Source organism: Sapajus apella, unplaced genomic scaffold, assembly GCF_009761245.1.
Source record: "Sapajus apella isolate SASKATOON/1434 unplaced genomic scaffold, GSC_monkey_1.0 scaffold1, whole genome shotgun sequence".
Classification (NCBI taxonomy): domain Eukaryota; kingdom Metazoa; phylum Chordata; class Mammalia; order Primates; family Cebidae; genus Sapajus; species Sapajus apella.
Window position 1 is genome coordinate 69,170,775 of NW_022436941.1, and position 68,576 is coordinate 69,239,350.

A 68,576-nucleotide genomic window follows, 5' to 3' on the forward strand; every position below is an offset into this window, starting at 1 on the left:
CTGCATACCAGATGGTAAGACCTCCAGTCACCTTCTCCCACCCAGTCCCCAAAAGGCTGGCAGCTGGATTTACACCCTCCTAAGTGAGGTAAGAGAATGGTCTCTGGGAATGGATCAGCTCAAAAGAAAGTTCTAAAAATACTGATACTTTGGAAAGGTCCCCATGAAATGACTGGGGCAGCACTTGGTTACCCTTATACTAAAGCTCACCACTTGACATGCTTGCACACTGACACAGAGCTTTGTATCATCTCTCTCTCTCTCTCTGTCTATCTTGTGAGAGAGAGAGAGAGAGAGAGAGAGAGAGAGAGAGACAGGATCTTGCTATACTGCCCCAGATTGGTCTTAAACTCCTGAGTTTAAGTGATCCTCCTGTTTTAGCCTCCCGAATAGCTGGGATTACAGGCATGAGTCACTATACCTGGCCTAATCTATATATATGTATATCTTAAGTCTCTCAAATAGCTGGAATTACAAGCATGAGTCACTATACCTGGCCTTCATCTATCAATATCTATCTATCTATCTATCTATCTGTCTATCTATCTGGATAATATATGTGGATGTGGATGTGTCTACGTATATCTATAGATGATCAGCTTGTGGTGAAAGCTACCAGGCCTGGGACTCACACTTTAGGGCAGTGGGCTCCCCTCTGGCCAGTGGTAGGTCCAGAAATGCTGTTCAAATGCCAAGATCTGGAATCAAGGACCCCAAGAGCCCACTCAGTGCTCTTCCCCACTGTGGCTGAGCTGATACCTAAGCTGATTTTTGGTTCTTATGAAGGCTATTTTTGTGTAGACAGTTGTCAAATTTGGTGTTCCTTCAGGAAGGACAAGGGGTGGAGACTTCTATTCAGACACAAGCTGATTGAAGAGACCTTGGCCTTAAGTGAACTTTGTCAGTACACTGGCAGCACTCCCTGTGGGCCTGTGGACACGGGGAGAGACTCCTCTGCCTGGGGAAAGGGAGGGAAGAGTGGGAAGAGCTTTGTTTTGTGGTTTCAGTGCCAGCTTAGCTGCAGTAGGATAGAGTACCAGGTAGATTTTGAAGGTTTCCAACCCCAGTCCTGCTACCAGATGGCATCTCTGGACCTGCCTGGGGCCTGTGCTAACGCATTGCCCTGAAGGGAAGGATACAAGCCTGTCTGGCTTCACCATCTGCTGATTGCAGAGCCCTCGGGCCTTGAGCGAACATAGGTGGAAATCAGGTAGTGGTTGCAGCGGGCTTTGGGCAAGACCCAGTATTGTGCTGGCTTCAGATGCGACCCAGGGCAGTCCTAGTGGTGGTGGCCACAGAGGTGCTTGTGTCACCTATCCCCCAACTCCAGGCAGCTCAGTAGAGAGGGAGAGATTCCATTTATTTGGGGGAAAGTAAGGGAAGAGAACAAGAATCTCTTCCCAGTAATGCAGAGAATCCTTCTGGATCTTAACCAAGACCACCAATGTGGTACCTTTATGATTCTACAAGATCTACAGCATTACTGGGTTTGGGGTGTCCTCTAAGGCAGATATGGCTGCAGTAACCAAACAGTTAGATCACAACACCCAAGGCCCTTTGAATACCTGGGAAGCCTTTCCAAGAAGGACAGTTACAAACAAGCCCAGACTGTGATGACTACAAAAAATACCTAACTCATCAGTACACAGACACTGACAAACATCCACAAGCTTCTAGACCATTTAGGAAAACATACCCTCACCAAATGAACTAAATAAGGCCGATCCCAGAGAGACAGAGATAAGTGAACTTTCAGACAGAATTTAAAGTAGCTGTTTTGAGGAAATTCAAAGAAACTCAACAAAGAGAAGGAATTCATAATCCTATTAGATAAATTTATTTATTTATTTATGTTTTTTGGAGACAGAGTCTCACTCTATCCCCCAAGCTAGAGTGCAGTGGTGTGATCTCCGCTCACTGCAACCTCTGCCTCCCGTGTTCAAGTGATTCTCATTCCTCAGTCTCCCCTGAGCAGCTGGAATTATTAGTGCTTGCCACCTCACCTGGCTTTTTTAGTAGAGACGGGATTTCGCCATATTGGCCAGGCTGGTCTCAAACTCCTGACCTGAGGTGATCTGCCCACCTCAGCTGCCTAAAGTGCTGTGATTACAGGCATGAACCACCAGGCCTGGCCCTATTAGATACATTTAACAGAAAGATTGAATTTAAAAGAATCGAGCAGAAATTCTAGAGTTGAAAAGTACAATTGACATACTTAAGAATGCATCATTCCTTCAGGGCTCCCTTAATTCTATAAAAAAAAAAAAAAAGCATCAGAGTTGCTTAACAGCAAAATCGATCAAGCAGAAGAAAGAAATAGTGAGATTGAAGACAGGCTATTTGAAAATGCACAGTCAGAGAAGACAAAAGAAAAAGGAATTTTCAAAAGTAAAGCATGCCTACAAGATCTAGAAGACAGCCTCAAAAGGGCAAATCTAAGTGTTCTTGGCCTTAAAGAGGAGGTAGAGAGAGATAGAGGTAGAGAGTTTATTCAAAGGGATGATAGCAGAGAAATTCTCAAATCCAGAGAAAGATATCAATATTTAAGTATAAGAAGATTGTAGAAAAGAAAAAAAAAAACACAAAAAACAAACAAAAAGAAGGCTGTAGAATACTAAGCATTTAACTCAAAGAAGACTACCTCTAGGCATTAAATGAACTCTCAAAGGTCAAGGATAAAGAAAGAATCCTAAAAGCAGCAAGAGAGAAGAAACCAATATTAATAACATACAATGGAACTCCAATTCATCTGCAGAATGTTCAGTGGAAACTTTACAGGTCAGGAGAAAGTGGCATGACATATTTAAGTGCAGAAGGAAAACACCTTTTACCCTAGAAATAGTATATCCAGCAAAAGACATCCTTCAAAAATGAAAGAGAAATAGCCTTTCCCAAATAAACAAAAGCTGAGGCATTTCATCAACACCAGACCTGTCCTACAAGAAATGCTAAAGGGAGTTCTTCAGTCTGAAAGAAAAGGGTGTTAATGAGCAATAAGAAATCATCTGATGGAGGCCGGTGGCTCATGCCTGTAATCCTACTGAGGTGGTCGGATCACCTGAGGTCGGAGTTCGAGACCACCCAGAACAACATGGAGAAACCTCATCTCTACTAAAAATACAAAATTAGCTGGGTGCGGCGGTGCATGCCTATAATCCCAGCTACTTGGAAGGCTGAGGCAGGAGAATCACTTGAACCCAGGAGATGGAGGTTGCAGTGAGCCCAGATCGCGCCATTGCACTCCAGCCTGGGCAACAAGAGTGAAACTCCATTTCAAAAAAAAAAAAAAAAAATCATCTGAAGGAACTGGGTGCAGTGACTCATGCCTGTAATCCCAGCACTGTGAGAAGCTGAAGAGGGAGGATCGCTTGAGCCCAAGAGTTTGAGAACGACCTGGGCAACATAGCGAGACCTCGTTTGCACAAAAAAGTTAAAAGATTGCCTTCAAAGAGCTGAGGAAAAAAAAAGTTAAAAGAGTTAGCTGAGCATGGGGGCGCATAACTGTAGTTCCAGCTACTCCCGGGGCTGAGGTGGGAGGACTGCTTGAACCTTAGAGTTCAAGGCTGCAGTGAACTGTGATCGTGCCACTGCTCTGCAGCCTGGGCGACAAAGCAAGATCCTGTTTCAGCAGTAGCAGCAACAACAACAAAATAAATCTGAAGTTACAAAACTCACTGGTAATAGTAAGTAAACAGAAAAATACAGAATAATATGACACTGCAATTGTGGTGTGTAAACTCTTCAAATCTCAAGTAGAAAGATGAAAAAATAATACATCAACAATAATAGCTGCAACCACTTTTCAAGATACAGATAGTACAATAAGATATGAATAGAAATAGCAAAAAGTTGAAAGGTGGGGAGGCAAAGCTAAAGTATAAAGTTTTCATTCGTTTTCTTTTTGCTTGTCAGTTTATGTTCTGTGTTATAATCAGTTTAAAATAATGGGTTTTTAAGGTATTATTTGCACCCCTCATGTTAACCTCAAATCTAAACTCATACAACAGAAACATGAAAAGCAAAAAGCAAGAAATTCAACATATGACTAGAGAAAACCACCTTCATTAAAAGGAAGACAGGAAGCAAGAATGAAGAGAAGACCGCAAAACAATCAGAAAAATAACAAAATGACAGGAATAAGTCCTTACTTATAAATAACACTGAATGTAAATGGACTAGACTCTGCAATCAAGACATAGAGTGGCTGAATGGATTAAAAAATCAAGACCAAATATTTATTGCCAACAAGAAACACAATTCACCTATAAAGACACTCATAGACTGAAAATAAATAGATAGAAAAAGATATTCCATGCCAGTGGAAACCAAGAAAGAGTAGGAGTAGCTATATTAATATGAGACATACCAGATTTCAAGCTATACTAATATGAGACATACCAGATTTCAAGGCAAAAACTATAAAAAGAGACAAAGGGCCAGACACAGTGGCTCACACCTGTATTCCCAGCACTTTTGGAGGCTGAGGTGGGCAGATCACCGGAGGTCAAGAGTTTGAGACCAGCCTGGCCAACATGGCGAAACCTCATCTCTACTAAAACAATACAAAAATTAACCGAGTATGGTGGCAGGTGCCTGTAATCTCAGCTACTGAGGCAGGAGAATCACTTGAACCTGGGAGGCTGCAGTGAGCCGAGATTGTGTTACTGCACTCCAGCCTGGACAACAGAGCAAGACTCTGTCTGAAATAAAATAAAATAAAATAAAAATAAAATTAAAAAATAATAAAAAGAGACAAAGAAGGTCATCATATAATGGTAAAGGGGTCATTTCAGCAAAATATATAATAATTGTACATACATATGTACCCAACACTGGAACACCCAGATACATATAAAGCAAATGTTATTAGAACTGAAAAGAGAGGTAGACCCCAATATAATAGTAGCTGGAGACTTCAACACCCCACTTTCAGCATTGGACAGATCATCCAGACAAAAACACAACAAAGAAATTTTGGATTGAATCTACACCATAGACAGTGGATCTAATAATATCTACTTAACATTTCATCTAACAGCTGCAGAATACACACTCTCCTCCTCAGCAAATGCATCATTTTCAAGGACAGACCATATGTTAGGCTACAAACCAAATCTTAAAACATTCAAAAAATTGACATAATATCAAGTATCTTCTCTGACCACACTGGAATAAAACTAGAAATCAACATAAGATTTTTGGAAACCATACAAATACATGAAAGTTAAGCAATATGCTCCCGAATAACCACTGGGTCAATGAAGATGTTAAGAAAGAAATTGAGAAATTTCTTGAAAGAAATGATAATGGAGGCCGGGCGTGGTGGCTCACGCCTGTAATCCAAGCACTTTGGAGGCCAAGGTGGGCGGATCATCTGAGGTCGGGAGTTCAGCCTGACCAACATGGTGAAACCCCGTCTTTATTTAAAAAAAAAAAAAAAAAAAGGAACTGATAATGGAAACACAACATACCAAAACCTATCGAATACAGAAAAGCAGTACTAAGAGGGAAGTTCGTAGCTGTAAGTACCTTTATCAAAAAAGAAGAAAAACTTCAAATAAATAACCTAATGATGAATCTTAAAGAACTAGAAAAGCAAGAGGAAACCAAACCCAGAGTTACTAGAAAAAAAGAAGTAATAAAGATCAGAGCAGAAATAAAGGAAGTTGAAATGAAGAAAATACAAAAGATCAATGAAACAAAAGTTGTTTTTTTAAAAGATAAAGAAAAATGACAAGCCATTAGCTAGACTAAGAAAAAAGGAGAGAAGACCCAAATAAATAAAATCAGAGATGAAAAGGGAGACATTACAACCAATACTGCAGAAATTCAAAGGATCATTAGAGCAAGTATATTCCAGTAAATTGGAAAATCTAGAAGATATGGATAAATTCCCAGACACTCATGCAACTTATCAAAATTGAACCATTAAGAAATTCAGAACCTGAAGAGGCCAATAACAAGTAAGGAGATTGAAGCTGTAACAAAAAGTCTCCCAGCAAAGAAAAGTCTGGGACCCGAAGGCTTTGCTGCTGAATTTTACCAAACATTTAAGGAACTAATTCCAACTTTATTCAAACTACTCTGAAAAGCAAGGAAACTTCCAAACTCATTCTTCGAGGCCAGTATTATACTGATACCAAAACTAGGCAAAGATACATCAAAAAAGAAAACTACAGACCAATATGTCTGATGAACATTGCTGCAAAAATCCTAAACAAAATACTAGCAAACTTAATTCAACAATACATTAAAAAGATCAATTATCGCTGGGCACAGTGGCTCATACCTGTAATCCCAGCACTTTGGGAGGCTGAGGTGAGTGGATCACAAGGTCATGAGATTGAGGTCATCCCGGCCAACATGGTGAAACCCCGTCTCTACTAAGATTACAAAAATTAGCTGGGTGTGGTGGTGCGTGCCTATAGTCCCAGCTACTCGGGAGGCTGGGGCAAGAGAATTGCTTGAACCTGAGAGTTGGAGGCTGCAGTGAGCCAAGATTGTGCCAGTGCACTTTAGCCTGGTGACAGAGAAAAAAAAAAAAAAGTATCAAGATCAATCATCATGACCAAGTGGGATTTATCTCAGGGGTGCAAGGATGGCTCAACATATACAAATCAATGAATGCAATACATCATATCAACAGAATGAAGAATGAACCACACAACCACATAATCATTTCTATTGATGCTGAAAAGCATTTGATAAAATTCAACATCCCTTCATGATAAAAAAAAAAAAACAAAACCTTTAAAAAACTGGGTATAGAAGGAACATACCTCAACGTAATAAAAGCCATATATAGGCCGGGTATGGTGGCTCATGCTTGTAATCCCAGGACTTTGGGAGGCCGAGGTGGGTGGATCACCTGAGGTTAGGAGTTTGAGACCAGCCTGGCTAACATGGTGAAACCCTGTTTCTACTAAAAATAAAAAAAATCGGCTGGGCGTGGTGGCGTGTGCTTGTTAATCCTAGCTACTCTGGAGGCTGAGGCAGGAGAACTACGTGAACCTGGGAGGTGGAGGTTGCAGTGAGCCGAGATGGCGCCATTGTACTCCAGATTGGGCAACAGGAGTGAAACTCCATCTCAAAAAAAAAAAAAAAAAAAAAAAAGCCATATATGACAGACCCATAGCTACTACCATACTGAATGAGGAAAAACTGAAAGCCTTTCAACAGATACGGAACACACCAAGGATTTCCACCTTCACCACTTTTATTCAACATAGTACTGAGAGTCCTAGGCACAACAATCAGACAAAAGGAAGAAATAAAGGGCATTCAGATTGGAAAGGAAGAAGTCAAATTGTTGTTTGTAGATGATATGATCTTACATTTGGAAAAACCTAAAGACTCCACCAAAAAACTATTAGAGCTGATGAATACATTCAGTAAAGCTGCAGGATATAAAATTATCACACGAGGCTGGGCATGGTGGCTCACACTTGTAATCCCAGTAATTTGGTAGGCCAAGACTGGAGGATTGCCTGAGTCCTAGAGTTTGAGACCAGCCTGGCCAACATGGAGAAACCCATCTTTTATAAAGAGTTTTTAAAAAATTGTCATATGAAAATAGGTAGTATTTTTGTTTGTTTGTTTGAACAGTGTCTCACTCTGTCATCCAGGCTGGAGTGCAGTGACACAATCTCAGCTCACTGAAACCTCTGTCTCCCAGGTTAAAGTGATTCTTGTGCCTCAATCTCCCAAATAGCTGGGATTACAGGTGTGTGCCACCACACCTGGCTAATTTTTGTATTTTTAGTAGAGACGGGGTTTCACCATGTTGGCCAGGCTGGTCTCAAATTCCTGACCTCAGGTAATCCACCCATTTCAGCCTCCCAAAGTGCTCACAGCCTCCCGGTGTGAGCCACTGTGCCCAGCCAATTTTTTTTTTTTTTTGAGACAAAGTCTTGCTTTGTTGCCCAAGCTGAAGTGCAGTGGCCAAATCTTGGCTCACTGCATCCTCTGTCTCCCAAGTTCAAGAAATTCTCCTGCCTCAGCCTCCCGAGTAGCTGGGACTACAGATATGCATGGCCAGCTAATTTTTACATGTTTAGTAGAGATGGGGTTTCACCATTGGCCAGTATGGTCTGGAACTCCTGGCTTCATGTGATCTTCCTGCCTTGGCCTCCCAAAGTGCTGGAAGTACAGGCGTAAGCCACTATGCCCAGCTGAAAATCAGTATATTTCTATATGCCAAGAAAACTTAAAAAAAAAAAAAAAAAGACACCTGAACTCATATGTTTATTGCAGCACTGTTTACTATAGCAAAGTCATGGAATCAATCTCAGTGCCCATCAATGGTGGATTGAATAAAGAAAATGTGGTACATATACACCATGAAATACTATGCAGCTATAAAAAAGAATAATAATATCCTTTGCAGCAACATGGATGAAGTTGAAGGCCATTATCCTAAGTGACCTGATGCAAGAATAGAAAACCAGATACTGCATGTTCTCACTTATAAGTGGGAACTAAACCATAAATACATGTGAATGTAAAGATAAGAAATATAGACGCTGGGGATCACTAGATTCGGGAGGGAGTGGGATAGTTGGGTGCCTGAATGATGGGATAGTTGGGACCCCAATCCTCAGCATCACACAACTTACCCATGTAACCAACCTGCACATGTACCCTTTAATCTGTTATAAAAGTTGAAATTTTTAAAAATTTAGGTTTTAGATGCTGTCTGTAATGATCAAGGAGGTTATACAATAAAAAGTCCTTCTCCACAAAGGAAAATATATTAAAAGTTTCTTGGGGGCTGGGCACAGTGGCTCATGCCTGTAATCCCAGCACTTTGGGAGGCTGAGGCAGGAGGATTACTTAGGGACAGGAGTTCAAGACCAGCCTGGCAACATAGTGAGACCCCTCTCTCTGTTTTAATTACAAGAAGAAAAAAGTTTCTTGAGTATCATTTAAGAATATTCTGTGGGCTGCAAGCAGTGGCTCATGCTTGTAATCCTAGCACTTTGGGAGGATCATAGAGATCGGGACTTTGAGACCAGCCTGGGCAACATAGTGAGCCTCCATCTCTATTACAAAAAAAATTAATTAAAAAATAAATAAATAGGCTGGGCATGGTGGCTCACGCCTGTAATCCCAGCATTTTGAAAGGCCGAGGTGGGTGGATCACAAGGTCAGGAGTTCTAGACCAGCCTGGCCAATGTGGTGAAAACCGTCTCTACTAAAAATACAAAAATCAGCTCAGCATGGTGGCAGGTGCCTGTAATCCCAGCTACTTGGGAGGCTGAGGCAGGAGAATCACTTGAACCTGGGAGGTGGAGGTTGCAGTGAGCTGAGACTGCACCCCTGCATGCCAGCCTGGGCGACAGGCGAGACTCTGTCTAAAAAAAAAAAAGAATATTCTATGAACGTGTGAGAGTACATAGATTTTATTTTATTTTTTTGTTTTTTTTCTTTTTCACGTCAAAGATTTCAGTGCTAAGTACATAGATTTTAAAAGAATTTTTAAATATTTTTAACTTCTTAAAAAAACTATTTTTGGCCGGGCGCGGTGGCTCAAGCCTGTAATCCCAGCACTTTGGGAGGCCGAGGCGGGTGGATCACGAGGTCAAGAGATCAAGACCATCCTGGTCAACATGGTGAAACCCCGTCTCTACTAAAAATACAAAAAATCAGCTGGGCATGGTGGCACGTGCCTGTATTCCCAGCTACTCAGGAGGCTGAGGCAGGAGAATTGCCTGAACCCAGGAGACGGAGGTTGCAGTGAGCTGAGATCGCACCATTGCACTCCAGCCTGGGTAACAAGAGCGAAACTCCGTCTCAAAAAAAAAAAAAAAAAAAATATTTTTTAACAGATCTCAGTATGTTGCCCAGGCTGGTCTTGAACTCCTGGAAACAAGGGATCCTCCTTCTTCAGTCTCCCAAAATGTTGGGATTACAGGCATGAACCACCATGCTTGGCCAAGAATCTCTAAATCTTTAGAGAAAAAAGCAAGTAACGGAATATTGTATTGAGGCAAGAAGCTTCAAGACACAAATGCCCCTACTCCCATCTGAGTGTGCACGCGTGTGTGGGCACGGAGGATATGCAAACTGGCTTAGCGGTAAGAGTGTTTTGGAATCAGTACTTGAGAAGGTAGTGAAAAACTGTTTTTGTTATATTTAGAATGTGGTCTGTATTTAAATTTTTCTTGAATTGGTTCTTACAAAAAAAAGTCTCCTTTGCATGGAGGCTCTGCTTATTGTGATTAATTATAGTGCTCCAGCAAGGGGAACTTGTTGCTCTTTCTACAGAGACTCCTCTGGGACATAAGTTACGTCCCCTGAGGTGAAGTATTTCACAAGTTAATATCTTACATAGTTGAGAAATCTTCCATTACAGGGCTTAACTTTAATCCTCACAGGGACTTCAAGTTGCTCAGTTAAGTGGTGGCAGCTAAAAGGAAATGAAGAGAGAGGGCAAATAATAAGAGAAAGCCTGAAAGAAAATTGGCAGAGACCAAGGGCCTTCTACTGGACCTGGAAATTGAAGTCAGGATTTTCTTCCCCAGTCCACTCCTTGTGTATCTGATGCTACTCTATTTGCATAGTGAGTAGTCTTCAGAGAAGGCGTAGCAGCCTGAGGCTCTAAGGTTGGGGCTGAGTAACATGGGATTCAGTAACAGAGAGACTTGCAAGCACAATTTAATAGCATTACATTGGTGCTCACCTGTGCTTTACAATCTGCTATTTGGTGGGGTCAAGGGTGGGAAGAAGTGAATGGTGCCCAAAACTAGTGTGCATAGTTGAGGAACTTCAAGCTATGAGTTTAAGTTGAATTGCCATGGAGCCAGGATATGGTTGAGCCAATCTTCATAATCATAGCTTAATCCATTGTTTTTTCTGATTATTAACAGTGTATGCCCTCTCCTCCCATAAAGGTTTTTCTTTTTTTTTTTTTTTTTGGGAGGGATTCTTGCTCTGTTGTCAGGCTGGAATGCAGTGGAACGATCTCAGCTCACTGCAACCTCTGACTCCTGGGTTCAAGTGATTCCCCTGCCTCAACCTCCTGAGTAGCTGGGATTACAGGCAAACACCACCATGCCTGGCTAATTTTTGTATATTAGTAGAGATGGGGTTTCACCTCGTTGGCCAGGATGGTCTCCATCTCCTGACCTCATAATCTGCCTTCTTCAGCCTCTCAAAGTGCTGGGATTACAGGGGTGAGCCACAGCGCCCAGCCCCATAAACGTTTTCTAATTTCCCAGGAGAAGGAGTTCTTGTCCTCTTCTGAACACAAAACGATATTACTCTTGCTTTTCTCCCAGCATGCATCTCTTCATGCCCTCTATTTTTACATATTTTTATTTATTTTTTTATTTTATTTTTATTTTTTTTTTGAGATGAAGTTTCGCTCTTGTTACCCAGGCTGGAGTGCAATGGCGCGATCTCGGCTCACCGCGACCTCCGCCTCCTGGGTTCAAGCAATTCTCCTGCCTCAGCCTCCCGAGTAGCTGGGACTATAGGCGTGCGCCACCATGCCCAGCTAATTTTTGTATTTTTAGTAGAGACGGGGTTTCACCATGTTGACCAGGATGGTCTCGATCTCTTGACCTCGTGATCCACCCGCCTCGACCTCCCAAAGTGCTGGGATTACAAGCGTGAGCCACCGCGCCCGGCCTTTTACATATTTTTATATGCTCAATATAAATAAACAGTGCCTTCCTGTGAAGGCAGAAACTGTATCATACCTCTTTTGCATTATACACACTGCTTTACATATATTAGGCCTTTAACACATCTGTTGGCTAAATAGATAATGTTTAACAAAACAGTTCCTATAATTTGGGACTATTCCCTTGATTTTATAGGACTATCAGGGATCTACCTTATATTTACTGAATCCAAACCCCATCACTTAAAATTAGGGAATAAGACACTGGCAGTTAGATCACTGCTATGGTGGGGAGTCTTATTGCTAGGCTAGCCCATTCCACTGTATCAAGTTGCAGTCTTTCATATTAGGCAAGCCTATCCTGTTCCTAGGGAAAATCAAGACAACTAATAACAGGAAAGTCTACTTGAAATAAGGCATTTGTCAAATGTAAGTATAATTTACGTGACGCTTGTTTACAAAGTTAGACAACTAACCCCCTTATAGTTACCTAACATGTCTATGGTTAACTTGTAACAATCTGTTAAAGAGAGGAAGAGTAACAGATCTCATTTTATTTTTTGAGATGGAGTTTCACTCTGCCCAGGCTAGAGTACAGTGGCACAATCTTGGCTCACAGTAGCCTCTGTGAGAGTAATAGATTTTTTTTTTAGGACAGAAGTCTCACTTCTTGGCTCACTGCAACCTCTGCCTCCTGTGTTCAAGCAATTCCCCTGCCTCACACTCCCACCCCTTTTCCCCTCACTGCCCCCTGAGTAGCTGTCCTATAGATCCTATAATCCTGCCACCATGCCTGGCTAATTTTTGTATTTTTAGTAGAGATAGGGTTTCACCATTGTGGCCAGGCTGCTCTTGAACTCCTGACCTCAGGTGATCTGCACGCCTCGGCCTAGGATTACAGGCGTGAACTGCCATGCTCAGCCAAAGAATAATAGATCTTTAACCTGTATTCAAATACCCTCAAATCCCTGCTCCTAAACTTCCTAACTGTAGGCCAATTAATCCCACATCTGAAGGCCAAGATTATGCAAAACTGGACTGCCAATGGGTTTACATGGTTCACTCCAGGGGGAATGAATTCCTTTACTATCATACTTCCAAAGCTTACCAGTCCCCTAGGTCTATCAAATACCACTTCCTCTGTGAAGCCTTGCCCTCTTCCCTTCAGCTAAAACTAACCTCTGCCTGGCTCAATGGCTCATTCCTGTAATCCCAGCTCTTTGGAAGGCTGAGGTGGGAGGATCCCTTGAGCCTGCGAGTTTGAGACCAAGGGCAACACATAACCTGTCTCTACAAAAAATAAAAAATTAGCTGGGCATGGTGGCACACATCTATAGTCCCAGATACTATAGGGAAGCGGAGGCAGGAGGATCACTTGAGCCCAGTAGTTCAAGGCTGCAACGAGCCATATTGCGCCACTGTACTCCAGCCTGGCAACAGAGCAAGACCCAACTCACAAAAGTAACCTCCACATTCTGAAGTTTGCTATTTGCTTATGGCATCAAATCTCTCGAATACTTTGAGTTACTTATGTCTTCTCTTCCCTACTGTAATAAGCATATTGAAGGCAGGGTTTGTGTCTGATTTTCTTTTTATCTTAAAGAGCAAGCTTGCAAATAAGAGGCCATGAATATGTTACCTACTTCAAGTTACCATCGTCTCTTACTTGAGCTTCAGCAAAAGCCTTCCAGCTGTCCCCTAGATTCTACTCTTGATTTTACCCAGATCCTTTTGAAACATGTTGGCTCAAGTTAGTGCATTATTTGGGCCATCCACAGGCTTTCCAAGTTCTCAACGTGCCGTTGTCAAGTTTGTCACTATCACCGGCCTCTTGCTGATTTTTTTTTTTTAAATCATGCTAAACACCTCCTGCCTCAAATGTTCTTGCATTTCATTTGATGTTCTCTCAGTCTAGAATAGTAGCTGTTAGTAGAAGATGGTTTGGAAAACTGGAGATTGTTTGCTTCCTGACTTCAATGAGGTGCTGAAGTCTTCTTCCATAGAAATCCTCTTCAACCACTCTCTAGTACCCCTGTGACTCTGTCCTGGAATCCTGCTTTAGTTGAGTCTCAACCCTGAATCCGGAATGCCTAGTTTAGAAAGTTGGCTTTCCCATTTACAACATGTATGATTTGGGGCAGGTAAATTAACCTTTTTCTGCCTCAGTTTCCTCATCAGTAAATGGGAATAATAATTACACATATTTTAAAACAGTGTCCATCTGGAACCTAGCAAGAGTTCACTAAGTTATTGCTTTTCTTCATAGTTCTTACTACATTTTATTACATACTGGTCTTGTCTTCTCCAATAGAAGTTCCATTAGGGCAGGACTTTGTATTACTGATGACTTTATCCGTAGCTCCTAGAGCAGTGTATTTAGTATAAAGGCCTTCAATATTTGTTGAGTATGATTTATTGAATGTTTAAAAAGTCGCTGGGGGCCGGGCGCGGTGGCTCAAGCCTGTAATCCCAGCACTTTGGGAGGCCAAGGCGGGTGGATCACGAGGTCAAGAGATCGAGACCATCCTGGTCAACACGGTGAAACCCCGTCTCTACTAAAAATACAAAAAAAATTAGCTGGGCATGGTGGCGCGTGCCTGTAATCCCAGCTACTCAGGAGGCTGAGGCAGGAGAATTGCCTGAACCCGGGAGGCGGAGGTTGCGGTGAGCCGAGATCGCGCCATTGCACTCCAGCCTGGGTAACAAGAGCGAAACTCAATCTCAAAAAAAAAAAAAAAAAAAAGTAGCTGGGTGTGGTGGCTCATGCCTGTAATCCCAGCACTTTGGGAGGCCGAGGTGGGCGGATCACCTGAGGTTGGGAGTTCAAGACCAACCTTACTAACATGGAGAAACCCTGTCTCTACTAAAAATACAAAATTAGCCAGGCGTGGTGGTGCATGCCTGTAATCCCAGCTACTCAGCAGGCTGAGGCAGGAGAATTCCCTTGAACCGAGGAGGTGGAGGTTGCCGTGAGCCGAGATCATGCCACTGCACTCCAGCCTGGGCAAAAAGAGCAAAACCCTGTCTAAAAAAAATAAATAAAATAAAAGCCATAAATTGTTGTAACGGAAGAAAATAATCATAATAATCATAATTTAAAAATAAAACACAGGCCGGGTGTGGTGGCTCACGCCTGTAATCCCAGCACTTTGGGAGGCTGAGGAGGGTGGATTATGAGGTCAAGAGATCGAAACCATCCTGGCCAACATGGTGAAACCCTGTCTCTACTAAAAAAAAAATACAAAAATTAGCTGGGCATGGTGGGTGTGCCTGTAGTCCCAGCTACTCGGGAGGCTGAGGCAGGAGAATTGCCTGACTCCAGGAAGCAGAGGTTGCAGTGAGCCAAGATTGTGCCACTGCACTCCAGCCTGACAGCAGAGAGAGACTCCGTCTCAAAAAAAACCAAAAGAAAACAAAAAAAAACCCAACCCATTTATAAATATTCATGTATATGTACACAATTTTAAAAGAAATCTTAATAAAAATATCAGGAAAGGCCAGGCATGGTGGCTCATGCCTGTAATCCCAGCACTTTGGGAGGCCGAAGCAGGCAGATCACTTGAGGTCAGGAGTTCGAGACCAGCCTAGCCAACTCAGTGAAATCCCATCTCTACTAAAAAATACAAAAATTGGCTGGGCGTAGTGGCACATGCCTATAATCCCAGCTACTCCTGAGTCTGAGGTAGGAGAACTGCTTGAACCCAGGGGCTGGAGGTTGCAGTGAGCTGAGACAGTGCCACTGCACACCACCAGGGCAACAGTACTAGACTCCGTCTCAAAAAAAATATATCAGGAATGAAAATATCTAACAGAACACTGTTTCTATATGCACTGAATAGGATAACCATCTTTGAACATCTATTCAGAAATGTACTGTGGATACAAGGAAGAAGAGAAAAAGGGCGGGGTGCGGTGACCCACACCTGTAATCTCAGCACTTTGGCAGGCTGAGGCAGGCAGATTGCCTGAGGTCAGAAGTTCCAGACCAGCCTGGCCAACACGGTGAAACCCCATCTCTACTAAAAATACAAAATTGGCTGGGTGTGGTATGCACGTGCCTATAGTCTCAGCTATTCAGGAGGCTGAGGCAGGAGAACTGAGGTCAGGTGTTTGAGACAAGCCGGGCCAACATAGTGAAACCCCATCTCTACTAAAAATACAAAAATTTAGCTGGGTGTGGTGGCACATACCTATAATCCCAGCTACTCGGGAGTCTGAGGCAGGAGAATCGCTTGAACTCCGGAGGCTGGAGGTTCAACCTGGGAGGCAGAAGCTGGAATGAGCAGAGATCACGATACTGTACTCCAGTCTGTGTGACAGGGCAAGATTCTGTCTCAAAAAGACAGAAAAAGTTTGGTAATTTTTTTGTTTTTTTTGAGTCAGAGTCTAGCTCTGTCACCCAGGCTGAAGTACACTGGTGCCATCTCGGCTCATTGCAGCCTCTGCCTCCTGGGTTCAAGTGATTCTCCTGCCTCAGTCTCCCGAGTAGCTGGGACTACAGGTGCATGTCACTGCCTAATTTTTTATATTTTTAGTAGAGATGGAGTTTAACTGTGTTAGCCATGATTGTCTCGATCTCCTGACCTTGTGATATGCCCGCCTTGGCTTCCTAAAGTGCTAAGATTACAAGTGTGAGCCACCGAGCCCAGCTGGTAATTTACCATTTTAATTAAATAATTTACCAGAAAATTTTCCTTCTGAAAAATCACTCTAATAAAATGAACTTTAGTGGCTTTATAACTGAACTCAGTTCAACCATCTAAATACAATCTCCCTGCACATTTAACTTGCTACTAATTAAGGCCCTAAGAAATGTTTGCCTATTTCCATTTTAAGACATCTAACATTGCTGGCAGGAGGCTAAGCGGTTACAATCCCAGTGAATAAAATTTAGTAATATTTTTCAAATTTATAAACGTTCCAAATCCTTTCAATCTGGAATTCCACTTGTAGAAACTTATCCTAAATATTTGCACACATTCAAAATGATATCTGTATACGGTTATTCCTATTAGTATTGTCTAGAATAGCAAAAGATTAGAACTAATCTTAAAAAAAAATCCATCAATGGGGTTATTAGGCAGCTAAAAAAAGAATGCTGATGCTTTTTACTGTTTTAATTATGGAATAATTTCTAAGTGAAAAATAATACACACATATTTTCTTGTATATGGATATAATATCTGGAAAGATAGTCTAGAAATTGACAAGAATGGTTGTTTCCAGAGAGGAGAGCTGTGTACGTGAGTGAAAGAGGTGGAAGTCTTTATGCCATTTACTCTTATGAATTTTTATTTTTTGTTCATAAGACTATTGTCTTTTTTTTTTTTTGTCCATATGACTATTTTTTTGAGACAGAGTCTTGCTCTGTCACCCTGGCTGGAATGCAGTGGTGTGATCTTGGCTCATTGCAACCTCCACCTCCTGGGTTCAAGCGATTCTCCTGCCTCAGCCTCCCAAGTAGATGGGATTATAGGTGCCTGCCGCAATGCTCAGCTAATTTTTGCATATTTAGTAGAGATGGGTTTCACTACTTTGGCCAGGCTGGTTTCAAACTCTTGACCTCAGGTGATTCACCTGCCTCAGCCTCCCAAAGTGCTGGGATTACAGGTGTAAGTCACTGTGCCTGGCCTCATGAGACTATTAACTAGTAAAAATACACATCTCTGCATTACTAGGCACTTTAGGGGATAATCATAAAGTAAAACCAGGATTCTTTGGTTAGAAATATCTAATTATGTAGCTTTGATATTTTTCAGACGAAATTAGAGAAGTTTACAGTTTGATTATTTCTGTTTTTTTTTAAGAGATGGGGAGCTCTCTATGTCACTCAGGCTGGTCTCGAACTCCTGGGCTCAGGTGATCCTCCTGCCTAAGCTTCCCAAAGTGTTGGGATTATAGGTGTAAGCCACTGTGCTTGGCCTTGATCAGTTACCATGTTAAAGAAACAATAAATTTATATTATAAAAGATGTAAAATTTATTCTAAGTCTACATCATGAGCTCCCAAATTGGTAATAATAGAAAACAATGGTTGGAAGAAAGATAAATTAATAGATGTGGTAAATAACCACCATCACCTTTCTTGGGGCAAATGAACTATTAGGCTTCTGGGTCAAGTGCAGTGGCTCATGCCTATAATCCTAACACTTAGGGAAGAAAAGGCAGGAGGATCATTTGTGCTTGGGAGTTCAAGACTTGCATGGGCAACATGGTGAGACCTTATCTCTACAAACAAATAATAAATTAGCTGGGCGAGGTGATGTGCATTTGCAGTCCTATCTACTGGAAAGGTTGAGGTAGGAGGATTTCTTGAGCTCAGGAGTTCAAGGCTACAGTGAGCTATGATCATGTCGCTGCACTCCAGCCTGGGTTAAAGAGTGAGACCCTGTCTCTAAAAAAAAAACCCGAACTCTTCTCCCTCACAATAGGCTTCTGTTTGGGCATTACTGTAAACTTACTTATACATTAAACATCTAATTAATCTCTTGAGATGCTAATTTATAGGAAAAAAAGAGACAAATTAATGATGGCTACCTTTGAAGTCAGGCTTAAAATAACAATTCTTAAACTTTTAGACTTTTTCATCTTCCAGTGCATTTTCACATACATTATACCTTTTGTTCCTGAATTCTGTAAAGTAGATTTGAGCAGGTTTTATTTAGTTTATGTATGAGGAAAAATACACTTGATCTTAGCCAAAAGGCTGAGAAGCGATATGAGGAAAAATAAAAGATACCTCCGAGAGGCTGATTTGCCTAAAGTTGCCTCAATTTTTTTTGAAATGGGATCTTGCTGTCACTCAGGCTGGAGAGCAGTGGTGTCATCACAGCTCACTGCAGCCTTGTCCTCCCAGACTCAAGCAATCCTCCTGCCTCAGCCTCACAAGAGGTGTGTGCCACCACGCCCCAGCTGATTTAAAAAAACTTTGTAGAGATGGAGTCTTGTTATGTTGCTCAGGCTGTTCTCAAACTCCTGGGCTCAAGCTATCCTTTCGCTTTAGCTTCCCTAAGTGCCAGATTTCAGGCATGAGACACTGCACCTGGTCTAGTTACATGGTTGGCATGAGCTGAAACACAGTACCCTGGTGCTTTCAATATTACAGTTTCCATACTTTCTAACTGCACCTCCCTAACCTTCAGCCCCACCCTCTCTCTCACGCTAATATCTCATACTCATATTATTTTTTTTTTGCTCTTTATATGTCTTCTAAAGGGAAATGACAATTTTAACTGGTATAATATTTATTGCACCTAACTACTTAAAATTTTTTTAATGTAGAAAAATTGCATTAAAACATCAATATGCAATTATTTTCCCACCACTCAAAAATTTTAATATGTATTGAAGATTTTGGCCAAAAGATGTGCAAAGAGAAGACAAGGAATATAAAAATAACTTACAACAAATTTGTAAAACCGCTCATATATTAAAATTGGTAAGACAAAAATATGATTTATAATACGTTTGCCTTTGTGGTATATATATAAGAAAATAGTACTCATACTAAATTCAGCCTATTTATCAAAATTCTTAATATAAGAATGAACATATTCAGGTGGCTATAAAGACAGGTATTTAAAAGTTTCTTTTGGACAACATTCTTTGGCGCTCATAAAACTGCATGTTATCATCTATTTATTGTAAAGTCTTTTCAGAGTTTACTACATACCTAGTTACAACTGGAAATGAAAAAAATATAAATTAGATATGACTATAGAAAGTAGTTATAGGGTATTTTGATTTCATGGTGCTCAAATGTTTATGGACAAGTTTTACTTACTAAACTTTGAAATAATTACCTATTCTTTGACATTTCTTATATGTCTATGTGTTCCAGAAATTAGAAAAAGTTATCTACATGGGCAGATAATTCAACTGTGAGTTGACAATTGTTTACAATTCTCTTAACTGGCTGTTTCACAACATTATGGAGCTAAGAAAAGATGAAAGTTTACAAAACTGCTTGGATACCAGCCTGATAAGCAGCTTGAAATGCCAAATGTATAAGAAATGAAATATTCTACCTTAAAATAAGTGAATGAATAACATGGACACAACTTAGTATAGTCATTTACCCTAATAAATTAATTATTCATTTGCAAATATTACCAAAAGTAAAAAAAAATTTATTTTAGAGAGTGGTTTTTGTAATACATCAAAAAACTGTGATGTTATACATTTCCCTATTCTCACTTCTTATCTCCTATCAGTGGTTGAAGTTTCTCCCAAATATTTTAGTTTACATTTGAAGTGGCAATACAGATATTACTTAATGGATTTAAGTTATAATTAGAAACCAGTTTTATATACAGAAAATCCATAAATATAGAACTTTTATTCCTATTTTATCTTTAGGCTATGCAAAAAATGGACTAAAAATTTTTCATTTGGGTCTTTGTAATAAACATGTAAATACATATTTACAATGGAGATGCTTTCTGATAGAAAGTAAACAGAAGTAATTTTGGTCTTCACCAGAATCCATCATATCTATTTTTGAAGATGATGTGATACGTCATGTTTACTCAAAATCTGATTCCTTTTATACACATAATTCAAATAATTACTCCACTTGTACCATTAATGCTTCATTCTATATTTAAATTTCCTTTAAGAAAGATTTCTTGATCAGTAGTAGGGAACTCTGTTTCTGTACAGTCATGTGTAATTTTTATCCTTCTGGCAATATTACAAATACTGAGTCATTTAATCTTGATTGTTCATACTCCAGGGGCAATTCATGAGTTATCTCACATGATGTAAGTACCATCTTTGCAGTATTTCATGGACTCCATTTGTTTTGTCATAGCCAGAACATCATGAAATCCAGTACTTAGGCCAGACATATGTTGAAAGTATGCCTCCTTTTCCACTTGAATTGTTAAATTGTTTACTCCAGCATCTTTAAGTATTCCTGTAACCTGTTATAAAAATCCAGACATTGTGAAGCATTTAGTACACATGTCTTAATATGTTGTACATAGTTGATATGGGTTATCTTTAATCTGAAAATATGAAATCTGAAATGCCCTAAAATCTGAGTGCCAAGATGATGCTCAAAGGAAATGCTCATTGGAGTATTTTGGATTTGGATGTTCAGATTAGGGATGTTCAACTGGTAAGTGTGAGTATTAAAAAAAAAATCCAAAATTGAAAATATTTCTGATTCAAAGCATTTTGGATGAGGAATATTAAATCTGTATCACATTTTTTTTTTTTTTTTTTTTTTTTTTTTTTTTTTTTGAGACGGGGTCTTGCTCTATCACCAGGCTGGAGTGCAGTGGCACAATCCTGGCTCACTGCAACCTCCGCCTCCTGGGTTCAAGCTATTCTTCCGCCTCAGCCTCCTGAGTAGCTGGGACGACAGGTGCGTGCCACTACGCTCGGCTAATTTTTTTTGTATTTTTAGTAGAGACAGGGTTTCACCGTGTTGGCCAGGATGGTCTAGATCTCTTGACCTCGTGATCTGCCCACCTCGGCCTCCCAAAGTGCTGGGATTACAGGCGTGAGCCACTGTGCCTGGCCTGTATCACATTTTAAAAATAGTTGCAGGCCGGGTGAAGTGGCCCAAGGAGGCTAAGGTAGGAGGATCGCTTGAGCCCATGAGTTTGAGACCAGCCTGGGCAATATAGTGAGACCCTGTCTCTGTAATGAATGAGTAAACAAACAAACGATCAAACAGTTATAGTAGTCCAAGATAAATCTTCAAAGTAATGTTTATCATTTAGTTAGTTAAAATGTCAGACTCTTTTTTTTTTTTGAGACAGAGTCTTGCTCTGTCACCCAGGCTGGAGTGCAGTGGTGCGATCTCGGCTCACTGCAACCTCCGCTTCCTGGGTTCAAGCGATTCTCCTGCCTGTGTGTGCCACCACACCCAGCTAATTTTGTATTTTTAGTAGAGACAGAGTTTCACCACGTTGGTCAGGCTGGTCTCAAGCTCCCAACTTCAGGTGATCTGCCTGCCTTGGCCTCCCAAAGTGTTGGGATTACAGGCGTAAGCCACAGTGCCTGGCAAATGTTAGACTCTTTTAGGTCAGTAAATTACTGATTTGACATTCACAGTAGAAATGTGACATTCACAGCCATTGTTTCCAATTTGGCACATCCAGAATAGAGCTTTAGTAACTGTTCTGCTATCTATCTCCAAACATAGCATATACCCTGCCAAACTGATTATTACTAATTTAGGAATATATAAATAATAACTTATTTTTTGATAATTTACTGTGAACCAAGATGAACCAAATTCATAAATGAATTTTTTTTACATTAACTTAAGCTTATCCTCTAAACACAAAACTTCATTTATTTTAGCAATTTTTAGATATAAAACAAATCTAGATGTAAAAAGTTAAGTTATATTACCCTTAGAGAGTTGGAAGATTAGGCCAGGCATGGTGGCTCACCTGTAAACCCAGCACTTTGGGAGGCTGAGGCAGGGGGATCACCTGAGGTCAGAAGTTTGAGACTAGCCTGGTCAACACGGTAAAACCCTGTCTATACTAAAAACAAACAAAAAACACCAGTGTGATGACAGGTGCCTATAATCCCAGCTACTTGGGAGGGTGAGGCAGGGAGAACTGCTTGAACCTGGGAGGTAGAGGTTACAGTGAGCCGAGATCACACCACTGCACTCCAGCCTGGGCAACAGAGTGATAATCTGTCTCAAAAACAAACAAACAAACAAACAAAAATAAGAGTTGGAAGACTGATAGTTTTGAATAATAAATAACTACTGAGCCATATAACTTCCGATGTGTACAATTTTTGTGTATGAATTACCTCAACTGAAATTACTTTAAAAACAAAAGATCATTACCTGTTGCACTATTCTTTGTTCTAGCACATCAGATGTCACCTGTATATGAATTGTTCCTGCCACAATACTAGCAGAATGACGCCAAAAATGAGGGTCTCGATATGATATTAATCCTTCAATTTTCTGTATCTGTCAAATAAAAGAGGTGATATAAATGGTCATACAGGCTACTTTACACAACACAATGGAGATGCTTTCCGATAGAAAGTAAACACACAGTTTCCTTGGCCCGGGATCACTATTAAGCTCATTAAAACAAACAAACAAACAAACAAACAAACAAACAAACAGAAAACCAGCCATAATGAGGAGAAGTCAGAAGCAGGAAGAAAGAGGAGGGGGGAAATTAGCTTAAAGTAAAGGTGCCTAAAATATTCTGATCTAAGGCCGAGGCTATAGATGTGTTAGGGGGAAAATCTCACCTAGGAATGTAGTATGCCAGTTCTGAGTAGGAAGGCGAATGGGTGTTACAGGTATCTTTATACCCCAAATGGGCTCTTATCAACAGCAGTACCCTTATTTTCACTGATACAGCACAACTCTGCCTATTCTAACATTTCCTAGACACAATGAACTACAAGGTTTCCTTTACACGGACACATTCATATACACATTATTTGTTATATAGAGATAACACATTCAAAAGATATCCTCAATGTTCAACAACAGAGGACTGGTTAAGTAAATTACTGACTACCCATACAATGTAATACTGCAGTCATTAACAATGTATTAGAATTTAATCAACATGATATTACTAAGTGGCAAGAAAATTTATAAAACACTACAGGGAAGCTTTTTTGCCATTTTTATTTTCAAAAATTTAATATGGAAAAACAACTTGTAAAAGTGTTTCTTTACATGGCTTTTTTAAAAAAATATATTTTTTTTAAGAAAAAAAAATATATATTTATTTTTAAGACAGGGTTTCACCATGTTGGTCAGGCTGGTCTTGAACTCCCAACCTCAGGTGATCCGCCCGCCTTGGCATCCAAAGTGCTTGGATTACAGGCGTGAGCCACCATGCCCGGCCTTCCATGGCTTTTTATAGAACAGGAAAGAAACAAAAAGTGTTTCTTTCCAGGTGGTAAAATTATGTGATTTTTTTTCTTTTTTGCACTTTTCTATATTTTGAAGTTTTCTGCAATGGACATATATTATTATTGAAATAAAAAATACTTTAGGCCAGGCGAGGTGGCTCACGCCCATAATCCCAGCACTCTGGAAGGCTGAGGCTTGAGCTCAGGTTTCAAGACCAGCCTGGGTAACAAGGAGAAAGCCCGGCTATATTTAAAAACAAAACAAAACAAAACAAACAAAAACTTAAAAAAAACCCATGATGATTCACTAATTATGAGATGAGAGAACTTTACTAATTTTATTTATAAAAACAATAGGTTAAGATGATAAGCTTAAATATTCAAGATGACATCTTTTCATCAGCAGATCCCAATTACTTCAATATGATATAGTAAACCACAAGGTGAAAGATACGGTCAGGCCGGGCGCGGTGGCTCAAGCCTGTAATCCCAGCACTTTGGGAGGCCGAGGCGGGTGGATCACAAGGTCAAGAGATCGAGACCATCCTGGTCAACAAGGTGAAACCCCGTCTCTACTAAAAAAAAAAAAAATACAAAAAATTAGCTGGGCATGGTGGCGCGTGCCTGTAATCCCAGCTACTCAGGAGGCTGAGGCAGGAGAATTGCCTGAACCCAGGAGACGGAGGTTGCGGTGAGCCGAGATCGCGCCATTGCACTCCAGCCTGGGTAATAAGAGCGAAACCCCATCTAAAAAAAAAAAAAAAAAAGAAAGATACAGTCTATTTTATATTTGTGTATTTCTAGGAATTGCTGGTTTATATTCTCACCTTCATTTTCTACATGATTGTCTGGTTTTTTCCTTTGAGACAGTCCTGCTCTGTCACCCAGGCTGGAGTACAGTGGTGGGATCTTGGCTCACTGCAACCTTTGCCTCCAAGGTTCAAGCGATTCTCATGCTTCAGCCACCCAGGTAGCTGGGATTATGGATGTGCGCTACTACGTGCAGCTAATTTTTTTTTTTTGAGATGGAGTTTTACTCTTGCTGTCCAGGCTGGAGTGCAATGGTGGGATCTCAGATCACTGCAACCTCCACCTCCTGGGTTCAAGTGATTCTCTTGTCTTAGTCTCTGTCACTCATGCTGGAGTGCAGTGGCACTGTCTTCGCTCACTGCAACCTCTGCCTCCTAGGTTCAAGCCATTCTCCTGCCTCAGCCTCTTGAGTAGCTGGGATTACAGGCATGCACCACACCTTGCTAGTTTTTTGTTTTTTTCAGCAGACATGGGGTTTTATCATGTTAGCCAGGATGGTCTCAATCTCCTGACCTCATGATCCGCCCACCTTGGCCTCCCAAAGTGCTGGTATTACAGGTGTGAGCCACTGGACCTGATCTTAATTTTTGTATTTTTAGTAGAGATGGGCTTTCACCATGTTGGCCAGGCTGACCTTGAACTCCTGGCCTGAAGTGATCTGCCCGCCTCAACCTCTGAAAGTGCTGGATTACAGGCACGAGTCACCGTACCACGCTAAGACTGTCTTTTTCTTGACTTAAAGGATTATGGATAGTAAGCCTTTGCCTGTTTATATGTGCTGCAAATATTTTCTCCTGGTCTGCCTTTTGTGTTTTATATTTGTTAGTGAAATTTTCCACCAACTGGCACTGATCAAATTTGTAAATTTTATCCTCCCTTTTTGGCTTCTGGTTTCACGTATATTAAAAGACTTTCCCTACCTCTGTGATTATAAAAAATATTTTTTCTGGCCAGATGTGGTATCTCATACCTGTAATCCCAGCACTTTGGGAGGCCGAGATGGGTGGATCACTTGAGGTCAGGAGTTCAAGACCGGCCTGGCCAACATGGCAAAACCCCATCTCTACTAAAATACAAAAATTAGCTGGGTGTAGTATGCCTATAATCCTAGCAATTTGGGAGGCTGAGGCAGAAGAATTGCTTGAACCCAGGAGGTGGAGGTGGCAGTAAGCTGGGATCATGCCACTACACTCCAGCCTGGGCAACAGAGGAAGACTCCATCTCAAAAAACAAACAAAAAATATTTTTCTATTTAGTAGTTTCATAATATTTTTGTCATTTACATATTTAATCCACTGGAAATGTAATTTTATATAATATGATCTAGAGATAATAGCTTTTCCCCCCCACCAAGTAGAGAAGTAATTAACTGAAAGCTTTAGGTCAACTATTTTCTCCCCAGTGATCTAAAATACCATCTTTGTTATATACTGAATTCCATAAATTCCCGGGTCTGTTTCTGGACAACCTATTACTTTTTATTTTTTCTTTTACACTAATACCATAATTCTTCATTTATTTTCATTTTTTATTTCTTCTTTTACAGATAACGTATTATTATCTTTTTTTTTTTTGTGCTGCCCAGGAAACAATCCCAGGTCACAAGAATGGGAACCTGTTATTTTTTTAAAAAGTTGATTTATGTCTTTATTCTTGTACAAGGACCAAACTGTTAGTTTTGTGACTTAGTTCTGTTACTTTAAAATTGCAAAGTAGGATCCCATTAATTAATTCTGTAAGTTTATGTATGTTTTCTTATTTATTCTCAAGCACTAACTCCTCCAAGTAAGTCCAAATAATTTTGGAACATCAGAAACCATAAACAAAAATATCCAATGAAGGCAACGAAATTGAAATCTAAATAAAACAAAATCAACATCATTATAATAGTCTTCTCATCCAAGAAAATATCTCCTTCCATCTATTCAGTCACTATTTTACGTCTTTTTTTTTTTGAGACGGAGTTTCACTCATGTTACCCAGGTTGGAGTGCAATGGCGCGATCTCGGCTCACCGCAACCTCCACCTCCTGGGTTCAGGCAATTCTCCTGCCTCAGCCTCCTGAGTAGCTGGGATTACAGACACACGCCACCATGCCCAGCTAATTTTTTGTATTTTTTTAGTAGAGACGGGGTTTCACCATGTTGACCAGGATGGTCTCGATCTCTTGACCTCGTGATCCACCCGCCTCGGCCTCCCAAAGTGCTGGGATTACAGGCTTGAGCCACCGCGCCCGGCCGTTATTTTACGTCTTTTAAGTAAAACTGTATTTTTCTCATTCATATCTTGCACATTTCTTGTTAGGTCAACTTATTAAATTTTAAATGCTACTATATATTTTTGAGACCTTTTCTTGTTTTATTATTTATTTTGTTGTCTTATTTCCAGCAAAGACTTCAAAAATGTTATTTTCAAGGAAACAAGTAGTAAAGAAATTACATACAGTACCTTTTCTAAAGCAGTATGTAGTTCTTTTTCATATTCTGGTGGCAATCTCAGGAGTAGAACCTGGCAGGCATCTTTAATCAGTGGGACAACACTGAGGGATATTAATATAGCAATAAACAGAGAACAGAGGGGGTCAGCGATGAACCATCCAAACTGCTCTATCAGAATTGTGGATACAATCACACCAATACTGCCAAGTGTATCTGCCAAAACATGTAGAAATACACCTACAAATAAAATATATACGGACATTAAAAATTAAGGCACATCTAATTTAGTTTTTTAATACATTCTACCAATATTACTGGATATCTACTGTGCAACACATACTTTGCTACTGGCTAGTACTTCAAAATGCCTATAATATGTTCACTGCCCTGAAGGAATTCGGAATACAGTTGTAAAAAGATAAGGACATGGGCACTCATGACACAGTGTCGTGAATTTTATGGTGCACGTTGTCTGGAAAGGCTTCCGAAAAATCATGTTTGAGCCAAGTTTTGACATTACCCAAATTACTTACATTAAATAATTTAGCATAATAAATGATTAGTATTTCCTCCAATTTTCTATAGTGCAATAAAAATTTCCAAAAAGGAAGTAGAATTTCCTTTATGTAGTGAAGGTTCATAATAGCACACTCAGTATTTACCTTGCAACTAATATCTATTCAGCTGTCACTATGAAAAGGACTCTATAATCATTTAAAAACTGACATTTAAGAACAAATATATTTTCATTTTCTTTTTTCTTTTTCTTTTTTTTTTTTTTTGATACAGAGCCTCACTCTGTTGCCCAGGCTGGAGTAAAGTGGTGCAATCTCGGCTCACTGCAACCTCTGCCTCCCAGGTTTAAGTGATTCTCATGCCTCAGCCTCCTGAGTAGCTGAGACTACAGGTGCCTACCACCACGCCTGGCTACTTTTTGTATTTTTAGTAGAGATGGGGTTTCGCCATGTTGGACAGACTGGTCTCAAACTCCTGACCTCAGGTAATCCATCCACCTAGGCCTCCCAAAGTGCTGGGATTATAGACGTGAGACACTGTGCCTGGTCTCATTTTCTTTTTAAAAAAATGTCTGTGATGTTAGAATTCCTGCTATATTTTTATTTTCATTTTTAATTTTTTTCTCTGTCCTACAGCAAGGATCCATTTTCATTAAAAATTTTTAAATTTTATTGTGGTAAGAACAATTAACAAGGAAATTTTAAGCGTACAGAACATTATCAATGACTCTAGGTACAACGTGGTACAGCACATCTCTAGAACTTGTTCGTCTTGCTTAATACTTTATACCTGTTGATTAGTGACCTCCTTTCCCCCTCATCTTAGCCACCATCATTCTACCCTTTGGTTCTATGAATTTCATCCCATGTGAGTGGAATCATGCAATATCTGTCTTTCCATGATGGGCTTATTTCACTTAGCATAATGTCCTTAAAGTTCATCTATGTTGTCATATATTATAGAACTTTGCTTTTTTTCTTTTTTTCAAATTAGGTGCCATGCTAATCTTTGCTGTACTGTCCTTATTTTAGTATATGTGCTACCAAAACAAGGACTAAAATGTCCCTTTTCATTTTTTACTTTTTTGAGATGGAGTCTCACTCTCTCTTCCAGCCTGGAGTGCATCTTGGCTCACTGCAGCCTCTGCCTCCCAGGTTCAAGTGATTCTCCTGCCTCAGCCTCCGAAGTAGTTGGGATTATAGGTTCCCACCACCATGCCCGGCTAATTTTCGTATTTTTAGTAGAGACAGGGCTTCACCATATTGGCCAGGCTGGCCTTGAACTCCTGTCATCAGGTGGTACACCTGCCTCAGCCTCCCAAAGTGCTGGGATTACAGGAGTGAGCCACCGTGTCCCGGGCCAGAATGTCCCTCTTTTTAATAGGATGAATAATATTTCATTTTATGTGTATACAGGTAAGAATATTTTCTATAGCAGATAGCTTCAGACCTTTTAGTCCCAGATTACTTTTTAAGAATCATATCTATAGGAAGAAAATGAGTATAAAAGAAAAAGAAAAAAAAAATCATATCATACCAGAAGCCCCAAACTTAATACAAATAAACACAGAGGGCCGATGTAGAACACAGTCGAAAGGCAGGACAACATGTTGCAAGGACTCACCCCTCATGTTAGCATTCATGCCTCCGCCTGCAGATCCGTGGCTGTGACCATGCCCATGGTCACTGTGTCCATGCATATGATGTGAATGGCTGTGATCAGATGAGTGACAGCTTCCTTGAGAAGCTCCATGGGCATGGCTATGGGCATGGCTAAAGGCACAGATACCAATAAGGTTTACTATCAGCCCTCCAACTGAGACTGGCTAGCAAAAGGGAGAAAAAAAAAATCCTTAAATTAGTAATTTAAAAATAAACTTGTTATTTAAAAGTTATTATACAGCTATATATGTTTTTCTGTTTACAGTTTTGAAAATATTCACAGTAAAACCTTACTGTTTCAGTAAGTCCAAAATTTTAAAAACATGAATTTTAGAACATCTGAGAAGAAACATTTTAAATTTCAAATATCAAGCAAAACTGGTAAGTAGAGGGATTTGGACTTACTTCAATTAAGAATGGTATGTACTTGGTTTGTGGTTTATGTATAAATAAATGATGCAATGTTTTGTTTATTTAAATAGAGTTTGAAAGTACTGCTTACTAGGGCAAGCATACACTGTACCTGAAATCTTGTTTATATTACTAGTTAAATTTGAACAGTTTATATGCTGACAATTATAATTTATTAATGAGTGTATTCCAAATATGGTCTTAATATGTCTTAAATATAGTAAAATTTCCAAAGTAAAACAAGTATATGAAAAAGCAAACATAAAATAGTAATTTCTTATTTATTTAAATTAAAAAAATTTTTTTCTTTGGTAGGACAGGGTCTCACTATGTTGCCCAGACTGTCCTCAAACTCCTGGGCTCAAATGATCTTTCTGCCTTGGCTTCCAAAAGCGTTGGGATTACAGACATGAGCCACCATGCCTGGCCTCTCATTTTTTTCTTAACAAAGTGAATGAAGTAACCTTAATTTAATGGTGCCACAACAACACTCCAAAGGATAAACAAAGTTACTTATCCTTGATTATCTGCTCTTATCTTGAACAGTAGCTCAGGGTGTTATTTGCCTATGTCTACAATGTAAAGCAATCCATTTGTTTTACAAAAGGAAAATATAAAAGTGAGAAGGAAAAATACTTTTAGTTACACTTCACAAGTAGTAAGAGATTTACTTTAGTAAATGTGTAGGCAGCTTATTTACTTCTTCCTATGATTCAGACCATTTGTCTCCAGATTTTAAAATGCCATTAGGCTTTGTAAGCTTGTAGATGGTTAAAGACTTTGAATGAAACCAAGTACTGCTTACAGAAACTCCATCATCTCATAAGTATTCCTTCTCCCCTACTGAAAAATACATCATTGTGTATTTTATCAGGAAAATAAAAATGCACAAGGTGAAAGTCCCCTATAATTCTACCACTGAGGATTAGTCACTCTTAAAAGGGTGTATTTTCCATCTATGGAAAATACTAACATACATACACATAACACCCTTTAAAATCAATAATGTAATCATAGTACTATTTCAAAAATTTTTAAAAAATTTTGAGACAGAGTTTTGCTCTGTCTCCTAGGCTGCAGAGCAGTGGTACAATCTTGGCTCACTGCAATCTCTGCCTCCCAGGTTGAAGCGATTCCCCTGCCTCAGCCTCCCAAGTAGCTGGGACTACAGGTGCCTGCCACCATGCCTGGCCTACAACTTGTTTTTCATTAGTACATCTGGTAAATATTTTCATGCCAGTATATATAGATATATCTCATTCTTTTCAGTAGCTCCATAGTATTCTTTACATAGATAACAAATTTTATTTAATTACTTTTTTCACTAGTGGACAGTGAATTCTTTCCATTTTTTCACTATTATAAATAAGGGTACAATGAATAATGTTCTTTTTTTTTTTTTTTTTTTTTTTTGAGATGGATTCCCACTCTGTCACCCAGGCTGGAGTGCAGTGGCACAATCTGGGCTCACTGCAGCCTCTGCCTCCTGGTTCAAGTGACTCTCCTGCCTCAGCCTCCCAAGTTGCTGGGATTACAGGTATGTGCCACTATGCCTGGCTAATTTTTGTATTTTTGGTAGAGATGGGGTTTCATCATGTTGACCAGGCTGGTCTCAAACTCCTGACCTCAAGTAATCCAACTGCCTTGGCCTCCCAAAGTGCTCGGATTACAGGAATAAGCCACCACATCTGGCCTGAATCATGTTCTTCTATATATTTGTGTGAATGCTTGTGTATGATAAATACTAATTGTCAAAGGATACAAGCATTTAAAATCCAAAAAAAGTCTATTTTTTCCAAACTCTATTCTAGAAACATTTTACTAATGTATGCTTCCACCAGCAAGCCTCAGAGCTGCTTTTAGTCATTCGACAACTAACAGATTTCCTACTACAAGCTAGAACTTAAGAGTTAACAATACAAAATTCAGGTCCTGAAGATACTTATATCTTAATTGTGGAAGAACGACAAATTAAATAACTGCAACTCAATGTTTCTAAAAGAAGAATGCACAAAACATAATGAGAATACTGAGAAGGGGAATCTAACAAACTTTGAGGAGAGAAGAGAGGGATTAAAAGAAAGTATTTCAAAAAATCAGCTGGGCATGGTGGGCCTGTAGTCCCAGCTACTTGGCAGGCTGAGATAGGAGAATCGCTTGATCCCATGAGGCAGAGGTTTCAGTGAGCCGAGATCACGCCACTGCGCTCCAGCCTGGGTGACAGAGCAAGACTCCATCTCAAAAGAAAAAAAAAAAAAAAAATTCTACTAGAGGAGATATATAAGCAAAATCTTGACAGAGGTTGAGGGCAGAAGTAAGGAAAGGACATGCCAACTACAAGAAATAGCACATGTAAAGCTTTGGTGGTATAAGGAGAACATTAAAAGTTGCTATAGCTGGCTGGGCACAGTGGCTCGTGCCTATAGTCCCAGCACTTTGGGATGCCAAGGCGGGAGGATTGCTTGAGGTCAGTAGTTCGAGACCAGCCTGGCCAACATGACGAAACCCTGTCTCTACAAAATATACAAAAATTAGCTGGGCTTGGTGGCACATGCCTGTAATCCTAGCTACTCGGGAGGCTGCAGCATGAGAATTGCTTGAGCTGGGGAGGTGGAGGTTGTAGTGAGCCAAGATCGTGCCATCGCACTCCAGCGTAGAAAAGAGACTCTGTCTCAAAAAAAAGAGAATTTAAGAGGAAGCAGTATAAATGTAAACAGCAAGATAGGAAGTTATGTTGATATAAGTAAAAAATAAAATAAAACCTTAGCGCAATAACTGCAAACAGTTAAACTTTAGGACAGAAAAAAATTATATAAGTATGACTAGAAATCCAAATAGGAAAATAAAAAGACTTACTGTTAACATGTGAGTGTCTAATTCTGGAGGATCAATCAATCTAGCCACTGACTCCATAAACACAAAAAAAGCTATTACTATTAGAAAAAGTCCATTAATAAATCCAGACAGAATTTCTATTCGGCCATACCTAAAAAACAAAAATAAAAATGACAAACATTTTTAAAGTATAAGCTTTATAAATGAGGAACCAAGTCTAAATTTTCAAACTACTAAGTAATTAATAATATTAGAAAATTAGCAATATTTTAAATATCATATTAGTGCCAGAAGGTCCTACATATATGTTTGTTAAAATTTTATATATTCATCAAAATCCTTCTTTACTGTCTTTTTCTTTTTTTTTTTTAGACAAGAGTCTTGCTCTGTTGCCCAGGCTGGAGTGCAGTGGCACGATCTCGGCTCACTGCAACCTCCAACTCCTGGGTTCAAGCGTTCTCCTGCCTCAGCCTCCTGAGTAGCTGGGACTACAGGTGTGTGCCACCACACCTAATTTTTTTCATTTTTAGTAGAGTTGGGGTTTCATCATGTTGGGGAGGCTGGTCTTCAACTTCTGACCTCAGCTGATCCGCCCACCTTAGCCTCCCAAAGTGCTGGGATTACAGGTGTGAGCCACCACGCCTGGCCTACTGTCTCTCTTATACAAAGCCTTTCCTAATTTCCTAGTAAGAAGTCATTTATTCCTCCTTTAAACCTTTGAGGTGCTCTGTATTTCTGTCATGGCATACAGATTCTGCTCTGTACCAAAATTATTTGTATTTTTGGCTCATATAAACAGTTGAGAATAAAAGCCAAATTTATTAATTTAGAGTAGGTTTTACACAAAAAGAGACTCTAATTATTGAATTATTTGTTGAATGAAAGGATATTTTCATGTATAGCAACTTCAAATTTTGAATATTCTTTTTAACAAAGAAGATGTGAATGATTATAGATATTCCATTACCTCAAAGAAACACGCTGGACAAAGATCTCAAGATTTTATTTGATGTTTGCTCCCTGGAAGCGCATATATGTATGCTTTAAAAAATTTTTTTTTGGAGACAGAGTTTTGCTCTGTTGCCCAGGTTGGAGTGCGATGGCCCAACTCAGCTCACTGCAACCTCCACCACATAGGTTCAAATGATTCTCCTGCCTCAGCTTCCAAGTAGCTGGGATTACAGGTGCTGGCCACCACACCTGGCTAATTTTTGTATTTTTAGTAGAGATGAGGTTTCACCATGTTGGCCAGGCTGGTCTCAAACTCCTGACCTCAGGTGATCCACCGACCTCAGCCTCCCAAAGTGCTAGGATTACAGGCATGAGCTACCATGCCTGGCCAAGGGAGCATAATCTTGAGTTCACTTCCATCCAGTATTTATCAAATGCTTGGTTCATATCATCCCCTTATTTACTTCACATTTTTTTAAAATGAAGATTTGGAAATTATTTGTATTAAAAGTAATATAATTCTATTCCTTAAGATGAAATTTGCACTTAAGATATATCAGCTCCATAGTCAATGTACCTACCCATAGGAGAAAATCCGAGTGGCTTTCCACCTACTCATCAGGGCAGCAAAAAGACCCATGACCAAAGCAGAGCAGTCAAAGAGCATGTGAAATCCATCTGAGATCAGGCCCAGACTATTTGTCAACACGCCGTAGAATAATTCCACAAAGGTAAAAAGCTAAAAATGTTACAAAAAAAAAAAAAAAAAAAAAAAAAAGGAGGAGTATGTTGGGAACTATGTTTCAATTAGGAGGATTTTAACCCTAAATTATCCAAACCTACTTGAAGATCCATTATAATAGTTTAAATATTTAACTATCACTTATATTAGAAATCCTATTTCACACAAATTGTAAGAAACTAAGATAAATCCACTTACAAACTATTTAAAAAGAGTTACTTATATGTCTATACAAAATAATAAACTAGGTTATAAAATGTTCGCAATCAGTGGTTTGTAACACTGATTGCTAATAGTGAGAACCTCTCAGTTATCAGAACTCTTTAGATGCTACTATATTTACTGATTTGAAAGAAGATAGTAAATCAATGCTTCTAAAATGCCTCACAAATTGTTTGCTTAAGTGGCTCGACATGGTGGCTCATGCCTTAAGGACTGCCTAAGTAGTCTGAAGATGATTTCGTAATCTTGCTATTATACTTAGAAAAATTTAAATTTTAGCCCATCTTATTACCAGAAATTTGGGAAGTACTAAACTTATACCAAAACTGTCAAAATTAAAATATTATGCTTTTAGGATATGCCAATTAACATTTAAAAATCTTACCAGATTCAAGCACAAGAAGTAAAAGATCTGCCTAGAGTCACTCTCCTCAAGAATTTGTTTTAGTGATTCCTTAATAAACCTAGGGATCGATTGAGAGCTATGCTGAAAAGCATCACCCATGAAGTTATAAAGAGGTGTTCCTTCAGGTGAATATCCAATCAGGGTACCTTTTTGTCCTCTCTTAGAGGGAGATGATAAGATGCTGGCAGCTACAGAGAGAAAAAAAAGAATATTGTTTAAATTTTAGAAGCTTAAGCTACCAAAACCAACACAGTAACTGTCAGCACTAAATGCAACCACTGTCAGCACTAAATGCAACCACTGAAGAACTTCCCGAATTCTTCCAATCCATCTTTTGACGGATTTGACCGTCAAAATCCATAAACAGAAATTTTTTAAAACAAGAACAAGGGGGAAAATGCTTACACAAAATGAAGAATATAGCACTCACTACCACTCCTCCAGACAGGACGTGTTCAGTGCTCTCCTGGTGTGCTGCTTTGTTCATTGCCCGAAGCTGGTCTGTTATTGGATGTGTCCAAAAATTTCCAAAAAGGAGAGCACTAATAAAAATGGGAAAGGATCCATAACGAGCACATTTGGAAACTTCCATTTTGACTGAACAAATGGAATCCACATAGAAATCCAGGATCATGACAAAAAAGATAACCGTGGCAAAAGGCATAATGAGAGAAAACCAAGACTCGACTTTACTCTAGAAATTAAAAAAAAAGAACAGTCAAGACTATATATGTATAAAGTCCACATCTTACAAGATGTTTCTGTTAACCTTTTAATATATAAACATGATTCAGTATGACTCATAATATGTCAACATAAAAAAGCTATAAGATATTGGTACATTTTCTCAGTATTCTCCAAAGTTTTAAAAAACAAAAGCATTATTGTGTAATAGTTCAATAAGCACTAGGTGACATGCAATCCTTAAGTCTGGCACATGGTTAACTGCTGTTTCTTCAAATGATTCCTTTGGGCCATGGGTATGTGAGGGATGTGTAAATGTAACAGCATTTGATTTGTATTTCTTATAAACAATAAAATTAACTCCAAATTAAAAAAAAATTACAAAGAAAAAGCAAAGACAATTTAAGCTTCTTTCGACATCAAATTAAAATACAATTTATTGAATATAGTAAGTTAAAAATTTAATAGCAATAAATTCTTGCTCTTATCTTACCTCAGTTGTCACAGAAAGTACAATGACCCATGGGCACAAGAGAAGTACAGAAACAAGATGAGATAAAGCTTGAAGACGTTTGGCTCCACCGATGTCGATAGAGAGCTTTCTGGAAGCTGTATGAAAACCAACTTTACAACACAAAGCCAGTACTAGCAATAATACTCCACCCTGTGAGTAAAATTAGATTAAGTCTCATTAGAAACACACACAGTCCAATATTCAATCCTTAAATACATGTGTTGTTTTTTTTTCCCCCCCAGAGATGAGGTCTTGCTCTGTCATCCAGGCTGAAGTACAGTGTCATGATCACAGCTCACTGAAGCCTCAACTTCCTGTGCTCAAGGAGCTCCTTCTGTCTTAGCCTCCCAAGTAGCTGGGACTACTGGCACACACCAACACACCTGGCTAACATAGTATTTAAAAAAAATGAAACTAGTATATTTTTCCCATATACTTAATTACTTAACTACTTAAATGGCAGGCAATATTATACATGCTGATAATTTTATTTTTTGAGACAGTTTCGCTTTTGTTGCCCAGGCAGGAGTGCAATGGCGTGGCTCACCGAAACTTCTGCCTCAGCCTCCTCAGAAGCTGGGATTATAGGCATACAACACCACGCCCGGCTAATTTTGTAATTTTAGTAGAGACGGGGTTTCTCCATATTGGTCAGGGTAGTCTTGAACTCTCAACCTCCGGTGATCTGCCTGCCTTAACCTCCCAAAGTGCTGGGATTACAGGCTTGAGCCACTGCACCCGGCCAATAATTTATTTTAAATGTACTTTTATAGTTATAGTTGCTACAACTTTTCAGAATCTTTTGATCCTGTTAGCAATAAAGAAAACATACCTTGTGATCTGCCACACCTAAGAAGGCAATGGCTGTGTAAAGCATATGAGTTAGAGCACTGTCATGATGTCCTTCAGCTAAGTGAGGTGAAGTAAAGGAAAAAATTCCAAAATGTCACTCTTTGAAATCCCAAGTTCTCCTGAAATTTTAGTTACATTATTCTGGATTGCATATAGACTAATATGGAGGCCCCAAATCTAATTACCTTCAATAATGTGTTTCACTTAGAAACAAAGCAAAATAAAACAATCCGACATTTAATTCCAGGACCTCATTTATAAATTGGAATGTCTGTATTTCTTTTGTTGTCTCCAAAACAATAACAGTGCTTAAGATAAAGGTGCCAGATTTTAGTAGTTAACCTCTAAAATACATATTGCATACATATAAGTACAACAAAGGGACAAGGGCAAGGAATCCCCTTGGACCACTCCTGTCCAGTGGAATTAAGGCTGCCCTTTAAGACTGACATGTAAAATGAGTCCTAAATCTGTCTTCTAAGTCACTGACCACATAAGTCTCAGCAAAGTAAGTGGGAAGCCAAAGAGGGTGGGGTGGGGAATAAAGGTTGTATCACAAGCAATCTGGAGCTTTTCTAAAGTCATACTTTCCTCTCTCATTGTAACAAAGAAAATTATTATTAGTTTACTAATAAGTTTTAGGGCAGTGAATATCAGTAACAGAAGAATAAAAACTGGTGCTTGGAGTTCTGCTGGTCAGAATGGGAAAAGATGTATGAATAGAAAATAGAAAAAAAGGCATGTTTGTAGAGTAAAATGAGTAGACATATTTGACTGGAAAGTTGGGTTTCTGGAAGAGAAGAGTTGGGGCTGAGCTAGAGATAATAATTTAGAGCAAGACAGTGAATACTAGGTAAGGGAATTTGAACCTTTTCTTTCAGGCAAGAAGACGCCAAAAGTTTTTCATTTACAAGCATTTAAATTGTTAAATTATATGGGAGCAAACACATTGACTGAGTGGCAAATCACTTTTTTTTTTTTTTTTAGCACCAGTACATTCATAATATTCTTTTAATATCTTTACATTTCTGAAAATTTAGGGTACTGTAGATGATACTGAGATGCTATAAAATATTTAACTTAGAATGAGTTTGTTCATCATTTGAATATTGATTTAGAATATTTACATTAATCTATGGAAGTTTCATTCATCATTGATCAGTTTAATTGACTCATCTTTTCTTTTTCCATTGTTCCAGTCTTCTACTTTTCTGCCTTTAAATAACTCTCATCTATGCCAAAAGGATACGGTGTTCAGCCATTTTAGCCATGAGATCATCATTGTCAAAAAGCAATAAACAGATCACAGCAATAATGAAAAAAGCAGCTCCCCTTGTCTAAAAATAAAGAAAATAACATCAAGGTGACTTTTTCAAGGGTTGATTTTTAAGATGGTAACGACATAAATGCTAAAGAAAGACATTTTCTTAAGTAAGCATTTACAAAAATGCATTAAAAAACTGAAAGAACATCTGACATTAAAGCTCTTATATAAGCTTACAGTATTAACAGTAAGATATCAAAGAGATACAAACTAATGATAATGTCAATTATCTCCTTGCTAACATGGTTAGGCATATTACTATGCACAAATTGTTGCTGTTCACAGAATCAGTCTTCCGAAATGCTACTTTACTTCTGGTTGAAAAGTCCAAGTAAGGGCTGGGCGCGGTGGCTCATGCCTGTAATCCCAGCACTTTGGGAGGCCGAGGCGGGTGGATCACAAGGTCAAGAGAGCGAGACCATCCTGGTCAACATGGTGAAACCCCGTCTCTGCTAAAAACACAAAAAATCAGCTGGGCATGGTGGCACGTGCCTGTAATCCCAGCTACTCAGGAGGCTGAGGCAGGAGAATTGCCTGAACCCAGGAGGTGGAGGCTGCGGTGAGCCGAGATTGCGCCATTGTACTCCAGCCTGGGTAATGAGAGCGAAACTCCGTCTCAAAAAAAAAAAAAAAAAAAAAGAAAAGTCCAAGTAGCTAAAGAAAAATTAGTAGAAACTTATTTTACTCTACAATGTGCAAGAAATAGAGAAAATTCTAGCTACTACTCCTCTAGAGAAAAATAATCCAGAGAGCACACTAAAATCAGCAAAGTCATTTCTAAGATCTAGTAAAGGTATAAAGTACTTACAAAGCTGATACACTTAAAATTTATGTTCTCATCCCAGGGAAAAGGTTTTTTTTTTCTTTTTCTAGACAAGTCTCGCTGTCGCCCAGGCTGGAGTACAGTGGTGTGAACAAAGCTCACTGCAGCCACCAACTCCTGGGCTCAAGCGATCCCCTTGCCTCAGCCAACTAAATAGCTGGGACCACAGGCATGTGCCACCCATGGGTCAATTTTTTATTTGTAGACATGGGATCTAGCCATGTTGTCCAGGCTGAGGAAAAAGGTTTTGATAAAAGAAAATTATAGAAAGTACATAATAGTTTAGTTTATGTAAATATTTCAGAATGGTAGGTACAAAAGCCATCTAAATAGCATTACCATATATTCTTTTGTTTTTTTTTTCTGAGAAGAGTCCCACTCTGTTGCCCAGGCTGGAGTGGAGTAGTGTGATCTTGGCTCACTGCAACCTGTTTCCCGGGTTCAAGTGATTATCCTGCCTCAGCCTCCCGAGTAGCTGGGATTACAGGTGTGTGTCACCACGCCCAGCTAATTTTTATATTTTTAGTAGATACGGGGTTTCACCATGTTGACCAGGATGGTCTCAAGCTCCTGACCTCAGATGATCTGCCTGTCTTGGCCTCCCAAAGTGCTGGGATTACAGGCATAATCCACTGCCCTTGGCTAAATAGCATTACTATACATTCTATATTTACAAATTTACAGGTATAATACATCTTGTATGATACATATACTTGTAAAAACCTATTATTGGCCTGGTGCGGTGGCTCACACCTGTAATCCCAGCCGAGGCAGGCAGATCATGAGGTCAGGAGCTGGAGACCAGCCTGACCAACATGGTGAAACCCCATCTCTACTTAAAATACAAAAATTAGCTGGATGTGGTGGTGCACAGCTGTAATCCTAGCTACTCAGGTGGCTGAGGCAGGAGAATCACTGGAACCTGGGAGGTGGAGGTTGCAGTGAGCTGAGATTGTGCCACTGCACTCCGGCCTGGGTGACAGCAAGACTCTCAAAACAAAACAAAACAAAACACACAAAAAAAACACCAATTATATATAGATACATAAGTATATTACATATACCTATAATGGAAGCATAATACAATACTTCTATAAAAGTTCAGAATACAAAGTGAGGATATTCTTCTATTTATAATGTGATTACCACGACAATGGATAAATTCTCTGTTAGTGTGGTGGGTATTAAAACACCTAAGAAAAATCATGCAATTTAAAATTTCTTAAATTTTCATCGAGTTAAAATATGGTGACATCAACAACAATCAAACACAGAAAACATAGTTTAATCTTTTGCTAACAAAGAAGGCAACAGAATTTTGTAGTGCTTCATAATTAAGAAAAAAAAATCATCAAGTCCTGGACTGACACCCTAATTCATTTCTCACACTAATGAGAGGATACGCAAGATTTATACTCTCATTTCTAGCTACTTAAGCAGGAAAACTTTTTTTTTTTTATGTTTTCAAGTTATTTTTATTTCTTTCGTGAGTTGTCTTTCCCTGTTTTTTGCTCATTTTCTGCCAAGGATCTTAAGCATTTTTTAAAATGAAATGGGTGATTTATACTTTGAAAGAAATGTAAAACTTATTTGTGGCAATTTTTGTTGCTGTTTTTTGTTTACACACTGATTTCTGTTATACTAAGTTTATAATCATTATGAAGCCAAACATAGTGAGTTTTCTCTGTGATTTTTTTTCCCACTGCTTTTATGCTCAGAATTGTTTCCATCTGCGTATTTTATTCTGTGTTTTTACAAATATCTATTTTTGTAAGCTCACAAAACTCTTCAATCCACCTGAAATGAATTTTGAAGTGAGGGGAAGGATTAAATAGTGGCCCATGCTTTACTATTACACCTTATTTGTCTTTATTTCTCCTTTCCTCTGTCTAGGAAAATGCACTGTGCATTGGAAGTATTTAATTCTGTAAAAGAGAAACACTATATAGTCCTAACAGTTTGGAATTGTAGGTTGGTAACTCATTTGACAAAAGGATAATACTTGAATCACTTATGATGAATAGGAATGCTTAGGTGGCAAAATGTTGGATAAATAAGTGTTCATTATAATTTAAATTTAACAAGTTTTTAGTTATTTTCCAAAAATGATTTACAAGGATTAAGAATGAGCAGTGGGGTTGGGGGAAAGGTGCATGAGTACAACATGAAAGAGACTGTTGTGGTGATGCATCAGTTCTCTATCTTGCTTGTAATGATGGTTACACAAATCTATACACGACAAAATTTCATAGACCTACATGCATACATACACACACACAATCATATGTAAAACTGGTAAAATATGAATAAGGTCTATGGATTGCACCAATGTCAAGTTCCTGTTTTTTTTTTTTTTTTTTTTTTTTTAATTTTAATTTTTGTGGGCACAGAGTAGGTATATGTATACATCAGATGTTTTGATATAGACATACAATGTGTACAATCACATCACCTAAAATGGGGTATCCATCCCCTCAAGCATTTAGCCTTTGTGTCACAAATAATTCAATTATACTCTTTTAGTTATTTTAAATGTACAATTAAATTATTATTGACTATAGTCACCCTGTTGTGATGTGAAATACTAGGAATTGCTTGGTTTTGATAGTGTACTTGAGTTGGTTAAGAAGTTACCTTTGGGGAAAACTAAATGAAGGGTAAGGGTTCTCTCTGTAGTATTTTTGCAACTTCCTAGGACTCTATAATCATTTCAAAATCATTTTCCACTGTTTTTATGTTCAGAAATTTCTCCATCTACAGATTATTGTATTATGTTTTTACAAATATCTATTTTTGTAAACCTACAGAATTCTTCAAAAACAAAACACAAAAATTTGTGAGAAAAATATAAAACCAGCAGAAAAAGCCCCTGCATTTTTTTTTTTTTTTTTTTTTGAGACTGAGTCTCACTCTATTGCCCAGGCTGGAGTGCAGTGGCATGATCTTGGCTCACTATAACCTCTGCCTCCTGGGTTCAAGCGATTCTCATGCCTCAGCCTACTGAGCAGCTGGCATTACAGATGCCCGCCACTATGCCCAGCTAATTTCTGTATTTTCTGTAGAGATGGGGTTTCACCATGTTGGCCAGGCTGGTCTCAAACTCCTGATCTCATGTGATCCACCCAGCTCGGCTTCCCAAAGTGCTGGGATTATAGGTGTGAGCCATCATGCTCGGCCTCCCTGAATTCTTTTAAATGGTGAAAAATAAGATTTTATTATTTTGGATAATATTTGACATACATACTTTCCATTTCCAACTAGAAATGTTAATGTAAATGATAATGGGAAATTCTACCTTTGCTGGTCCTCCTCCAGAACTGGTGAACAAAACACTGAGTAGTGAAATGACAACAATGTCACTATGTTCAAATAGCAGCAAAGTCCTACAAAAATAAAACATTATCATCTGTGACAAGTATTTTACCTTTATTAAGATGCATGAATTCAACTAGAGTTAGAGAAAGGAAAACATTTCCCCTTGATTTCACAAAACATTATAAGAAAAACAAACAAACAAACAAACAAACAAAAAAGAAGAAACAAAAAAAAAAAAAGAAAAATAAACAGGTACAATTGCTTTAGAAAATAGTTTGGCATTACCTATCTTAAAAGGTTGAAGCTAAAAATACCCAATCATATCACTCATAGACTTACATCATACAGATTTCTTATTCTTATATATATATGTATCAGGTAACATTTATAAGGATGCTCATATCAGCACTGTTTGCAGTAAGCCAAAAAATACAGGCAATATAGAGCCACATGCTGCATAATACAATTTTGGTCAATGATGGACTGCATATATATGATGGTGGTCCTTTAACATTATAACGGAGCTGAAAAATTTCAATCACCTAGTGTAATGCATTACTCATGTGTTTCTGGTGATGCCGGTGTAAACAAACCTGCTGCACTACCAGTCATATAATACAGTATATACAATTATGTACAGAACATATGCTTATAAATGACTATGCAACTGGTTTATGTATTTACTATACCATACATTTAATTATTTAAAAATGTACTTTTACTTTTTATTTATTATTTTTTTAAGACTCAGTCTCGCTGTTGTCTGCCAGGCTGGAGTGCAATGGCGTGATCCTGGCTCACTGCAACCTCTGCCTCCCAGGTTCAAGGAATTCTCCTGCCTCAGCCTCCCAAGTAGCTAAGATTACAGGAGTCTGCCACCATGCCCTGCTAATTTTTGTATTTTTAGTAGAGATGAGATTTTACCATGTTGGCTCAGCTGGTCTCAAACTCCTGACCTCAGGTGATCTGCCCGCCTCAGCCTCCCAAAGTATTGGGATTACAGGTGTGAGCTACTGTGCCTGGTCACTTTTACTTATGAAAAAAAAAAAAAGGTTGTTACTGGATGGCAAGTAAAAATAAAAAAAAGAAAAAAAAAGAAAAAAGATAACTGTATCCTTTTCAGGCAGGTCCTTCAGGAGGTATCCCATAAGAAGGCATTGTTAGCATAGATGACAACTCCTTGTATGGTACTGCCCTTGAAAACTTCCTGGTGGGACAAGATGTGGAGGTGGAAGACAGCAATATTGATAATCTTGACTCCGTGTATGCATAGGCTAATGTGTGTGTGTCTTAGTTTTTAACAAAAAAGTGCTAGGAGCAGTAGCCCATACCTGTAATCCCAGCACTTTGGGAGGACAAGAAGGGTGGATCCTTGAGCCCAGGAGTTTGAGACCAGCCTGGGCAACATGGCAAAACCTGCTCTCTACCAAAAAAGAAACAAACGTCAGCCAGGTATGGTGGTAGGCTCCTGCTGTCCCAGCTACTCGTGAGGCTGAAGAGTGGGAGGATTCCTTGAACCAAGGAGGTGGAGGTTGCAGAGAGCCAAGATTGTGCCATAATCTCTAGCCTGGGTGACAGAGCAAGATCCTGTCTTCAAAAAAAAAAAGTTGAAAAAAATTAAAAATAGAAAAAATCTTATTTAGGATATAAAGAAAGAAAATATTTTTGTACAGTCATACAATGTGTTTCTGTTTTAAGCTGTTTTTACAAAAGAGTAAAATACACTAAGGTTAAGCTTCTACCTCCTGAGGTCAGGTGATCTCTTCCATCTCAGTCTCCTGGGTAGCTGGGATTACAGGTAGGCACCACCATGCCAGGCTAATATTTTGTATTTTTTCTAGAGATGGGATTTTGCCATGTTGCCCAGGCTGGTCTTGAACTTCTGGGCTCAAGCGATCTGCCCACCTCAGCCTCCCAAAGTGCTGGGATTAATGTTTTTGCAATTGAGAAACTCCATGATGGTTTTAGAGAAGAATGTTGGGGGCAGTGTTGGTAGTGATAAGGTCAGGAGGTAGATGACTAAATAAGGAGCCAAGCAAAAATGTAAGTACTTCCTCTTTCCCTCCTTATACCAACACAAAAGCAAAGTGATTTAGTAACACAGGAACCGAAACATAATTTCATGAATAACAAATTTAAAAATTGCAGATGATAAGCAATGCTCTTCCCAAGCTAGGAAATCAACTAGCTTTCCCATCCCTCCAAGCTGCAGCTGCTACTGTGGCTGGAGAAATGACATTTCCAATTATACCTAATCTGTATCTGACAAAGTACATGGCAAACAAGCCAAAGGGATCCCAATGCAGAAGCTATTCTATTGACCGTGAGAAACGAAAGAACTTTTCACAAGGCATTTCTACATTTCTAACCCTTCACTTTCACTCTGTCCACCCCAATATTCTGAGTGAGATCCTTTAGAACAGTGGTCCCTAATCTTTTTGGCACCAGGGTCTGCTTTCCTGGAGGACAATTTTTCCAGACAGCAGCAGTAGGGGGATATTTCAGGACGAAAATGTTCCACCTCAGATCATCAGGCATTAAATCCTCATAAGGAACATGCAACCTAGGTCCCTTCCATGCACAGTTCACAATAGGGTTCATGCTTCTATGAGAATCTAATGCCACCACTGATCTGACAGGAGGCATAACTCAGGCGGTAATGCTTGCCCCACCCCCACCCGCACCTCCTGCTCAGTGGCCTGGTTCCTAATGGGCTATGAAGCCATATCGATCTGTAGCCAGGGGGTGGGAAATCCCTGCTTTAGAACATTGTTTTTTTTTCTTTTGAGACGGGAGTTTCAAAGAATACTCAAAAACTGTCGCCCAGGCTGGAGTGCAGTGGCGTGATCTCGGCTCACTGCAACCTTCACCTCCCAAGTTCAGGTGATTTCTGGCTAATTTTTGTAGTGCAGGAAGGGTTTCACTATATTTGATAGGCTGGTCTCCAACTCCTAATGTCAAATGATCCATCAAAGTGCTAGCATTACAGGCGTGAGCCACTGCACCGGCTAAGAACATTTTTCATTCCACTCTTTACCTCTCATTCTCATGGCAAGGCATTTTTTCTTATACTTATTTACTAAGTGAAATCTTTTACAGATGGAGAAATGTTAAAACAATGCTCACACACAGATGCACAATACAATTCCTATGAAGTGGTCCCTAAGCATTTCCTCCTTAAACCAGCCCACTTGCAGAAAAAGATTAATCTATACAGAGCTAGGGAAATATGAAATGGGAGTAGTTTACTTAATCCACCACATGTAGGCTGGATGAGGTGGCTCACACCTGTAATCCCAGCACTTTGGGAGGCTGAGGTGGGCGGATCACCTGAGGTCAGGAGTTTGACCAGCCTGGCAAACATGGTGAAACCTCGTCTCTACTAAAAATATAAAAATTAGCCAGGCGTGGTGGTGGGTGCCTGTAATCCCAGCTACTCTGGAGGCTGAGGCAGGAGAATTGCTTGAACCTGGAGGTGGAGGCTGCAGTGAGCCAAGATCATGCCCCTGCACTCCAGCCTGGAAGACAGAGAGAGACTGTCTCAAAAAAAACAAACAAACAAAAAAAAATCCACCACATGTTTAATTTGTTAACTAATATACCACTTCTGAGACATTTATTTATGGGAATACTTGCAAAACTGTTAAAAAAAAAAAATGAGTGCTTTTAGAGATTTTGCTCTCCTTCTTACTGGCTGATTTTATTTACCATTTTGGGCCTTTTAGTATAGCTTCTAAGTTAGCTGTTAACAGGGATTATAAATAAATGATTAAAAAGCCATCTATGCTTAAAATTTTCTGAAACTTGGAATTCTAACTAGTAAAATATCTGACAAATCGTGAATAAATATATTAATGGTATTCACTAAAGAACTAGTCCAAAAAAAAAAAAAAAAAAAAAAGAACTAGTCCAGAAACTAAACAGGTTCCTTCTATTTGAATTCTCTCTGATGCTATAAAAGTTACAGACACATTTGTACAGATAAATATTTGACATAAAACACAGTGGAACAACAATAGTAATTCAAAATGAAGAAATATAAACACATATTAAAAATATGCATTACTATTTACCTTAGTGGTCCACAAAGAGTGAGGCCAAAAAACCACAAGAGTGAAATAATACACCCAGCAACTGCATGTTTAAATATTTTGATCCACTATAAATGGAAACAAAAAAATTAAAAATTTCAGTCACATATACTTTGCCATATATCCCAATTTTAAATAAAATACACATAGAAAGATAATAACAGTAAATATTTTAAAGGTGAATTACTTATTTTGAAATTAAATAGAAAATGTAAGATCCTTTGACTAATTCTGGATTTGCAAGACAGTATTCTGGGCCAGGTGCAGTGGCCTATGCCTCCCAGTACTTTGGAAGGCCGAGGTGGGTGGATTACTCGCGGTCAGGAGTTCGAGACTAGCCTGGCCAACATGGTGAAACCCCATCTCTATTAAAAATATCAAAATTAACTGAGTGTGGTGGCAGATGCCTGTAATCACAGCTATTCAGGAAGCTGAGGCAGGAGAATCGCTTGAAGGTGGGAGGTGGAAGTTACAGTGAGCCAAGATCATGCCAGTGCAATGCAGCCTGGGCAACAGAGCAAGACTGTCTCTCTCTCTCTCTCTCTCTCTCTCTCACATACACACACACACACACACACACAAAAAAAAAAAAAAAAAAAAAAGACAGTATTCTGTTTTCCATTATCTATATTATTGTCTGCTGGTAGATTTTGAAATCTTTTTCTTCAGAGTACAAATTTCTGTTTACTCAGTAGTTTCCTAGGATCATTTAACTTTTTGTCTAAATTATTTGCCACCAGGAATTTTTAGTGATCCAATTACGTGAAAGGAGAGAAAAAAGTTAAGATTGGGTTTAGACTACTAATCCTATTTTTTAAAATGTCCTTGGTCTCTGAAATAGAAGTACTTAAATTTGTCTTTCTAATAAAAAAAAATTATGACACAGGTTTCTAAGTCATGGCATAAAGCAAACATGTAGTGGGGTATAACTGCTGCCCAAAGAAGTGATAGATGTGATGATGTGGATGATCATGCAAAATGTAGGACATTTCTAGTTTGAACCACAGCTGTCTAAAGAGATTAGTGACAATGATGATGAGGGTGTCACATTGCTACGATGATGATGAGGCATTATTCTAAGAACTTCTTAAGTATTAATTCATTTCTTCCTCACAGTTCCATTAGGAAGTTACTATTACCTCCATTTTACAGGTGAGCAAATTAAGGTAGAGAGAAATCAAGTAACTTGCCCAAAAGTCAGTAAGGACAGACAAAAAGAACATGACTTTGTCTGATTCCAGAAACATCACTCTTAACTCCTATGCTTTGTCAGCTTTCCAGTGACATTTGTACTAGGCTCTTAGGCATACTTGCATGTCCAATTTGTAAATCTTTCAGAAGAAGTATGTATTAAAGAAAATAATTACATGAATGCTTTATAATTTTTTTTTACCCTCTTCTGTTTTTTAAAGCCATTCCATGATCTTAGTATTTTACAGTTTACTCTTCAAGTCTCTATTCTGAAAAGACAAGAGCAAGTTAACTCTAAAGTTGTTCTTCGGCATACTTAAATCATTCACTAAGTACCCATTATCAAAAAATAAGCATTGCATCCTGGCCCACTAAATGAGAAGCTGCTAGGAACAAAAGATTCTGCAAAAACCTTACCTGGTGTTTGGTAATAGTTTTCCCAGAAGAAAATGGCTTTTGAAACAAAACCATAAAAAATGCAGTCCTGTAAATATTGAAACGTTAATATATTAATATTAATCAATATTAAACACAATATATGTTTTTAAGTAGACACTTATTTTAAACAAATATACCAGAAAACTTGAAAAGTGTGTTATCCTCTGAATAAATCATACTGGAAAACTATACTTATTTTAGTAAGAATCCTATTGTAACATCTTGAGAACTCTTATTTTCTGTCTTCAGAACCAGTTAAGCCACAAAAGTAAAGGAGTCACAATTTTTTTTTAATATCTTAAAATACCAAAGAAAATAATCCCTATTTTCTGTAAAATCCAGTAAAAATAAATCTTGAAATAGTATAATGAAAATGAAGAAATTACTAATTATACATCCCTACCTTTGACATGGCTAAAACAGTTACATAAAAATGCACGCAACTTGGCCATGCGTGGTAGCTCAAGCCTGTAATTCCAGCACTTTGGGTAGCCGAGGTGGGCAGATCACCTGAGGTCAGGAGTTAGAGACCAGCCTGGCCAACCTGGCAAAGCCCCATGTGTTCCAAAACAAAACAAAACAAAACAAAAATTAGCCGGCCATGGTGACACGCCTGTAATCCTATAAACTTGGGAGGCTAAGGTAGAATTGCTTGAATCCAGGAGGAAGAGGTTGCAGTGAGCTGAGACTGAACCACTGCACTCTAGCCTGGGCAACTGAGCCACTGCCTCCAAAAAAAAAAAAAAAAAAATGGTTCTGGTATAGTGGCTTATGCTGGTAATCCCAGCAGTTTTGGAGGTAGAGGCAGAGGCAGGTGGATCACCTGAGGTCAGGAGTCTGAGACCAGCCTGGCCAACATGGTGAAACCCTGTCTCTAAGAAAAATATAAAAAATTAACCAGGCATGGTGGCAGGCGCCTGTAATCCCAGCTACTCGGGAGGCTGAGGCAGGAGAATCGCTTGAACCTGGGAGGCAGAGGTTGCAGTCAGCTGAGATTGCGCCATTGCACTCTAGCCTGGGCAACAAGAGCAAAACTCCGTCTCAAACAACAACAACAAAAAACAAACAAACAAACAATTTCCTAGTCAAGAATCTCTTTCACAGCCAGGTACGGTGGCTAGATCACCTGAGGTCAGGAGTTCAAGACCAGCCTGACCAATATGGTGAAACCCTGTCTCTACTAAATACAAAAAAAATTAGCTGGGTGTGGTGACATGTGCCTGTAATCCCAGCTACTTGTGAGGCTGAGGAAGGAGAATTGGTTGAACCTGGGAGGCGGAGGTTGCACTGAGCCAAGACTGTACCACTGCACTCCAGCCTGGGCAACAAGAGTGAAACTCCGTCTCAAAACAAACAAACAAACAATCTCTGTCCCAAATTACCAAAATTATACTCCCAAGAGTCTTTTTTTTTTTTTGAGACAGAGTCTCATTCTGTTGCCCAGGTTGAAGTACAGTAGCACGACCTCAGCTCACTGCCACCTCCACCTCTTAGGTTCAAGTGATCCTCCTGCCTCAGACCCTGTCTAGTAGCTGGGATTACCGGCATGTGCCACCATGCCCAGCTAATTTTTGTATTTTTAGTAGAGACGGGGTTTCATTATGTTGTCTAGGCTGGTCTTGAACTCTTGACCTCAGGTGATCCACCTGTCTTAGCCTCCCAAAATTTGGGATTACAGGCATGAGCTACCACCCTGACTCCCAAGAGTCTTTAACAGGTTTTTATTAACACAGAGGGTAGTCACTAACAATCTTGAGGTCCAAGAATTCTTTATTTAGAATTTCTCACATGTAGAATAATTTGACGTTCATACTGCATGAGGACTCTGTATTAAGAAAGGATTATGGCCGGGCGCGGTGGCTCAAGCCTGTAATCCCAGCACTTTGGGAGGCTGAGGCGGGTGGATCACGAGGTCAAGAGATCGAGACCATCCTGGTCAATATGGTGAAACCCCGTCTCTACTAAAAATACAAAAAATTAGCTGGGCATGGTGGTGCGTGCCTGTAATCCCAGCTACTCAGGAGGCTGAGGCAGGAGAATTGCCTGAACCCAGGAGGCGGAGGTTGCGGTGAGCCGAGATCTCGCCATTGCACTCTAGCCTGGGTAACATGAGTGAAACTCCGTCTCAAAAAAAAAAAAAAAAAAAGAAAGAAAGGATTATGTAGTGAACATATCGCAGCAAGGTTTAACTTAGAAAATAAGGAATATTTGCATCAAGACAGGCCTCAGGTAACATCCTGTGCCTGTCTGAAGATTAGTCTGTGTCAAATGGTCTAGGAATCCCTAGCGTCCGAGACCCTTTCAGGGAGTCACCAAGGTTAAAACCACTTTCATAAAAACATCAAGACATTATCTGCTCCTTTCACTCTTATTCTCCCAGGAGTGCAGAGAGAAGTTGCTAATACTATAGCAGTATTGAACGCTGAAGCAGTTATGAGAATCTGGTTATCCTCTATTAAGCCAAATATTAAAATAAATTTGCAAAAATCTCATCAAACTCTTTGTTTAGGCAAGTGTTAGAGCACAACAATCCCTTTTCTTTTCAGTCTCTTTGTACCTCTAATCTTAAGTATTCTCCCAGTTAAAAACATTTATCAAACACTTGTCAGGAGGAACAAACAAAACAAAATATTCTATGTAAAGTTTCTTAAAGATGCTCTGTTAAAACAGGATTTTTAAAGAAATAAAAAATACCAAGGAAAAGAAAACCACACACTCACCCAAGTTTTAATATAAAAATGAACTGAATAATGTGAACAGCTTTTAGGAGATCATATGATTCAAAAAGTCCCACAGCCTTCAAAAATTTAGTGAAACATAGTAACACAATATATTTTGTTAATCTGAAAAATAAAAGCAGAAACAATTTTTAGTATCACTGAAATTACAAGCAATTTATCAATCTGGTTTTCTTAATTATAACAAGAGGTCATTACTGAACCTATAGAAATATACATAAACAATAAATAAAACAAAGCAAAGTCCCCAAACAACTCACCAACGACATGATAATTACCATTGACTTTTTTTTTTTTAAATTAGAGATGGGGTCTCACTATGTTGCCCAGGTTAATCTCGAACTCCTTGGCTCAAGTGATCCTCCTGTCCTAGCCTCCCGAAGTGCTGGGATTATAGGTGTGAGCCACTGTGCCAAGCCTACTGTTAACATTTTGTGGCCAGGTGCAGTAGCCTGCACAACATGGCAAAAGCCTATCTCTACAAAAAATAGAAAGAATTAGCCAGGCATGGTGGTGCATGGCAGCAGTTTCAGCTACTTAGGAGGCTGAGGTGGGAGGATCATCACCTGAGCCTGGAGGGTTGAGATTACAGTTAGCTGTGATCATGCCACTGCACTTCACCCTGGGCGATGGAGTGAGATCCTGTCTCAAAAAACAAACAAACAGGGTAGGCACTCACGCCTGTAATCCCAGCACTTTGGGAGGCCGAGGCAGGTGGATGACCTGAAGTCTGGAGTTTGAGACCAGCTGGCCAACATGGTAAAAACTCATCTCTACTAAAACACAAAAATTAGTTGGGCATGGTGGTGCATGCCTGTAGTCCCAGCTACTCAGGAGGCGGAGGCAGGAGAATGTCTTGAACCCGGAGGCAGAAGTTGCACTTCGGCCTGGGTAACAGAGCGAGACTCCATCTCAAAACCAACCAACCAACTAACCAACCAACCACAACATTTTGGTATATATACTTCTGGTTTATTTTCAATGTTTATGAATGATTATGTATAGATATAGTCTACTTTAACAAAAAATGCCAGACTAAAAATGGAAATTTTCTTGATTGAGTTGCTGGACTATTTTGTTATCTGCTTTCTAACTTAGTAACTCCTCCAAACAAATAAGGAGAATAAAATAAAAACTATTCTGTTATGAAACAAAAATACCACAATATAGGAAGAATGGTAAATGACTTTTTTTGGTTTGCGCCTCCTCTGCCTTGCTAAGTGACTACAGTGAGAGCTGTGGCTGAAAGGTCAATTGACTGAACTTAGAGTCCTAAAAAGGCTAAGGCACTGGAAACACCTCAGTAGGGGAATGAGGAAGCTGAAAAGAGGAGGATCTCCAAGTAATCAGATCCTCAGGTTCCTGCCCAGCAGGCAGGCAACCATCTCTCCTCAACCACTATAGGAGTCAGTAGAGTCTTAGCCTCTGGCGAGGTCACTTAAATTTCCTGAAGTAGACCACTCTGCTGGTTTTATAAGAGAATGTCCATGTTCTTAGGAAAAATAAGTATTTAAAGATAAGAATCATGAAGTATGTAACTTACTTTCAAATAGTCCAGGGGAAAAAAATACCTGTGTGTGTGCATTTAGAAAGAGAGAATAATAAATCACATGGGATGATACATTAACAATCAGGGAGTCTAGGTAAATATATTACTCAACAGTTGTATAGGTAATTATACTATACAACTTTTACGTAAACTTGAAATTATTTTTAAATGAGTAGTTTAAAAGTGTTATTTATTCAAGAGTGTAGTCTCTCAGGTATGGAAACATGGTACACAATCCTTTGCTATTTTATTTGTATTATTTACTCAGCAGAGTTGCCTTTCTATTATAGTTTATTGCAAAATCAAATTCAACTCAGGACTGGTTGAATTTTGATGGATTCCAGGCTGCAAGAGTTTTACTTTAGACTAAAAATCAAATACTAGCTTTAATCTGCAACAAAAACTAGTTGACAAGTCATTTAATTATGGGTATTTTTATGCTGTCGTTCACAAATATGGATCATTTTTTTTTTTTTTTTGAGACAGAGTTTCGCTCTCGTTACCCAGGCTGGAGTGCAATGGCGCGATCTCGGCTCACCGCAGCCTCCGCCTCCTGGGTTCAGGCAATTCTCCTGCCTCAGCCTCCTGAGTAGCTGGGATTACAGGCACATGCCACCATGCCCAGCTGATTTTTTGTATTTTTAGTAGAGACGGGGTTTCACCATGTTGACCTCGTGATCCACCCGCCTCGGCCTCCCAAAGTGCTGGGATTACAGGCGTGAGCCACCATGCCCGGCCCAAATATGGATTATTTTAAGTAAACGTTTTTATTTCGGTTTAAGACCTCTTGGCTGGGAAGGGCAGAGGGTCACAGCTAACATTTCTTGAGCACCTGCTATGTTCCAAGTGGTCTGAATATATCATCTCATTTAATTCTTACAACAATTCTGCAAAATAAGAAGTGGTATCCTTGTTTCACAAAACTGAATCAAAGAAAAGTACTTTACCCAAGGTCATACAAGTAATAAATGAGCTGGGAGTCCGAGTTGTTTCAAACCCCATGTATAGTGCCTTCTACGTAGTAGATACTTGAATATTTATTGAATAAACTGAACCTCAACTACATTTTTATTTTTTAGCCAGAGAACTGTTGAGCTACTGAAGTAGACAAAGCCCAAGAGGCAGGTTTGAACCTAAATCCAAATTTCAGTAATTCCAGGTTTAGAGAACCAGGGTATTTTCTTTCCTTTTCTTTTTGAGATGGAGTTTTACTCTTTCACCAGGCTGGAGTAAATTGTCGCTACTTTGGCTCACTGAAACCTCTGCCCTCTGGGTTCAAGTGATTCTCTTGCCTCAGCCTCCCAAGTAGCTGGGATTACAGGCGCCCACCACCACACCTGGCTAATTTTTGTATTTTTAGTAGAGATGGGTTTTCACCATGTTGGGCAGGCTGGTCTCGAACTCCTGATCTCAGGTGATCTTCCTACCTTGGCCTCCCAAAATGCTAGGATTAAAGGTGTAAGCCACCTGCCCAGCACAGAAGCAGGGAATTTTCTAAACCTTCACAGAAAAGACCAGTGATAACCTTTGATGAGACTAGTTAATGGCAAATAATGGTTTATAAATTAATGGGGGGAGGAGGGTGGAGTGGGCCAGGCACAGTGGCTCATGCCTGTAATCCTAACCCTGGGAAGCTTAGGCAGAAGGAGTTCAAGACCAATCTGGGCAATATAGCGAGACCCTGTCTCCAAAAAGTTTTTAAAAATTAGTCTCCCTTTCTTCTCCTCTCCTGTCTTCACCTCCTAATAAACTGAAGCTTTTAATTGTTTTTCCTTCATAAATTGAACTAGGATTATCTGCTTATCCATATGTGCTTACTTAGCCTGGTTTTTCATTTTTAGCCCAACAGTTCATTAATTGCAACTTTAAAAATCAAAGAATCCAGGCCAGGCATGGTAGCTCATGGCTCTAATACCAGCACTTTGGGAGGCTGACGAGGGAGAGCTGCTTGAGCCCAGCAGTTTGAGACCAACCTAGGCAATATAGCAAGACCTCATCTCTACTAAAAATTAAAAAAGAACTGGGCATGATGGTACACACCTGTAGACTCACATACTGGGGAGCTTGACATGGCAGGATTGCTTAAGCCCAGGAGTTCGAGGTTGCCGTGAGCCATGAAGGTTCTATTGCACCCCATCCTGGGCAACAGAGGAAGTAATCTTGTCAGAAAGAAAAGAAAGGAAAGAAGAAAGGAAGAAATGAAGGAAGGGAGGGAAGGAAAGAAAAAGGGAAGAAAGGAAGGAATAAACCACTAAAATCTCTAAGAGTGTTTTTCATGTTCTTTTTTTTTCTAGTACATATACATTTACTTTTTGTTGTCATTTTTTTTTGGAGTTTTTTTTTTAGGGGGAGGGGAGGTGAGGCAGGGTCTTGCACTGTCACCCAGGCTGCAGTGCAGTGGTGGGATCATAGCTCTATGTAGCCTTGACCTCCCAAGCTCAAGTGATCCTTCTGCCTTACTCTCCCAAGTAGCTACAACTACAGGCACTGCCACTGTGCCTGGCTAATTTTTGTATTTTTTATGGAGATGAGAGTCTCATTATGTTACAGGGCTGGTCTCAAATTGTAGGGTTCAAGTGATCCTCCTGCTTCAGCCTATATTTACTTTATACCTAGACAATTGCTGGAGGTTTAGTAAGTTTTCCAGAAGAGTCCTCCCAGAAGGTTGAAGGCTGGCTTTTGAGATGTTGGAGTTAAATGAGAGAATGGGAGGCAGAGTTAAGAGGGGAAACTTTTTTTAATCTCCACATTTTCAATCCAGGACCTCATCCTTCCTTTACTCTTGTAACCTGGAATCCATCAAAATTCAACTAGTCTTAGGTTGAATTTGATTCTGCAATAAACTACAATAGAAGGGCAACTCTGCTAAGTAAATAGTACAAATAAAATAGCAAAGGGTTGTGTACCACATTTCCCTACCTGAGACAGTACACTCTTGAATAAATAATGCTTTTAAACTGCTCATTTAAAAATAATTTCAAGTTTAGGTAAAAGTTACAAGAGTAGCATATTCTTTACCTGGATCCCCTGATTGTTAATATATCATCCCATGTGATTTATTATTCTCTCTCTCTCTGGAGTTTCACTCTTGTTGCCTAGGCTGGAGTGTAATGGTGCAAACTCACCACAACCTCCACCTCCTGGGTTCAAGCCATTCTCCTGCCTCAGCCTCCTGAGCAGCTGAGATTACATGGGCACACCACGCCCGACTATTTTTTTTTCTTTTTTTTTTTTTTTTTTTTTTTTTGGTATTTTTTAGTAGAGGCGGGGTTTCACCATGTTGGCCAGGCTGGACTGGAACTCCTGACCTCAGGTGATCCGCCCACCTCAGCCTCCCACAGTGCTGGGATTACAGGTGTTGAGCCACTGAGCCAGGCCTGATATGACACTTTTATCTAATCTATTGTCCATAGTCCAATTTTGTCAACTGACCCAGTAACGTCCTTTAAAGCACATATCCCCTACTACCAAATCAGACCAGAAATGCGGATTGCATTTAGTTGTCATGTCTCAATAGATTAGAAAATTAAATTTATGCTACAAAAATGCAGTTGGTTTAAGTTCTATTCCATTATATGCGGCGTTCTTCTATTTTCATAAAAATTGGTTACGTTATAATGCTATTACTACAATTCTAAAGAATTCAGCAAAATGTATCACTTTCTTTAAATATCAATGAAAGTATTCCAGAATGAGAAAAACCCATTAGAAATGGAGGCAATGAACACCCATTCCAACCAAGTTGCAGGGCTATATTCTGCGCATTTTGGGCACTATTTCAGAACTCATTTTGGACACTATCTTCGAAGGACACACACTTGAAGAGGTCACTGCACCACTTGCTCCCTTACTTTTGGGGTTGGTGGAAGAATTGTAGAGAGTTAAGTGGGAATTTTCACTTTTTACTCTATGAATTGCTGTGCTGTTTAAATTTGACAAAGAGGACACACTTCTTATCTAAGAATAAAATACAAAAAGAAAATGGGGCTGGACTCTATGCGCTGAGTTAACCTGAACATCCAAGTTCACTTGTGTACTTTGGTTTCGTCGCCTGAAGAGAGATGATGGTGACGCCTTCCCCTAATTTATGCAGGGAAACGTCAGAACGGCTAAGTAGTCACCGGACTATTTCATGGAGAAACAGCCAAGAGAAAGGCTTCTCACAGATCAGAAAAACCTCTCAGGTGAACTGGCGGGCAGTTCTAAGACTGACTGACTGCCTTGAAACCCAGAAATTCAAGCAGAAGCTTTCTGGCTTTCGCGCCTTCATTCTGCAGCGGGTACCCGGGGAGCCCGGAGGCAGCCTGCGCGCAGGGAGGGAGGCAGAGGGAGAGGGCGCGCCGACCCCGGGACTCCCGGACTATCATCAGGGACCGGAGGGAGGCCGGGGAAGTGTATCTGGAGCGGTCCGACAGGTGGCTGCCTTCTGGATCAGTCCCTTACCGAGCGCTGGGTACGTCCACCGGCCCGAGGCCGCCGCCGCCGCCGCCGCCAGGGCCGGCCCGCACGTCCCCGCCGTATTTCTCCTCCATCCCAGGGCTCAGGAGCCGCCGCCGCTGCCACCGCCGCGGGGTCTCCTCATGTCTCGCTGCTGCCGCGGAACAGCGGGCGCAGACTCATCACTCCCCCATGGCAGCGGCCCCGTCGGGTTCTTGTAGGCCAGGCCGCCGTTGCCGCTGTCCCCGGCTCCGGCTTACAAACACACGCGCGTCGTGACTAGGCCGCGGGCAGTTCCGGCGGCGCTCGGTTCCTCCGAGGCAGCGCCGGTAGGGACGTTGCCAAGCCACGTCATCAGGCCCAGCAACCCTCACTCCCGGGGGAGCGCACAGCACGGCGCCTGCGCAAGCAGAACCCTCGCCTTTCCTCGCCCCTCCTTAGGCTCCTCCCGCCACGTTTTGACGCATTAAAGCCCCGCCTCCTATGGGCCTAGCCGGTTGGCGCTCCCGGTGCACTTACCTGTCCCTGCATTGCCACCTATGGGCCGTCAGAGGTACAGCGGATTCCTGTAGCGCAGAGGGAGGGGGCGTGGAAAGTGCGCAGCCCGTGTGATTTCAACAAAGCTCACCAGTGTTTTCCTCTGCGGTAGGGATTCTTAATCTGGGTTAACATACCCTCTGCCTCTAAGTTTTTGTGAGTGTGGATCATATTTATGAGAAGGCCTAAAGTCTTAAAAGTTCACGTGCCCCCCCGCCCCTCCCCCTCACCCCCCCTCCAAGAGATAAGCTGCAGAGAATTGATTCAAACAGTGGTAGAGCCATTCCTTTTCAACAACGCCTTTGATGGGCTTTGGAGAGGAGAAACTAGTGTTTTTGGCCTTCTCTGCAACCTATCGCAGCGCAATTTTCTAGGAGTGACTATGTGCGAATCTTCATGGCCTTTTCTCCTACTCCCAAGGGAACCTAAAGGCAATTTCCAGATTTCTAAAGAAAAAATTCTTATCCTGGGCAACATGGCAAAACCCTGTTTCTACAAAAGCAATTAGCCAGGCTTGGTGAATGGCTGTAGTCCCAGCCACTCAGGAGGCTGAGGCGGGAGGCTCGCTTCAATCCGGGAGGTCAAGGTTGCGGTGAGGCATGATCACGTTACTGCATTCCAGCCTGGGCGACAGAGCGAGACACTGTTTTTGGGGGGGAAAAAGCAGGAGGTTGCAGTGAGCTGAGGTAGAGCCACTGCACTCCAGCCTGGCGACAGAGAGAGTCTCAGTCCCCAAAAAAAAAAAAAAAAAAAAAAAAAAAAAAAAAAAAAATTATTCGTTGCCACAGGGAACCTGGGGTCATCTATCAAATAAAAGAAAGTTGGAGGGTAACTGCTTTTGTGGCTTTTTGTGTGGGGCTGTAGCACTGGTAACTGTCATTGTTAGAGGCCCTGGAATCCAAGTGTGTGAGGACAGAACATAGGAGAAGGAAGAGGATTTTGTTCAGGGTTGTGTGTAAACTGTTTTGTCTCCTTTTTGAAAAGTAAAGAATTGGTTTTCTTTAAATGCTGGTTGTGAAACTGTAATCCAGGCACATCTGTAAAAACAGATCAGATAGTGTTACCCGAAAAGGGGTCCCCATCAAGACCCCAAGAGAGCTTGGATTTCACGAAAGAAAAGTGCGCAGCGCTTGTGATTTCGCGAAAGAAAGTGCGCAGTGCGTGTGATTTAAACAAAGCCCACCAGTCTTTTCTTCTGCGGTAGGGATTCTTAATCTGGGTTAACATACTCTCTGCCTCTAAGTTTTTGTGAGTGTGGGCAGAGTCCATACGGTAAAGTGAAAGCAAGTTTATTAAGAAAGTAAAGGAGGCCAGGCGTGGTGGCTCATGCCTGTAATCCCAACACTTTGAGAGGCTGAGGCAGGTGGATCACGAGGTCAGGAGTTCAAGACCAGCCTGGCCAACATGGTGAAACCCCGTCTCTACTAAAAATACAAAAATTAGCCTGTGGTGGTAGTGTGTGTCTGTAATCCCAGCTATCTGGGAGGCTGAGAGAGGAGAATTCCTTGAACCTGGGAGGTGGAGCTTGCAGTGATGCAGTGAGCTGAGATCATGCCATTGCACTCCAGCCTGGGTGACAAGAGCAAGACTCCATCTCAAAAAAAAAAAAAAAAAAGTAAAGGAATAAAAGAATGGGCTACTCCATAGGCAAAGCAGTTGCTGTGGGCTGCTCTGCTAATACTTATTACTTCTTAATTTTGCTAAACATAGGGTGGATTATTCATGAGTTTTCTGGGAAAGGAGTGGCCAATTCCCAAAACTGAGGGCTCCTCCCCTTTTCGACCCTATAATGTAACTTCCTGATGTTGCCATGGCATTTGTAAACTGTCGTGGCACTGGTGGGAATGTCTTCTAGCAGCTAATGCATTGAGTTAGCATATAATCAACAGTGAGCATGACCAGAGGTCACTTTCGTGGCCATCTTGGTTTTGGTGGGTTTTGGTCAGCTTCTTTACCACAGCCTGTTTTATCAGCAAGGTCTTTGTGACCTGTATCTGTGCTGACCACTTATGTCATCCTGTGTCTTAGAATAACTAACCTCTGTCAGGGCACAGTGGCTCATGCCTGTAATCCCAGCACTTGGGAGGTGAAGGCAGGTGGATCACCTGAGGTCAGGAGTTCGAGACCAGCCTGACCAACATGGCAAAACCCTGTCTCTGCTAAAAATACAAAATTAGCCACGCATGGTGGTGTATGCTTGTAATCCCAACTACTTGGGAGGCTGAGGCAGGAGAATTGCTTGAACCCAGGAGGTGGAGGTTGCAATGAGCTGAGATTGCGCCATTGCACTCCAGCCTGGGCAACAGAGTGAGACTTTGTCTTAAAAAAAAAAAACAAAAAACATAAATAGTCTGTTCTATCAGTCTTAAAGTCTCTGTGTTGATGTTAAAGCTGGTCAGCTGTGTCTGAATTCCAAAAGGGAAGGGGGTATAATGAGGTATGTCTGGCTCTTCCTTCCCATCATGGCCTAGTTTTTCAGGTTAACTTTGGAATGCCCTTGGTCAAGAGGAGGGGTCCATTTGGATGGCTGGGGGGCCCTAGAATTTTATTTTTGGTTTATAATACAATACTCCATCAGCTCTACTGGGATTTTAAACTCGGGATGTTTTATAGTATTATGTTTATTTATTGAATTTTTATAAAAACATCGTCTTTTGCCTGCATCCGGTGATAACAATTGGCTCAGAGTGGGGTGGGCCAGATAAGACCCAGAAAAAAGTGATAATCTTGCTTCACCTTCTTGAAGTGACTTTTTCTTTTTTTGAGACAAGGTCTTACTCTGTCACCCAGGCTTGAGTGCAGTGGCAGGATCATGGTTCATAATCCTGCTAGGCTTAAGTGATCCTCCCATTTCAGCCACCTGAGTGGCTGAACTACAGGTGTGTGTCACCATACCTGGCTAATTATTTATTTCTTTTGTAGAAATGAGATCTCAGTATGTTGCCCAGGCTGGTCTCAAACTCCTGAGCTCAAGCAATCCTCTTGCCTCAGCCTCCCAAAATGTTAGGATCACAGTTGTGAACCACCATGCCCAGCAAAGTGACTTCTGTAGCAGTTTTTGGGTAGCAGTTTCTTTGTAAAATTGCTTTTTTCTAATTAGAATGGCAGCAGTAATAACTATTTTTCCAGAGCTAGTTTAGTTCCTTTGGAGCTCAGCAAACTAGGTGAAATGACATGTGTGAATTGAGATGAAATTTTATCCTAAATGGAACTTGAATACAGCTGATATTTTTGATTTGGTTAGAATCACATTTTTCTTTCTTTCTTTTTCTTCTCTTTTCTTTTCTTTCTTTCTTTCTTTTTTTTTTTTTTTGAGACAGGATCTCATTCTGTTGCCCAGGCTGGAGTGCAGTCGCATGATCTTGGCTCACTGCAACCTCTGCCTCTTGAGCTCAAGCAATATTCACACCTCAGCCTCCTGAGTAGCTGGGACTATGGGTGCATACCACCATGCCTGGCTAATTTTTGTAGTTTTTGTAAAGATGGAGTTTTTACCGTCTTTGCCATGTTGCCCAGGCTGGTCTTGAACTCCTTGGCTCAAGCAATTCTCACCGTCTTGGCCACTCAAAGTTCTGGGATTATAGGCGTGAGCCATCAGGCCTGGTACCTTTTTCTTTTAGGCCAAATATAAGTACATTTCTTACAATTGTTTTTGTGGTAGAAAGAAAATTGCCTCTTTTTTCTTTCTTCCTGTTCATCTCTGAACCCATTCCAAGCTGGCCTCTGTACTCATCACTCCCTTGAAGCAGCTTTTCCCCACTTATCTGTGGGGCAAATGTTCCAAGCCCCTAGTGGATGTCTGAAAACACGAATAGTACCAAACCCTATAGATACTATATTTTTCCTGTATCTACATCCCTATGATAAAGTTTATAAATTAGGCACATTAAGAGATTAACAACAATATCTAATAATAGAACAATTATAATGATATACCATTCACAATTTCACAGAGAGATTTGTTCTTACTGTAGATCTTAGCAACCTTGGCATACAGTTTTTTTCTTTCCTTATTGAGAACTTTCGCTTTTCACTTAAAGGACTCACTTTACAGCTTCTCTTTGGCATTTCTAAATTGCCAGCACCACTACTTTTGTGCAATGAGGTCGTTATTAAGTAAAATAAGGGTGACTTGAATGAAAGTACTGCAATGCAGTGATAGTAAAACTGATAACGGATAGGGCCGATAAGTGTCTCATGAACAGGAGGTGTGTACAGCTATGCTGGACAAATGGAGAATTCATGTCTCAGCTGGGCTGGAGTGGGACAGCATCAGATTTCATCATACTACTTGGAACTGTGCTCAATTTAAAACTTATGAGTAGCCCCGGCACAATGGCTCATGCCTGTAATCCCAGCACTCTTGGAGGCTGAGGCAGGCAGATCACTTGAGCCCAGGAGTTTGAGACCAGCCTGAGCAACATGGCAAAACCTTGACTTTACAAAAAATACAAAAATTAGTCAGGGCTGGTGGTAATGTGCATCTGTAGTCCCAGTTACTTGGGAGGCTGGCTGAGGTGGGAGGATCACCTGAGCCCAGGAGGCAGAGGTTGAGTGAGCTGAGATCATGCTGCTGCATTCCAGCTGGGAGACAGAGCAAGGCACTTTCTAAGAAAACTTTGTCCTCATGTGGGGCATTTTATTGTCGGGTTTTTGTGTTTGTTTTTGTGGATATTTGCCTCATTCCACCCTTGAGCTTTCAGGTAGACAGATGTGATTAAAAACTCTGTTCTAAGGTGTTTAGTGTAATGGAGTAATGGGTTTGCAGTAATAAGTCATACTTTTCCACCAAAGGGGAGGGGCTTGGGAATCCCTGAGACTAGCTGAAGTTAAGTTGTTGGAAGAATTCCTTGACTGGAAATTTTACCTGTGTGTTTTGTGGCTGCTTCCTGAAAATGACTCAGGGATGCTCCTGGTTTGTCCATCTACCACTTTGATTCCTTGGATGCCACCCATTCTTTCACTTTAAGAAAAAACAAATAATTGTTACAGAGGTCTCTGTATTTTGCAGCTGCCCTTTTGTAAGACAAATAAAACAATTAAAAACAATTAAGGAAGATCGCTTGAGCCCGGGAGTTTGAGGCCAGCCTGAGCAACATGGCAAAACATTGACTTTACAAAAAATACAAAAATTAGTCAGGGCTGGTGGTGGTGTGCACCTATAGTCCCAGTTACTTGGGAGGCTGGCTGAGGTGGGAGGATCACCTGAGCCCAGGAGGCAGAGGATGAGTGAGCTGAGATCATGCTGCTGCACTCTAGCCTGGCTGACAGAGCAAGACTTTTTTTTTTATTTTGAGACACAGTTTTGCTCTTGTTGCCCAGGCTGGAGTGCAATGGCACAATCTCTGCTCACTGCAACCTCTGTCTCCTGGGTTCAAGCGATTCTCTAACTCCTGAGAGCCTTGACCTCCCAAAGTGTTGCGATTACAGGCGTGAGCCACGGCACCCGGCCAAGACTCGGTCTTAAAAAAAAACAGGCCAGGCACCGTGGCTCACGCCTGTAATCCCAGCACTTTGGGAGGCCGAGGGGAGCGGATCACCTGCGGTGGGGAGTTCAAGACCAGCCTGACCGACATGGAGAAACCCCATCTCTACTAAAAATACAAAATTAGCCTGACATGGTGGTGCATGCCTGTAATCCCAGCTACTCAGAAGGCTGAAGTAGGAGAATCACTTGAACCTGGGAGGTAGAGATTGTGGCGAGCCGAGATTGTGCCATTGACTCCAGCCTGGGCAACAAGAGCAAAACTCCATCTAAAAAAAAATTTAGCCAGGTTTGGTGTCAAATTCCTATAATCCCAGCTATTTAGGAGGCTGAGGCAGGAGAATTGCTTGAACCCAGGAGGTGGAAGTTACAGTGAGCTGAGATAGAGTTGCACTCCAGCCTGGGCAACAGAGTGAGACTGTTGCAAAAACAAACAAATGAAAGCAAACAAACAAACACCCTTATGAATTTCTAGAATTTTTCATTTAATATTTTCAGACTGTGGTTGATCACAGGTGACTGAAATTGTGGAATGCAAAACTGTAGCTAAGGGGCCTACATACTTTTCAGCTGTATATAATCTCATTTCTCTGCAGCTTTCAACATAGTTGATCTCCCTGTCCTTGAAACATTCTCTTTCCTTGGCTTCCAGAATACTGCATTTGATTGTCTCAAAGGAAGCTTGAGTTCTTTATGTCCTAAAATAAACTTAACAATCTTTCTCCCAAGCCTGATCCTCTTCTATCTCATTGGATGGCACCATTTATCCAGTTTAGCAAATCAAAAACTTAGTTATCATCCTTAACACCTCCCCTTTCTTGTAATCTATTACCAGGTTGCATCATTTTTTACCTTCTGTTTCTCGAATCAATCCAAAAATGTTCTTCTCCATCACTATCAAGTCTAGGCGGCCATCATCTTTAACGCTACAATCATCTCCTAACTAACCCTTCCAAGTTTACACTTTCCTTTATCCAATCTAGTTTCCACATTCTGCCATAAAATAATAATCTTTTCCAAATGCAAATCTTACAATGCATTGCCCACTCCGCCACACTCCACCCCAGCCTTCTAGGGTCTTTCCATTATCATTATGACAAACTCAAATCATTATCATGGCCAATAACATCCTGGATGGTTTTGCTCCAAAGCACCTTTTCAGCTTCATTTCACATTAAGCTGGTTCCTGCTCGCTGGGTTCCACTAGCTCTTTTTGTACTTTCCTCAATTGTGCTGTTTTGTCTTCTGATACAAGACATTGATCAGTTTTCTATGCCCTAGAACACTCCTGTTAAATCAAGTTGAGCTTAAAGCTGCCTCTTTACATATTTTAAGTTCAGCCTAAAGGTTTATCTGTTCGTCTGTGAACTATTAACTCAATAGAGTTGTAAACAGATTGTAGCCTACTCTTGTGTCAATCACCAAGTTTTGACCAATCAAAGGTGGTCAACTGTTCAAACTGTGTTCAAATAAGGCAAACACAGAAACTGTAACCAATTTGTCTTTTTCCATACCTCACTTCCATTTTCTGTATGCCACTTCCCATTTTCTGTTCATAAATCTTCCACCACGTGGCCGTGCTGGAGTCTCTGAGGCTACTTTGGCTCCAGAGGCTGAACAATTCATGAATCATTCTTTGCTCAATTAAATTATTTTAAAGTTAATTTGGCTAAAGCCTTTCTTTTAACACTCCTTACCTTAACATTTTCTCATTAAAACTCTCCTTATCCTTTTTCTTGTAGGCTGAGTTCTCCAGAAGCAGACTCACATGAAGTTTAGTGTGGAGAAGGGTGCTTTTGGGACTAACAACTGGGAAAGAGAGGGGAAGAAAGCATACTTTGGCAGAGGGAGAAGTCAAGAAGTAGTGCAGTCCAACAAAAGCCTCATGGAGACCTTTGGAGCTAAAATGATCTTTCAGAGATACCTTACATTCTGTTGAAATGACTAGGCCTTTAATTAGGCTTGCAGACACTTTGAAGGGTGAGAAAAGCAGAATTTATTGGATACAAAGGAAAAATAAGGGAAACAGGGACTCTCATCAGAGGGAGAATCCTGCTAGTATATAGACTTCCCACCTTACAGATTCAATCCCAGTTTCCACCCAGGAAGAAGAGGGGCCGGGCTCCTCCTGCTGTAAAGGATGTGAACTTCTGTGGCTCCACCCCAGTGTGCAAAGGCTGGTCAGAGTTTCTCAGGGACCTCTTTACACTTGGCTATCTCAGTATTATGTTGGTAAATGTTTAACAACCAGCTGTTTGGGAGAAAAAGCCCCTTTTATAGTGTTTGCCCGTTTCCATGGTATGCATACTCCCATCATGGCCGGTTTCAAGCTATCAGTTGTGACATCGGTGAATGTGGAGTTGGAAAAGATGTGCAATAGATAACCTCAAAAGCAGAGGTTTGGCTGTGAACTGAATCTGTGGTCAGAAAAGAAGAAAAACAAAACAAAACGAAAAGCACAGGTAATAGTAAAATGTAGTAAAAAATAATTAGGAAGTGATGAGTTTTGAGTATTTATGATTTGTATTTTTGATATAATTTAATTATAAGTTTACATAATTTAATATTTGATAATGGATGTTTAAAACCTGTCTCAAAATTCTCTTTTTTTTTTTTTTTTCAAGACGGGGTTTCACCATGTTGGTCAGGCTGGTCTTGAACTCCCGACCTCAGGTGATCGCCTGCTTTGGCCTCCAAAGTGCTTGGATTATAGGCGTGAGCCTCCACGCCCAGCTCAAAATTCTTAACAATTAAACTATTAGCTCCCATGAGGCAGTATGATCTGGCTCCAGCACCACGGGTGGTCACACATCACAGCATCCACCACACTTCTGACCCAGCTCAGTAATCACTTTCTCAAGAAGCCTTTCTAAAACCCTCAATGAAGATAAAATGTTACTATCATATGTTATTAAGCTACTGTGTACTTTTTCTTTATCACAGGATAGTTTTTTATTTATTTTACTGACAGATTAGTTGATTATGCTCCATGAAAGTAGGGACAAAGACTATTTTACTTCTTCCATCTCCTCTATTAAAAATGGCTGGGCGAGATGGCTCATGCCTGTAATCTCAGCACTTTGGGAGGCTGAGGCAGGCAGATCCTTGGAGGTCAGGAGTTTGAGACCAGGCTGGTCAACATGGAGAAACCCCATCTCTACTAAAAATACAAAATTAGCCAGGCGTGGTGGTGCAGGCCTCTAATCACAGCTACTCGGGAGGCTGAGGCCAGAGATTTGCTTGAACCTGGGAGGTAGAGGTTGCAGTGAGCCGAGATTGCACCACTGCACTCCAGCCTGGGCAACAGAGTGAGACCCTCTCCCGAAAGAACGTAAAGGAACACAATTGGGCTGGGCGCAGTGGCTCACGCCTGTAATCCCAGCACTTTGGGAGGCCGAGGTGGGTGGATCACCTGAGGTTGGGAGTTCAAGACCAGCCTTACTAACATGGAGAAACCCTGTCTCTACTAAAAATACAAAAAATCAGCTGGGCATGGTGGCACGTGCCTGTAATCCCAGCTACTCAGGAGGCTGAGGCAGGAGAATTGCCTGAACCCAGGAGGCGGAGGCTGCAGTGAGCCGAGATCGCGCCATTGCACTCCAGCCTGGGTAACGAGAGCAAAACTCCATCTCAAAAAAAAAAAAAAAAAAAAAAAAAAAAAAATTGCAGATACAGTATTTGTTGAAAGAGTAAGTGAATGATGAAAACAGAAAGTGTGTATATCTTTATATATTCCTGAAATCTGTTCCTTCTAAAAAAGAGGTTTTCTTCTATTATAAATGAACTATGTACAATGGCGTCTCATCACATACAAATTTACCATATGCAAACTCAACCATATTAACTCAACCCCACAAAAATAAGAGAGGGAGAAAGTGACAATGTAAACGGTGCATGATTCTACCTAGCATTTTACTCAGTGAACTCTAGGTTGAGCATGAGATGGGATGTGTAAATCTGCTTTTCCTGCAGTTGGTCCTAGTTCCTGGGTGCCTCTGATAACATCATCTTTACCAGAATTAAGTGTGATTCTAAAAAGAAATACATGTAGACAGTTGCTTTTCTGTTGTTCCATCTGGTGCTCAACTAAACAAATAGCAACAATTCCAATGACAGGAGAAAAAATAGGCCATGTTGCAAAATTATCCTGAACATTTATTAAATCGCTATTGCACTTCCATTTTTTTTTTTTTTTTTTTTTTTTTTTTTGAGATAGAGTCTCACTCTGTTGCCCAGGTTGGAGTGCAGTGGCATGATCTAGGCTCACTGCAACCTCCATCTCCTGGGTTCAAGCAATTCTCCAGCCTCAGCCTCCTGAGTAGCTGGGATTACAGGCCTGTACCACCGGCTAATTTTATAATCTTAGTAGAGATGGCGTTCACCATTTTGTCCAGGCTGGTCTAGAACTCCTGACCTCAGGTGATTCGCTTGCTTTGGCCTCCCAAAGTGGTGGGATTACAGGCATGAGCCACTGTTCCTGGCTGAGATGGCCTAATTTAAGGGATGTTTGGGGTAATATTGCATACATGATTTTTGTTTTATGTATTGGCTTGGCACTGAATCTCCATGGAATATGAAACTTCATTGTTTTATAAAAGAACTGAAAATATAGGAAATTGGAAGAAAGTTTACACACTTAAAGCCATAAAATAAAAAACCTATAATATAGGAAATTGGAAGAAAGTTTACACACTTAAAGCCATAAAATAAAAAACCTATCTCTAACCTATATTTCCTTTTAGTCTCTTTTCTAAGGACAGTGTTTTGGAATTTTAGTTTGTATATTGTGGTACATGTACAGCTTTGTATTCTTTTTTCTCCTACTATAACTGAGAAAGAAAAAAGCATCTTTTATCTGAGGAAGGCAAGCCCCTTTAAATTATCCAGGCCCAGAGAGGCATCTAAAATGTAATAGCCGTCACTCCCCCTTGCGCTAAATAATTACCTCTTGAAGCCACTTGCTATGCGGGGTGCTAGACTATAGTTCAACAATGGATAGCCAATTGCTAACCAATGTTATTTCTGTAAACCAAGGTGACTTCCTGACAAACTACTTTAGTAATTGTCCCCTCCTGGTTTGTGGATTGGAGCCTCTCCTTTGTTCCCCAGAGCACTCTCCAAAGCAAGCTGGAAGCGTGTCCCATGCTGCAGTCCTCAACCTTGGCCCAAATTAACTCTCTATATTAAGTTTGCTTCAATTTCACCCTTTTAGGATAACAGAACACAGACATTTCTGTGTTATAGTAAATTCTGTATAAATGTATGTCTTGAATTTTCTGAAAAATATGATAGACATGCATTTTCCTCATTATGTGCTAAAGATGATGGTTTAGTAACTATAACTCCAGAAGTGTTAAGTAAGATTTATAAGGAGGTTGTTGTTTTGGGGCCCTAGGCCCCAGAACACCAGACCAAACCAGAATGAAGTGACTTATGCTAAGTGCCACATAATCACACTGAACTTTGAAATGGGCCAGTTTTACAAAACAGGAGATTCCAGTCAACCTTAATCAGCCTAACAAGGAAGTCCCCTCTGGTTTTTTTTTTTTTTTGAGATGGAGTCTCACTCTGTCACCAGGCTGGAGTGCAGTGGCGTGATCTTGGCTCACTGCAACTTCCACTTCTCCGGTTCAAGTAATTCTCCTGCCTCAGCCTCACTAGTAGCTGGGACTACAGGCACACGCCACCACACCCTGCTAATTTTTGTATTTTTAGTAGAGATGGGGTTTCACCATGTTGGCCAGGATGTCCTCCTTCTCCTGACCTTGTGATCCACCCACCTCAGCCTCCCAAAGTGCTGGGATTACAGGCCTGAGCCACCACACCCCACCAGTCCCCTCTGTTTTTAACCCTAGAAGGAAAGTAGCGATGAAATGGCCAATTTACCTTTTGGTCTCTGTTTCTGTTTCCTTCAGCCCTTTTTAGCCTACAAAGCCAACCTCCTCTGCTCTGTCTACCAGAATACCCATTCTGTTTCATACGTTGCCTGATTCTAGAATCACAAATAAAAGCCAATTGGATTTTTAAACTAAATTTGTTTTATTTTTTTATTTTATTTTAATTTTTTTGAGACGGAGTTTCACTCTTGTTGCCCAGGCTGGAGTGCAATGGCGCGATCT

General features: G+C 40.2%; 1 protein-coding gene across 2 annotated transcripts; it reads right to left on the reverse strand.

Annotated features, from left to right (window-relative positions):
• Window positions 1-18,938: 18,938 nt before the first annotated feature.
• Window positions 18,939-56,832, reverse strand: SLC30A5 (solute carrier family 30 member 5). Of its 2 annotated transcripts, XM_032279274.1 has the most exons (16): window positions 56,442-56,832; window positions 50,432-50,554; window positions 47,691-47,757; window positions 46,065-46,150; window positions 41,972-42,059; window positions 37,779-37,866; window positions 36,510-36,586; window positions 35,657-35,827; window positions 34,885-35,173; window positions 34,459-34,667; window positions 33,691-33,848; window positions 32,180-32,309; window positions 28,875-29,076; window positions 26,746-26,972; window positions 22,448-22,576; window positions 18,939-20,549 (listed from the first exon to the last, which is right to left on the reverse strand). In XM_032279274.1, the coding sequence occupies exons 1-16, from the start codon at window positions 56,528-56,530 to the stop codon at window positions 20,379-20,381; spliced, it is 2,304 nt and encodes a 767-aa protein (XP_032135165.1). In that variant the 5' UTR covers window positions 56,531-56,832; the 3' UTR covers window positions 18,939-20,378. The 2 variants fall into 2 exon arrangements, 1 of the variants encoding a protein (XP_032135165.1); XR_004269432.1 differs by lacking the exons at window positions 18,939-20,549; window positions 22,448-22,576 and adding an exon at window positions 25,860-26,240 and having other exon boundaries at window positions 26,547-26,972.
• Window positions 56,833-68,576: the final 11,744 nt, after the last annotated feature.

Bases quoted from the DNA above. Each gene is read 5' to 3' on its own strand.
- SLC30A5 (XM_032279274.1), bottom strand. From the start codon at position 56,530: ATGGAGGAGAAATACGGCGGGGACGTGCGGGCCGGCCCTGGCGGCGGC. The intron at 42,060-46,064 runs GTAAATAGTAAT...TTATTTTTGTAG, and splicing joins ACTCTTTGTGGACCACTAAG to GACTTTGCTGCTATTTGAAC. The intron at 34,668-34,884 runs GTAAGCATTTTC...TTCTCTCTGTAG, and splicing joins TGCTATATTCTTCATTTTGT to CTGCCAGCATCTTATCATCT.